Source organism: Coffea arabica, chromosome 3c, assembly GCF_036785885.1.
Source record: "Coffea arabica cultivar ET-39 chromosome 3c, Coffea Arabica ET-39 HiFi, whole genome shotgun sequence".
Lineage (NCBI taxonomy): Eukaryota > Viridiplantae > Streptophyta > Magnoliopsida > Gentianales > Rubiaceae > Coffea > Coffea arabica.
The window spans coordinates 32112093-32173895 of record NC_092314.1 but is presented as its reverse complement, the minus strand read 5'-3'; the positions used below and the strand labels follow the sequence as shown (position 1 = coordinate 32173895).

The following is a 61803-nucleotide window of genomic DNA, read 5'->3' as shown; positions in this document are numbered from 1 at the left end:
TTTTCCCTCTCCTTCCCTCCCATCCTCTCTCTCTCTCTCTCTCCCCTTAGTCGTAATCACAACTAGAGGGGGAGGAAGGAGAGGGAGTCACCCGGGAAAGGGGAGAGAGAAGAGGGAAACTTGGAGAAAAGAGGGGGAGGAGAGGAAGAGGAAGGAGAAGGAGTGAGAAAGTAAAAAGGGTGGGTAGCCAGAGAGAGGAAAGAAGAGGAAGGAAAGGGTGGTGGCGGCGGTAGCGGTAGCTATGGAGAAGGGTGGGATGGTGGTAGTGGTGGATAATAGGAGGAAGAAAAAAAAAGGTGGGAGCTTTTTTTTTTTTTGGTGTTATTATTAGGTATATCTAAGATAGCGTGTATTTGAAATTGTTTTTAGGAGTGTTTTTGGAGTTAGTTACTATACTTTTCAAATTCATAAGTAAGTTTTTGAAAACTGTCCAATCCAAGTGAAGCCCCATGATTCGCAGGATAAATCCTAGTAATCTATATAATAAAAGGATACCACATAATTATTTATAACATACTTATAACACCACAAGTCGACAATGACTTGATAACAAATAGCCTAACGGTCGAACCTAGCATTTCTAATAAACAAATTGGATTTTAAAACCTTGCTAGAAATATTTTTTTTATAGAATTTTACAAAATTAGTGCATTTACTAATACCACATAGTTTACATTTATTTAGAGCCAATTTTATTTGTTTATAATGCCCTTCAGTTGAAATGGAACCTCCAAATGCATGCGTCTCTTATTTTAAAGTCATTAATTTCATTAAGGATTTCATCCTTTTTTGACTAATCTTCTACACTTTCTTTCCAAATTCCTAACTAGTTTAAAACACCTTGTAATGTTCCAATCATTTAGTCTAAAATTTTTCTCTAAACTACTATTAGTTAGTAATGATTACGTGTAAATATTGTGTCCAATCATCTACTTACCCTATTATATTCTATAGGGTGAACATTTTTCAAATCCATATAAACTCCATTAATCAGGATATTACACTTATTTAACTCATCCCCATTTTGGGGTCTTGGATTAGATGTAAAGGTAGAGGTTTCCTCTTCTTTTGCTTTAATTTCATATAAAAAAAACATTATCTTTATTTTTAGAGGATTTGAATATGAGTTCACTATACTTGTTGCACAAAATTTTATATTTGAATCAATGTTTTCATCATTTGAGTCTTCAATGTTTACAATATAATTTTACATTTGAAATATGTTTTTCATAAAATATTTGTATCTGATTTAAATACTTATTATGTTCACTTATGTTTATTTTCTTCCTTGTATCTATCTATATGTTCAGGGTTTGATTATTTCTTTATATGCTTGGAAGTCCTTTCAAATTTTATCTTCCTGAAAGTTTATGGTTAACACTTCATCATAACCTCTTTTGACTCCTTTATATAATTTTGAAATTTCTTCCTTTTATTATTCCCTTCAGTTATAATGATTCACTGTAGTCTTCATTAGCTATAATCTTTAAGAGCTTCTTAGTCTACTGTACTAAATCTACTACATATTGTTTTTCAACATTAGTTTTTATATCAACACAGAAATTTATTATATCTCATATACTACCTACCAAGAAATTAATTATTCCTACTAGAATTTTTTCATTAACTTCATAGACATGTTTTATGTGAGAGTATTCTCTTTCTTCTTTTTCAGTACAATTAATTTTCCTTCCTTATGATATTTTTAATTGTTTTATCCCCACGAGATCTCACCCAACATCTCATATCTAACTTAATAATATCCACAATGTGACGTGATTAATCTCACTTAGAAGGACTCTAACGGTTAGCTTGGTCTCTTGGCTTAGATATGGAGTATAGATGTTTCTTAAGTGTATTTTGGATTAGACAAAGAATAATCCCATCCATATAAAGTTCAAACAATAATACAAGTAGGGGTGGCAATTTTCGACACGACCTGAAAACACGACACGAACCTAACACGAAATTAATGGGTTTGGGTTGAGGTTTTGGGAATTCGGGTCAGAATCGGGTTGGACCCGATGAACCCGAAAAGAAAACAGGTCGATTTCGGGTCAACCCGTGGTGACCTGATATGACCCGATATGACCCGTTTACGAATTAAAAATAATTTAATAAATATAAAAATAATTTTATCTAACTAACCTAAGTTATTCTTTTTTTTCAAAGGCATTAATTACTTAATCATAAATGAATTTATTTAATTTGTGTGAAGTTGAAATTATTATATTTGGACAAATAATATATTATATTATTTTTTACTTTTATACTGTTTTAATTTATTTTATATTTTGTTTGGGATAAAACACTTTTACGGTGTTTAATTTATTTTAGATTTGGTTTAGAATTACTTATTTAAATTTTTATTACTTGATTATGTAATTAGTTTTGTGAGAAATTGATTTTATTAGAAATTACAGTGATAAATTAATAAATTAAAATTAAGTTTCGGGTCATTTCGGGTCGACCCGCCAACCCGAAATTTTCGGGTTCGGGTCAGCATACCTGACCCCGTCACGGGTTGGCGGGTCGGGTTCGGATCAACAGATTTTCTGGCGGGTTGATCCGAACCCGACCCGCCAACCTGATTTGGACCCGAATTGCCACCCCTAAATACAAGGACAAAGTTGCAAACGTAAAATCTTATAGAACCCCAAATGCGGAAAGACACATTAGACTAGCACTAAAAGTATAAAACTTTTAAGAAAACATATTAAAAAGATTAACCGCCGGGTATGAATGCATATCACCCAATTTCAATTTGAATTTGAATTTTAGTTCTTACATATTTGGCATGCATTTAAATACCATAAGTCCTCCTTTGCCAATATTATATTAAGCTACCCTCACAATTATAACAATTAATTGGACAAAAAATTTTGGAAGAAAAAACCAAAATTCATACAAAATGGGTGTTCTAAAAACTCCTTTTTTTGCGATGAAAAAGAGATTTTTTTTTTCAATTAAACAACTCTTCCGCGAATTCACCCTTACTTTCTAACAACCTTTTAGACTTTTATATTTAAAAAACAAATTTAGAGTAAAAAATTCTCAATACCCATAAAATACCCACTATTCTGAAATGTTCACACTTGGGTAGATCTGATGTGAAAAATTATCTCTCACTTAAACAGCCCACTATTCTGAAAAATTACCTGCTTAAACAGCCATAAAATACGCACTATTCTGAAATTAATCTGTCATTTAAACAGCCCACCCGCCCTTGGGAAATTATCCATTTCCTTCTAGTCACTATTTTCCGATCACCAAACAGGGCCCAACACTACAAACACGCGCCAACTTAACTGAGAATTTCATCCTTTTTCTCTCTCATTTCAGTGTTCATATGTTGTCCGTCCGTCATCTACCTTGCCACCTTGCTTACAAATGGCAACCGTTTGCGGAAAAACCCCAACCCATAAGAAAGAAGAAAAAAAAGGAAAAATGCAAAACAACCGACTGAGCTTTTACTTCAGGAGCCATAAACCCTAGTCTCTGCTCTCACTGACTTCGAAGGTACCCCTTTCATATATATTTACATATAATTTTTTTTTTCATTTGATAATGGTTTGTTACTTTTTTAGCATAATTTGATTCATAATTCTTATGTAATGTAGCTTCGTCATACTTGAATAGCGGTACAATTATTGAGACCCGAGGGCATGTGTGTTTATGCGTGTCTTGTGTGTGTGCGCTTTTTTTTTTAGTTAGTTTTTTGGGGGTACTGAAATTGTTTAGATGTTTGATTTACCAGGTTAGCAAGCTGCTGATTGCCGTCTGAGGAAGCCATGGAACATTTGGTACGTTGGATATAGAGTTTGTAATCCTAGGGTGGAGAGTTAGACAGATTATGTGTTGATTATATATGTATCAATTCATGTGAAATTTTCATAATTTATTGGCAGTTTCTTTTGGTGTTCAAGCAATTGACTTCCTTTTTATTTGTTGTTTAAATTAAATTTTGATGGAATTTCAGACATTGGATAGTTTATATGGAGATATAACTTCTATTTGCACAATGGGCCAGATAGAACGCGTTGTTGAACTTGATTACTGGTTACATTTTCCCCTTCTCGTTGGGACAAATACATGCACGACAAGGAATGGGTGATTGGGTTCGTGGTTTGCAAAGATGTGAAGTACATACCTAAGTTGTTCTTTTATTATTTCCCTTGGTGCTTATTTGTTGGTAAAATGTGGTTGGTTAAAGTTAGAAGTTCGTTAATTCAATGGCTAGACTATCCTTGACATGGAAACATAGTGTGGGACCTACTTCAATATTTGGTCTAGATCGTTCCCTGCATGCATTGTCACTATGTATATTGGAATTTATGGTGCATTTTGCCTTTGCTGCTGTGGATTATCATGGGCTTAATTTACTGTTTTATTGATTTTGTGGAAAGGAGCTCGATGTGGTGTCTTGTTAACCATGATTTTATCTTCTTCGTCCAAACTCAGAGAAAAAATTTGATTGTATGCAAACTTAGAACCCAAAAAGTTTATGCTTTGTCAGATGTGCAATGGCTTTTCTGAATAGCAAGAATTTCTTGTCTACTAAAGATGATACATATTTACGATGGCTATCTCCTTGACGAAGTTTCATATTCCTCAAAAAACGCTGGTTCCCTGTTGTGTCTTTAAGCTATCGAATCTACTGCTTCAAAATTGGATTAGTAATCCATTTATTTCTTTAAAAGTGATATTTGGATAACTATAAAAAGAATTTCCATAACTGTCAGCAGAAATAGGAATGCAAATATTATAACTAAATTAAATCTTCTTGTACATTAATCTCGAAATTAGCTGTAGTATAGAGTGGATGGATGTTTTAGCTAAGTGTCCAATTGTTATGAGTTAGTTGAAATTCTTCTTATATATATTCATATCTTAAATTCCTGACAAGTTCACAAATTTTCAAGTTAGAAATCAAATTAGTCAGCTAATCATAACATTTTTTTGGGTGTGTAAATGTCAATTGTAACATTTATATCGGTTTAACAAGGAGAATGAACAGAAACTTACATGAGACAAGATGAACAGTGGCATGAAGCCCAATTGTTTGGAAACAAGATAAATTGTGATTGGTAATCAGATTGCAAATTTTAGGCTTGTTAGTTTTGGTTTTGAAATTTTGGGTATCATGGTTACTTTTACAACTTGAGCTTGTTTCCCTCTTACATGTCCATACCAAAGTAAATAAAGTTTTGCATTTTCTGGTGGACAACTCATTCTAATTTCATGTTTAAATGAAGGTAAACACGGTTAGTCTAGATCATCCTTTTGGAGCCTTGCTTCCATGCTAATTACTTTTAGCTATTCCAGTTTTAGATGATTGATAACATTTTCTTGTGAATTAAAAATCATCTTATAATGGGAATGGAATTTAATTTTGGGTTGTATTTTGAGGAAACTGACTAATTGATCAGCATGAAAGTTTTAGAAGATGAGCTGCCCACTTCCACAAGTATGATGAAGATAAAGAAGAGTATTCATGTTTGGAGAATCCTGTTGTTCCTAAACTTGCTTTTAACTTCTTTGACACCTATTTTTTAGTAACTGCAAACGGAAAGCATGGAATTAGGTTGTTTTGGATATTCTTTCATAGAATATCTAATGTGAATCCTAATTATGATATTTGCTTTGGGTTTCCTGGTACCTATCAATGATGCCATGCCAGTTGGATGTTTCTTGTGCTTGCTGCTGCTATTAATGCAGTGGAATTGAAAACTAAACTTTTTTCCTCCTAGAGAAGAAAACGTTTATTCACATGTCTTCATCTGTTTCTTTTGATTTCCCTTCTCAGAGAAAAAATTGTAGTCAAGTTTAGACAGCGCCTGTTGGAAATGAAGTTAGTGAATTAATTGTGTTCTCAAGAAAAGTTTCCCAGATAAAAAGCAGATGTGATCAAGGTGTAGTGAATCAAATGCCATGTGGGGTATTTTGAATAAGAAGCGGATGATCTAATATGAATAATGAACTGCCATCAGATAGGTAGCTGGTTTGAGGTTGAGTGTTGGTTTCTTTTTTTTTTTTTTTTAATATAAAAATCTGGGATAAGATTTTTGATATGTGTTTTAGTTGTCAAATTTTGTGAAATTTGACATCCATTAACATTTACAGGTTTGAAATCATTTTAGATTCTTTTCCAATCGTGAAATTAGTTACTTAAGATGCCCAAGATTTATGAACAGGGCAAGAAGGAAAGAATTCAATGGGGTTGCTGAATATCACCAATCTTTTATTTCTTCATGAGATGATGTCAACCATAGAAAGTAAATAGTCTACATAACTTTTTCAATTTTTCTTTAGGGCCTTTTAGAAAGCACAATCATTAACAGCTTTTAAACTTTTTTTCTTTTCGTCGGTCATTTTTTTCACTCAATGGTGCAAATGTTGACTGAATTGGATATTGTGTTTTCCTTGTTTTCCACATGTAGCCAAACAAACTGAATGTCATTTTAATGCCTTTTTTTTCTTTCTGAGAATCTAGACACTGCTGGGGACCTTGTCTTGGCCCTGGCTGGTCCCGATTTTAATACCTGTTGCTTTTGAGACAAATTAGACTAGTTCCTTAACTACAGGCCTTTAAACAGTAACATTTTTGCCTGTCATGCACATTATGTTTCTTCAAACTACTATAAGAGTAATTCTGCATGTCATTACAGTTGGGCTTGTGAATATTCTCTTGGCTAAAGCATTATTTTTTCTGCTTTATTTACTAAAATTGTTTGGTCTCAAGGTTAGCACTTCCGTCCTTGTATGCACTAGTTGTGCCATCTTAAGTCTCTGAAGTGGCTTCTGAATTTAACCTTGACTTATCTACCATAGTTATTAAAGGCGTGTCACAGAGGCACAGTAAGGGGCAAAATTTATGCACATGCTTCTGATATAGGAAATTGTAGGAAAGCTCGCATCCTTTGGGCTTGGGAGAAGGGGCGCAAGGCTCTTAGCCACACTCTTTTTGATTTTTCCTTTTTTTTGGTTGACTCTTTAATTTTAGAGTTGACTCATTGAGATGATTATTCGAAATCTTTAGAAGTTTCTTAATATTGTCCACTTTGATCATGTTGTTTTGGGTTGATGGTTCATTCTTTGTTGTGAGTATGATGGTGTGTTAAATATGTTTATGACTCTTACATGAACGTGCTTAGCGTTTTGGGGTTGGTTATTGATGCTTTATTTTCTGTGTTCTTATTGGTAATGATTGAATATTGCATATGATGTTGTGTTGTTTTTTTATTTGTTCATTTATTAGTTTTGGACACTGAATGTGAAAAAGCAAGTGCCGCGACTTAAGCCTAAGGTGCCGGGACCTTGGTCCTCAGATGCGCCTTGTGGTTCAAATAATTAATATCTCTAGAATTACATCAAAGAGGGGGGTGCCAGTGTCATTGATTTGATAGCGTCCATGTAGTCCATTTACGTTGCATTCTAGATATTAATTCAATATGTAAGGAAGCACTTATATGACCGCAAGTATTCGCATAGTGTATGATATAAAAATATAGGTGCAAGCATACATAGGTGTGTGATATAAAAATGTGTAGAAATATGTGTATGTATGTTATGTATGTATTGTTACTTGGGGGTAGATTTGTATTGTACAAATATGTGTATTGGTACTTGGGAGTAGATTTGTATTGGAAAGATAGGTAGTAAATGCCAAACCAAGTGGGTCAAGAAGCAATACTTGAAACGTATTTGTTTTCCAGTTATGTAATAGAAATGTTTCGATAGAATCTTTGGCAAAAACGCATATTCTCCTTATCCAGGACAAACTACTTGCCATATTGGACTTCACTCACTCTAATGCATTGGTATGTTTGCCCTCTTATTCCTCGTAGTGTGATTCAGCCACCTGCCCTGTCTTTTTCTTGGTTATTTGTGAAATTGATTCAGTCAAATAGTTTCTCTTTCACAGTGCCTGGGGGAAATTTTGCTACTCTTTCTCTGCTTTACCCGCAAAATTCATATTTTTCCTGCCTTTCCTAAGCAATGCTTCTTAATTTATGAGAGATTAGTGTACTTTTAGCTTTCTTAATGGAGAAACAAAATCTCAAGGAAATCTTTAGGGAAATTTACAGATCTCCTCCTTCAACTAGATCTAGGAAGCGTCGTAAGAAGGTCTCTTCTATTCTGAATTCTAGCATCTGCCTTTCTGCACATTTCATTTTAGAATAGTTTTTTTTTTCTTGATTTATGAGGATATGGCGCGTGATATACTTTAGTTCATTTATCATTTATTAGATTCATTAGGAATTGAACATTTTTTCTCAATTAACCATGCCCTCCTCTGACCCTTGGACTCAAGTGGATCTGCCGATGTGATGCAGAAGGAACGGCTTTAATTTTTGTATCTTCTCTTCTTTGTAAAACTCTGAGGGCACCTAATTTTGATGGTTACAAAAATTGAATTCTTAGAAATAGTTAATCTTGGAATTGGGAGTTGGAATTCATTCAAGATTTTAGGATGCTAGTGAACCTTGTCAAAGATAATCATGATTCTGCAATTTTGCTGACTAATTGCCAGATAGCCTTTTAGTTTTGGCTTAGAAAGAAATAGTTGGTGAATGTATGGGCCATTTAGAATAAAAATATTTCTTTCTTGGAAAAGGTAGGGCTAGTAAATTTGTTTCTTGACTTTTCTTCCTATGTAATAATACGGTTTATTTAGTATTTGTTTCCATAGTTCTGATGGGTATGTAAGGTTTTCTTTTCTAACAAATTAAGAACAAATTAAGAAATTCTCTTATTTTTTGTATATGTAAGAAAACAGTAACTAAAAGTATATGTAAGAAAACAGTACCTTTTTAGTTGATATACTGGCTCTTGTTTGGTGGATATTTTGTATGTCAAATTGAGTTTAAATTTTGCTCTTAAATTCCACAGTGCTGTTAGACGTTTTATTTCAAACCTTGTTGTGGTGTTATGTAATTTCCAGTTCGACTACTATGAGGTGTGAAGGTTACTGATAGAGAACAACATAAGGTCATTAAAGATATATTAAAGTTTAAGTAGTTTTCTAGCTTCAATTAGGTTTTGAGCCTTTATTGCTTATGTTAAAGATGTCGTAGATTTGCAGCATATATGACAGTTGGAATTACTGCACCGAAGGTGAACACAAAATTCTGCTCTTTTTTTCTTTTCTTTTTTTTTTTTAATTTCTAAAATTCTGCTGCTGTGTGAAAGTTTTGTCACACACAGATTGGTTGGTCGAAGCCATGTTTTGACTCTTGCTTGGTTGCTGCACTGTATCTTTTTGGAACCTCATCTACACCTTTTAAGCAAATTACTAGAAAAGTGCATCTATTACTTTTGTCTCATTAAATCTTTTTAGACTTCAAATAATTGTTTTCAATTGCATTTAAGGTCTTTTTGTTGTATAGCTCATGCCTTGAAGAAAAAGTTATGTCATGAGTAAGCCACTGATTAATGTCCTCCAATTTTGTGGTGATTGTTTATGATTTATAAAATCTAAATTGTCATATTTAAATGTTTAATAAGTGAATGTTGTCTTGTAGGTTAAACTTCCAGAGGGACTACCATCATTCTCCCATATTTACCATAATGATTTTGTTGGCCGAAAGTAAGATTTCATATTGTCTGTGCTCCTTGCTGAGTGATATTTGCTCTGTTGAACTGAGTGGTAAATTTATTGCTTGTCTACTCTTCTCCTTCTTATGGTATGTGATTTCTTGTATGGTTTTTACTTAGACTACAGAGACTTTGCTTCTGGAATTAGTTTTACTTCTGGACTTCTTGAATGGGCAAAATTAGGGATGCAAAGAAAACTCATTAAAGTTTCATTTTACCAATCCTAATTTTCAAACTAATGTAACTTCGCAAGCACGCACTGCTTGTCTTGAAGGATGGATAAATGTAATGATGTTTCTACTGCTTGTAATTAGTTGCCATGCAAATCACATCCTAAAGTACTGTCTTTTGCTCTCAGACCAAAGAAGATGAAGGATGATGATGTGGCCATTTGTTTCTGTAAATATGATCCCAATAACCCTGAAAGTGCTTGTGGAGAGGGGTGCTTGAATGTCATGACCAGCACAGAATGCACACCTGGGCACTGCCCATGTCAGGACCACTGCAAGAATCAGGTGAGTTCTACTGTTTATCTGTTGCGAAAATTTCCACAATGGGGACCGTAACCTTTGTCTCTGTTGTTTAGTGCAAAGAGAGATTTGGCATGAAAGGGAAACAGGACTGAGACTATAAATAATTGTTTAGCCCAAGATGATGATTGCTGCTATAGATATGCTACATGACTGATGATATGGCTTATGTGGGTCCAAACAAATTATTTTGTTGCCGACTCTGATTACATTTTAGTTCTCCAAGTTGACAGATCTCTGATGGGCATATGTCCCATGATTATGTGGAAGAGGACGTTGGATCTGTTGATCACTGAGTCCGAACTCTGATATAGGATGGACCCGTATTTTTGGTTGGTGTTGAACCTTTGCCCTCAAGCAACCATATTAGAAATAGCATTAGTAAACTTGCTTCTTGTACCTGGTAGGAAGCCATTTACTTGCATGGTAAATTTCTGAATAGCCCTTACCGTTTCTAAAGATCTCAAATTGACTCCCATGTAGTCACAATGAAGTCAGATGTATATGAATCCTACCACAATTCAGTCCCCCATTTATTTGGGTCATTTTTTCAGCATCTGTGGAGAAAGTATTTAGTACTCACAGTGGGGCAAAAAGTTATTTTGGTACCATGGAAATTACTGACTGATTACTGTGGAACTTCTATAGTTTACCTGAGTTGTAAACTTTGCAAATGAGGTTTAACTTGCAGAGTTTGGTATCGAGGATAATGGTTGCTGAAGAGTATGGGTCTGAATTTTGAGGATTGAGGATAAAGCTGTTACACTCGTGCGACATTATTTCCCTATATTAATCCTACCACAATTCAGTCTCCCATTTGTTTGGGTTATCTTTTCAGCATCTGTGGAGAAAGGATTTAGTACTCACAGTGGGGAAAAAAGTTGCTTTGGTACCATGGAAATGACTTGACTGATGACTGTGGAACTTCTACAGTTTACCTGATTTGTAAACTTTGCAAATGAGGTATAACATGCAGAGTTTGGTGTCGAGGATAATGGTTGTTGAAGAGTATGGGTCTGAATCTTGAGGATTGAGGATAAAGGTGTTATACTCATGTGACATTATTTCACTATATTATTCTGTTAATTGTGTAAGGGAGAGAGGAAGAGATCTCAGTGGGAAGTCTCTTAGGTGTATTGGAGTAGTGAGCTTGTTGTTTTGTGGTTTAAATTGCCAGTTCAGATTCCATTTGTTTGCTGATAAACATGAGAAAATGGCATCCAAATGCAATGAATTTCTAATTACCTGAGTTAAGGCCAAAATTTTCAAGGCTATTGGGTTCATCACATTTTGAGGTTGGAGTGAATGGCAAAAGTAGAAATTTTCTGCTGAGTTAAACCTTTATTGTGTATAAAAAAAAAAATAAATGCATCCGATTTTCTTGATTCCTACTTAAGAGAGCATAGACCTGATGAAATACCGAATGTATTTTTATAACCTTTGATATGCTCATTTGGCCTTTTTAGAGTTGCTCGTGGATACAATCGGCATTCTTTACTTGTAACAAATGCAGTGTTAGATGCTGCATTGTACACATCCAGTAACAGGTATCTTTTGGATTTATTAAAGAGGTAGAAAAAGGCAGCAGCCGCCTACAGATAATCTAATGTGCTTTTGATTTCCAGTGGGTTAGGTCAGTTTAAGTTGCTCACTTTGTTTGGTCAAATGAAGTTCTTTATAATTTCGCGAAGGAGAAGAAAATAACTGCTGATGTGAGTTGTAACTCTTGGTTATTTGGTTTTTTATCAGATAGAATACATGATACATGTATAGAACATAGAGACATGGGATCTTAACCAGAAGTTTGTGATGTATTAAGAACTTTTAGAATGTCATGCGATTTAGAATTTTATCCTGTATAGTTTTGTGGAGGATACATTAAGATTTGTTCTTTCAACTCTTGCCAGAGATTTCAAAATTGTGAATATGCCAAAACCAAGTTGTTCCAAACTGAAGGCCGTGGATGGGGTCTTTTAGCTGATGAAGATATCAAGGTAATCTGCTACACCTTTTTGCCTAATTCAATTGTTCAAATTTTCTTGTTTAAAAATAATCACATCAGTAAGAGACTAACATTGACATTGAGGAAAAGTTATACATTTATGTGCAACACGTAACAGTGTTGTATAGCAGTTTTATCCTCTTAGCACATATATGCTCTGGTAAAACTATATCAGCAATATTACAATTTAATGATGTTCTAGTTTAATGGAGATTAATTGCTACTTTTATTAACCTTTTGATTTCACCTTCAAGCATGCTATTTCTGTTGTTACTTGATACCACTTACACTCATGACATACTTTTATTGACCATTTTTCCTTGAAATTGTATGTTTAGGCTGGACAATTCATTATTGAATATTGTGGAGAGGTTATCTCATTGGAAGAAGCCAAGCATAGATCACAAAGTTATGAAGCACAAGGTGAATTAAAACTTTCTTCATACATGCTGTTATCTGCTCTGACTAACTGTACATTTTTGATGATTTGATGTAGGCCTTAAGGATGCATATATAATTTCTCTAAATTCTAATTATTTCATTGATGCTACAAAGAAGGGGAGCCTTGCCAGGTTTATAAATCATTCATGGTGAGTCTTTTAGATGTATTTGTGGATATAACCTGTCCATGTTAAATGTTTTTTTAGTTTCAAGTAACAATGTGGTTGAGATCTTGTGTCTTAACTCATCTGTGCATCTAGAAATGCAATTTATCCTTTTTACGCTGGAATTTGTAGCCTACCTAATTGTGAGACAAGGAAATGGACAGTGTTAGGGGAAACACGAGTGGGGATATTTGCAAAGGTAGATATATCATCTGGAACGGAGCTATCATACAATTACAACTTTGAGTGGTATGGTGGTGCCACTGTTCGCTGTCTGTGTGGGGCTGCTAACTGTTGTCTATTTCTGGGTGCAAAATCTCCGGGTTTCCAGGTGATACATTTTATGCAATTGCTTTATATGTTTGGAAAATTTACGGTTTTAATTTTGATTAGTGTTATTTTAGTTTATTAAAGTGTTATTTGCACTTTGTCGTACACAGTTGCACATGCTGATGTGCTAAACACTTAAATGGTTTTTTAAATCCCTTGAGAAGTAAATTCACAAAAACCCTGCTAGGTTCAGGGATCGATCCCTGGGCCTAGCATTTGGGGAATAGGAAGGGGTAGGGGAGGGGTGGGAGGGTAAAAAAAATATAATAATTAAAAAATTAAATTAAAAATATTCACGAAAACCTTCTCTTTTTGAGGGAGTAAGATGTTTTTGTGTTTGGCTATAAACTAAGGTCAACTCTGTAGAGGGAGGAGCTGAATTTAATCAAAATCAGTTATTTCCTGTGGAGTTTTTCTCATACTGTCAAGCAATACATGGATCAACTTTCCTGAATGAAGTAAGGCCGATGTCTATGATCTATATAATTTAGTTAATCAAAGATTCAAATGGTATTACAGTACTGCTATGAGTCATCATTGTTATCAACGTTGATGGCCTTGCATGGTTACCTAAGCAGCAAATTTCTTCTTGCACTTGGTTCTAGAAATTTGTGGCACTTCAGGTTTATTTACATATCTGTCATTGTTAGCCCCTTGTGAGTATTTCATATTGATCATCCATTAGCCATGCCTTGCTTATCAGTTTATGACTTTATGTTGAAAACTGAATTGTTCTGTTATCAATTTTGTTCTAGGCTCTGTACAACATTTATACAAATGGAATTTGACTTTTGTCAATTCCATGAAATCTGTAATCTCCTAAAAATTAGGAGCTAATTTATTCTATTCTAAAATATATTAGGAGTAAATTATTCTATCCTAAAATAGAGCAGAAATCATGGGATATACATAGAATTTATAGCTGTACAGAAGATATTCTAGATTTTCAACATTCCCCCTCAAGATGGCGAATAGATATTTTCCATTCCCATCTTGCATGTAATGTCTTCAAAGTTGGAAGTTGGCATTCCTTTAGTTAAGACATCTGCCAATTGATTATTTGATGCTACATATGGAGTGCAAATCATGTCACTGGCCAGCTTTTCTTTAATAAAATGTCTATCTACTTCAATGTGCTTTGTACGATCATGTTGCACTGGATTGTGTGCAATGTTGATGGCAGACTTGTTGTCGCAATAGAGTTTCATAGGTCCTTCCCACTTGATTTTAAGGTCATTAAGTATTATTTTGAGCCATAGCAATTCACAAACTCCATGAGCCATAGCTCCAAACTCTGCTTCAGCACTTGATCTTGCAACAATCGATTGCTTCTTACTCCTCCATGTCACTAGGTTCCCACCAAGAAATGTACAATATCCTGAAGTTGATCTACGATCTACAACAAAGCCTGCATAATCAGCATCAATATATGCCTCTATGAGCAATAAGTATATCAGTTTCCCAACCAACCGCTGATATCTTCCCTTATCTACTGTGCTATCATGCTTCTCTTCATTCAATCTCAAGTTAGGCTCAATGGGTGTGCTTGCTGCCTTGCATGCAAGATTGCCTGTTTCTTTAAGCAAGTCTAAGATATACTTTTGTTGGGAAACAAAGATGCCTTTACTTGAGTATGCCACCTCAATGCCTAAAAAATACTTCAGCCTCCCTAGTTCTTTAATTTCAAACTCCTTTGCTAAGCACTTTTTGAGTGTTTCTCTTTCAATTGGATCATTTCCGATGATGATGATATCATCTACATATACAAGTAGAGCTGTAACACCTTCTTTTGAATGTTTTATGAACGAGGTATGATCTCCTTGACTTTGTCTGTATTGCATTGCTAGCATCACTTTAGTAAATCTTCCGAACCAAGCCCTTGGCGATTGTTTTAATCCATATAAAGCTTTCCTTAACCTGCACACTCTCTTTTCAAAAAACATTTCATTGAAACCCGGTGGAGGTTCCATGTACACCTCTTCTAAATCCCCATGTAAGAATGCATTCTTAACATCAAATTGCTATAAACACCAACCAAAGTTAGCTGCTAAAGACAAAAGAACACGCACAGTATTCAATTTTGCAACGGGTGCAAAGGTCTCTTGGTAATCTATCCCATATGTCTGTGTATATCCTTTTGCGACCAACCGAGCTTTATGCCTTTCTAATGGACCAACCGAGCTTTATGCCTTTCTAATGAACCATCAGCTCTATATTTCAAAGTAAACAGCCATTTACACCCCACTGTTTTCTTTTTTTTAGGCAGGTTTACAATTTTCCAAGTCTTATTTCTCTCTAGGGCATTCATCTCCTCTTTCATAGCTTGTAACCAGTTCTTATTTCTAAGTGCCTCTTGTAGTGTTTGTGAGATTGAAATGGAGTTGATGGTGGTAAGAAAAGTTTTATGTTGTGGAGAGAGTCTATGCAAAGACACAAAATTTGAGATTGGATGCTTAGTGCATTCTCATGTTCCTTTTCGAATAGCAATAGGCAGGTCTAAATCATTAAATTCACAAGGAGCAGAGTCAGATTGAACACACAAAGGAACAGAATTTTTAGTACCTGATTGTGGTTCAGATTCTTGGATTTGCACAGGTTCAGAAATGAAAGAGAAGAAGCAAGAGAGGAAGATATTTTGGGATAACATTTCTTCACCCCTCTTGTGAGTAGTACAACTGACATATATATACAAGATTGAAATAATCTAGATCCTAAAATCAAGCTATCAAGATCCTAAAATTAAGCTAGAATAATTAGCTATCTACTTCCTATAATTAAACTAGGATAATCAGGCTAATAATCAGGCTATCTAATCCCTATAATTGATGTATAATATATCACACATATCTAGATATATTCAACACTCCCCCTCAAGCTGGAGCAAACAAATCATATGCACCAAGCTTGCCACATATATATTCTATACGAGGACCTCTTAGGGACTTGGTAAGAAAATCTGCAAGTTGATCACTTGAATTAACGAAACCCGTCTCAATAACTTTGGAGATCAATTTTTCTCTAACAAAATGGCAATCAACTTCAATGTGCTTAGTCCTCTCATGAAAGACTGGATTGGAGGCAATGTGGAGTGCAGCTTGATTATCACAAATCAACTTCATTGGGTCACTTGTCCTCAAATTCAACTCATTGAGCAATTGTTTAAGCCATATTAGCTCACATGTAGCCATAGCCATGGCTCGATACTCAGCCTCAGCACTGGATCTAGCAACCACATCTTGTTTTTTACTTTTCCAAGATATTAAGTTGCCACCAACCAGAATACAATAGCCTGTGGTAGAACGACGATCAATAGGTGATCCTGCCCAATCTGCATCAGTGTAACCAATTACTTGCATGTTTCCTTTATCAGTATACAACAATCCTTGGCCAGGTGCTCCTTTTATATATTTGAGAATGCGGAGAGCTGCATTCCAATGAGTATCACACGGGGAATCTAAAAACTGCCTGATCACTGAGACAGAAAAAGATATGTCAGGACGTGTTACTGTAAGATAGTTCAACCGTCCCACAAGCCTACGATACTTTCCAGGATCCTTAAGTGGCTCCCCCTGTCCTGGAAATAATTTAATATTGGGATCCATTGGAGTTTCGACAGGCTTAGCATTTGACATGCCTGCTTCCTCCAAAATGTCCAATGCATATTTTCGTTGGCAAATAACAACACCTTCTTTGGATTGGGCAACTTCGATACCCAAGAAATAACGAAGCTTGCCCAAATCTTTCGTCTGGAAATGGCCAAAAAGGTGGTTCTTTAACTGAGCAATTCCCTCATGATCCTGTCCAGTGATAATAATATCATCGACATAAACGACAAGATAAATGCTACCTTTTGATGGAGAATGACGATAAAACACTGAATGATCAGCCTCACTACGGATCATGCCATATTTTTGGACAACATCACGAAAGCGTCCAAATCAGGCCCGAGGAGATTGTTTGAGACCATAGAGTGCATGTTTTAGTCGACAAACCATTCCACTAGACTTCTCCTGAATAACAAAACCAGGTGGTTGATCCATATAAACTTCCTCCTGCAATGCACCATGAAGGAATGCATTCTTGATGTCTAACTGGTGCAAAGGCCAATGATGAACAGCAGAAAGAGATAAGATGAGACGAACAGAAGACATCTTGGCTACTGGAGAAAAGGTATCAGTATAATCCAGACCAAAAATTTGAGTATAACCCTTAGCTACTAGACGAGCTTTAAGACGATCAATTTGACCATCCGGACCAACTTTAACAGTATAAATCCAACGACAACCAACAGTTGATTTACCAGGTGGGAGTGGGACCAGCTCCCAAGTGGAATTGGAGTGAAGAGCAGCCATTTCATCTATCATTGCCTGACGCCACCCAGAGTGGGACATAGCCTCACCTATAGTTTTAGGAACAGACATGGACGACAAAGAGGACAAAAAGGCATAATAGGATGAAGACGCGCTGATAATTGAGACAAGTATAGCTGGGACATTGATTGCGAGTAGAACGAATACCTTTGCGGACAGCAATGGGTGGGCTGGCTGGAGAGGAGATCGTGGTAGGTGACGAACTTGGAATAGTTCGTGAGGCATCAGGGACATCAGCAGATTCTCCAACACCATTATCTGGAACTGTAGTAGGATAATTCCTTACATTGCGTCTCTGGTAAGTGAGCAATGGTGGTGATGCGAGTGAAGGTAAGGACTCTTTAGGAGGCTGACTAATGTCAGTGTCATGAGTAAGAGGAACAAAATGAGTAGAAACAGGAATATCCTCCGTGATTGTAGAATGCTCAGATTTGTTAAGCTGAAAGAAAGGAGTAGACTCAAAGAACGTAACATCTGCAGAGATGATGTATCGTCTAAGATCAGGAGAAAAACATTTGTATCCTTTTTGTGTTCGAGAGTACCCCAAAAATACACATTTGACAGCACGTGAAGACAGCTTATCTTTTCCAGGAGTGAAATCATGTACAAAACATGTACAGCCAAATGTACAAGGGGAAATAGAAAATAGTGGAGCATTAGGATATACAAAAGAGCAAGGAACTTGATCCTTAAGGACAGATGATGGCATGCGATTAATCAAATAACATGCAGTGAGAATGGCATCCCCCCAAAAGCGTAACGGAACATTTGCATGAAGAAGTAAAGTACGTGCCGTTTCAACCAAATGTCTATTTTTCCTTTCAGCAATCCCGTTTTGTTGTGAGGTGTGAGAACATGATGATTGATGAATGATCCCTTTAGACTCCATAAAGGACTTGAAAGAGGTAGAGAAATACTCATGTGCATTATCACTACGTAAGATTTTTATGGAAACACCAAATTGTGTTTGAATTTCAGAGACAAAACTTTGAAAAATAGAAAACACTTCAGATCTATTCTTCATAAGAAACACCCAAGTACAACGAGAATAATTATCAATGAAAGTGACAAAATACTGAAAACCTAAAGTAGAAATAACACGACTCGGTCCCCAAATATCAGTATGGACCAAAGAAAATAGAGATTCAGCTCTACTATTAGCCCTTTTCGGAAAATGACTACGAGTGTGTTTTCCAAGCTGACATGATGCACACTCTAAGGAAGACATAGTAATAGATGGCACCATCTTTCGAAACTTATTTAAACTTGGATGACCCAAACGACTATGGATTAGCAGAGGATCATCTACGGCAGAACAAGATACTGGTGTTGGTAAAGACAGATAGTAAAGTCCCTGAGACTCACGCCCTGTGCCAATCGTCCGCCCCGTACCTCGATCCTGTAAAATTACAGATTCCTCATCAAATGTAACTAAGCAGTTAAGAGAACAACACAAACGACAAACAGATACTAAACTAAAAGGACAATTGGGTATAAAAAGAACAGAATCGAGAGGCACAGAAGGTAGAGGGTTAGCCTTGCCAATCCCTTTAGCTTGGGTTTGTGAGCCATCAGCAAGAGTAATATTGGGTAGAGAAGTAGAACTATAGAGTGAAGAGAAAAGTTGTGGATTACCAGAAATATGATCTGTGGCAGCAGAATCTAAAACCCATGGGCCAAGAGATGGAGATTGAGAGACACATGCGCTAACATTACTAGTGTGTACAACTGAGGCAGTAGGTGTGGAAGACTGTTTGGCTGTAAACCATTTCACAAAATCTTCATACTCGGGCTTGAAAGTTGGTTCTGAACTTGCGCAAGGTTCGGATTGAACAATATTCGCCACTTGTTGGGGAGGACGTCCATGCAAGAGCCAACACCGATCTTCTGTGTGGCCAACCTTTTTACAATAGTCACAGTAGGGTCGATTTTTGTTACCATTATAACCACCTCGACCACGGCCACGTCCACGACCTCCTCTTTGGTTGGATTGAGATGCCAAAGCTGATGAATCAACAACGATAGTCTCCGAAGATGATTTTGATTCATCCGGGAGCCGTAACAGCCATGAAAAAGCTTGAGACAAAGTAGGAATTGTGGGGCTAGCAAGAATCTGATCACGAATGGTGGAATATTTTGCAGGTAATCCAAAGAGAGCCAAAAGCATAAAAAATGTACCTTGCTGAGAGAGTTGTTCCTGCTGAGTTGCAGCAGGGGGTAGCAACTCATTGAAATCGGAAAGGACCCCTTGAATTCTGCCTAAGTAAGAACTCATAGGCATATCAAGTTTTCGAGGTGCAATGAGACTCATCAAATCAGAACAAACGGCATAAACATGAGATATATCATTAGTGTATAATGCTTTGGCCTGCTCCCAAACACTAAAGCAAGTCTTATGTGGACGAAAAAATTTGCTTTAGTGAAGAATCAATGGTCTGCCAAAGCATGCTACACAATTGAGCATCGATTCGCTCCCACTTGGATGGATCAGTCATAGTATCATCAGGTTTAGTAGCAAGATGATCTCTATATCCTTGTCCCATAAACCATAGCTCAACGTCAGCAGCCCAAGTAGAGTAGTTACTGCCTTTTAGTTTTTCGGTAGTAATAATAGTAGAACCAGTAATAGATGGATTGGCCATGAGAGGAGTTGTGGATTTAGATGTAGATGTTATAGATGTATCGGATGTAGACATAATGATATTGGGTTAAAGAAAATCACCTGGTAAAATCACCGGGTGGGATGATTAGAAAACGAATTTCTTTTTCTCACTTGCTCTGATACCATGAAAGAGAAGAAGCAAGAGAGGAAGATATTTTGGGATAACATTTCTTCACCCCTCTTGTGAGTAGTACAACTGACATATATATACAAGATTGAAATAATCTAGATCCTAAAATCAAGCTATCAAGATCCTAAAATTAAGCTAGAATAATTAGCTATCTACTTCCTATAATTAAACTAGGATAATCAGGCTAATAATCAGGCTATCTAATCCCTATAATTGATGTATAATATATCACACATATCTAGATATATTCAACAAGAAATATGAACTTTCTTCCTTGAGTAGACCTTGAGTGGTGTAGTTGGATTTAAACCAGTTTTTCTCTCAGCTCCAAGATCAGGTTCAATTTCTTTATTGGCATGTTCAACTTCAAATTCAGGTTTAGGTTCACTGCTAGCATGTTCTCCTTTGGAATTTGGTGTATGGTCAGGTTTGAAAGACTTCAAGTTTAGTGTAGGACTTTGAAAATCAAGGAGAAATTCCTTTTCTTCCCAAGAACTCCCCCCCTGGAGATGAGGATTGTTACTTTGAGAGTAAGGTTCATTTTCAACAAATGTGACATCTATGGAGGTAAAAAAATTTTTTGAAGGTAGATGATAACACTTGTATCCTTTCTTTGTATTTGAGTATCCCACAAAAATACATTTTAAAGCTCTTGGATCAAGTTTTCCTCTTTGGTGTGCATGAATATGTACAAAAGCAACACAACCAAACACTTTTGGTGACAATGTGCAAGAGACATTAAAATCAGGGTAAAAAACAGAAAGAGCAGCAATGGGACTCTGATTATTTAGCACTTTGAAAGGTACTCTATTCATCAAATGTGCAGCCGTTAAAACAGCCTCCCCCCAAAAGGTTTTTGGAACTTTATGTTGAAACAAAACTGCTCGAGTCACATTGAGTAAATATCTATTTTTCTGTTCAGCAATCCCATTTTGTTGGGTTGTGTCTACACAAGATGACTCATGTATTATACCCTCTTTTTGGAAAAAAGATGAGAGAATTTGATTAAAATAGTCTCTTGCATTGTCAGATCTTACTTTTTTAATCAAACTTCCGAATTGTGTACAAATCATTTTATGAAACATTGGAAAAATACTGCTTACTTCTGATTTTTCTTTCATAAGAAATAACCACGTAGTTCTAGTACAATCATCAATGAATGTGACAAACCATTTTGCTCCAGAAATACTAGAAACTCTACAAGGCCCCCAAATATCAGTATGTATCAAAGAGAAAGGTCTAGTAGATCTTGTATTACTCAATGGAAATGATAGTCTATGATGTTTAGCAATTTCACACGTATCACAATGAAAACTACTAACATCTTCATTCTTAAAAAATGAAGGAAACATGCTTTTAAGTAAAATAAAAGATGGATGACCAAGACGGAAATGATGATGCCAAATTTCAGATTTATTATTTGAGGAGCAGGTGAGGGATAACTGATTATTGTTCTTCTTGTTGCCACTCATTTCCTCAAGGTAATAAAGCCCGTCATTCACCTTAGCAAGTCTAATCGTCCTCCCTGTAACCAAATCCTGAAAAATACAATGAGTTGAATAGAAAGTTACTTTACAGTTGAGATCTTTGGTAATTTGATGGATGGATATGAGATTAGAGGACAATTTTGGGACATGCAACACATTATTTAGGGACAAAGAATTTGATAGATTTACTGTCCCTTGGCCTACAACAGATATAGGAGATCCATCTGCAACAGTAATTTTTTTATTTTCAGGACATGGGTTGTATGTTCTAAATATGATTGGGCTGTGAGTCATATGGTCAGTAGCTCCTGAGTCGATAACCCAAGAGCCTAAAGAAGACATGCTTGAGGTACTTAAAGCATAAAAGTTAAGGTACTTACCTGATTGAGCCAATGAACACATACTGGAGGACTTTTCAAGGGAATTTAGGAGGTTTCTTAGCTTTTCGATTTCTTCTTTCTTGAATTCTCCCATACCAGCCTGGTTGGATATTTCTTGGGTTTGGTCTTCTCCATCAATTAAGTGGGCTTTTCCTCCTTTGAATCCTCCTTTACGACTAAGGACTTGTTCCTTCCCATGGCGTTTGAAGCAATCATCTCGCGCATGGCGTGGTTTTTTGCAGTATGTGCACCAAATTATGTCTGTATTTGACTCTGTACGGCCATTACCTATCTTTGCTTCCTGATTTTTTGACTTTGTAGAAATCATTGCCGAGCCTTCTAATGTTTTAGACTCCAACATGACTTCTCGCCTATTCTCTTCAGCTCGGATCACTGATAGTGTCTCATTCAGAGATGATAATCTTTCCTTCTCCAATATCTAGACTCTGACCTGATCAAATTCCACATTCAGACCTGCAAAGAAGTCATAAACTCTATCCTTTTCGATAAAGTTTTTCAAGGTGGCTGCATCTTCACTACACAACATCTGAACACACCGATATTGGACCAGTTCCTGCCATAGATTTTGCAGAAGATTGGCATATTGAGTAACAGAAAGGTTGCCTTGTTTAGTGGCTGAGATCTTTGTTTTGATCTCATAGATTAGGGCAGCATCTCCTGCCTTTGAATAGGTCTGTCGAATAGTAGTCCATATATCTTTAGCTGTTGGTAGGAACATGCAAGTATCGCTTATTTCAGGTAACATGGAGTTCCACAGCCATGACATGACCATAGAATCCTCTTCGTCCCAAGCAACGAATTTAGGATCTCCCTTTTTCGGTCTAGTTCCAAGCAAGTGGCTGATTTTGCCCTTTCCTTTGAGAAATGTTTGAACAAATTGTGACCACTTCAAATAGTTTTTTCCGTTGAGCCTGTAGGCTGTCGGGATACTCTGCAAATCCCCTGTTTGTGGAATATTTGAGGTCTCTTCTAATTTGGTATTGGAGTTGATTTTTGATGTTTCAGTTTCAGACATGTTGGAGGTTTCAAAGAAAATTTGGCAATGAAGGCCTAATGAAAAAATCAGCAATGAAGGCTTGAAATTGCACTTGGCAATAAAGACTTGAAAAGAAGAAAGCACTCAGCAATGAAGGCTGACAAGAAGAGATCCCAAGAGCAAAAGCTCTAACACCATGAATAAAAAGAAAACTGAATTGTTCTGTTATCAATTTTTGTTCTAGGCTTTGTACAACATTTATACGAATGGAATTTGACTTTTGTCAATTCCATGAAATCTGTAATCTCCTAAAAATTAGGAGCTAATTTATTCGATTCTAAAATATATTAGGAGTAAATTATTCTATCCTAAAATAGAGCAGAAATCATGGGATATACATAGAATTTATAACTGTACAGAAAAGATATTCTAGATTTTCAACATATGTTCTTTGAGAAAAAAATTTTACTCGAAACGAAAACATGGAGGGGAAGTTTTTAATTATTAAACAGTACAATGTTCCACTGATTTCCTGATTAGGCTGGCTGTGCTGAAATTGAGGGATTATAATACAGGACTATTGAGGAAGCAAACATGTCGAGACTGGAGTAGTTGAAACCATCTAAATAAAATCTAAAAGAAACTGTAAACATGTTACTAGAATTCTGACTGCTTTGGCTTTTATGAAGTAATAACGTCACATGTATTGAAAAAGAAAAAGATCCTAACTCAGTTGCGCTTCCATTTTTAATATGAAGACCATATTCCATCCTTGTCTATTTCCTTCTGAGAAATGCTTACAAAGTTCTTAGTCTCTGCAGGCTTTCCTTTTAGCTAGTCAATCTCGAGATGCTTCAAATTATAGATTAACTTGATTCAACATTAATTGGATTGGTTGTTTTTTATCTGAAACCTGGTTGCTTTTTGAAATTCATTACTTTCATCCTCTATTTCCTTTTGACGTGTTATCTACTTATCAGACCAAAGTTTTAGTCATATCAAACCTTTCGTGTTTTGCTCATTTGCTGTTGTCTCATCATGTTGCAGGCATATAACCATGTGTGGGAAGAGGGAGATGACAGGTAATTGTTTTCTCTGCATGCTGTAGATTTGCTCTTCAACATGGGAAATTACCTTTGCCTTCTCAGTCATTGGATTTGTTGTATGATGAGAACATTTGGTGATTGTTAATTAGCTGATGTCCACTTACTCAGGGAGATTTGAATGGTTAGTAACAGAACTTTTGTACCTCAGGGCAACTACAAAGTGTCTGTGCCCTTTAGAAATTCTACTGTTTGAGATTTTTTGGGAATTAGTTCCCAGACAAATTGAATTTTTATATATAGCGTAAGGACGAATTACTTAAGCCATCAGACCTCACATCAAAGCATTTTAAGTGACTAAAAATAAGAAATCCTCCCAACAGCAACAGATTCTAAGTACATCTTACAGCCTCACTGCTGCTGGGCCGGCCTTGTCTTCCAGATCCACACCCCAAAATTTGGACAATGGGCTATGACTTAGTCAAATGCTTTACCAAGTTGCTGCTGTGCAAATCTGTGCTTTGCAATCTCTCTCTCTCTCTCTCTCTCTTTCATCCGCTTATTTTTTCAGTGGCAAGTAGAATCCAATGCTTCACCAGAATTCTTACTTCTTGTTCTCTTATACACGTCTTATGAAGTTACAAGCTTTTGTTCTTAGATTCGATGCTTTTGCATTTGCCTGTTCTCAGGAATAGGATGGTGATTATGATTATTGCAGTGGTAATTGTCTTCAAGTATCTTTTCTTCAATTAATTGCTAAGAAAAGGGTTGAACTGTGTAAATACTCACTCAGATAGAAGCTACCTGTAGTTGTTCAGATACATACAGTCCAAATACAAATCATTTGGATATGGAGATGGGTCTTCTTATTTCAGATTTGTCAGATAATATGACTCTGTTTGATTGTTATTGAATATGGATCTGGATCTGCCTCTCTATCTGATATTTATCCGATTGTTTGGAGCCTTATATTATTCAATGATTAGCTTTGATATAGTTCAAAACTCTTGGAAGTATGTTTGGCAACAGTGCATGCCTGTGCCTTTTATCATTTGGGTTATCTTAGCATCTTGATTTGCAGGTAGTTGCTCTTTTCCCTCTGGCAATCAAAATGCTAGTTTAATATCACCTAATAGGGGTTGATTGACCTCAATATATGGGTTTTCAATCAAATTTGAACAATTTGAAATGTTTTAATTTGACTTATGGTAAAATGGAGGTCTATATTAGTATTGTTGATTTCAAAGTTGATACCAACACTACCAACATTGCAATCTACTTCTCCATGTGCTGGCCAACTGAGGTCGAGCTGGATAGGAGGGAGAATTATTTGACAGATGTCGAGAAGAGGAGTAACAAGTGGTGGCGAAAGTAGAAGAAAAGAAGATGGAGCCAAGGTGAAGAAAAGAAGAAGAAAGGGAGAGGTAGATGCAACCGTCTGGTGAAGAAGCTGTGGGGTGTTGTCTGTTTTAGTCTTACAGTTGAGGTTACTGACCTTGACCATGAAGTCCAGATCTCTGATCCTGACTTTAAAAATTGAGAGCACTAGCCTTCAGTTTCAATTGATCTATTCCTGCTGCATGAATCACAGACCAGCTTGTGGACATCAGTGTCACTTCCAATTGGTGTCTGTTTTAGTCTTACAGTTGAGGTTACTGACCTTGACCATGAAGTCCAGATCTCTGATCCTGACTTTAAAAATTGAGAGCACTAACCTTCACTTTCACAGACCAAGATCGTGGACATCAATGTCGACTTTGAAGTTGAGATTACTAATACCAAATTACCATATTTCAGGGATTTATTTTAGTGCATTGATATCTGTTTAACGTTGGTATTCAGGTCAATCACTAGTCTTCTACTGGAGTTATTCTGCTAATATAAAAGAGAGCCACATATCAAAAAAGCTTAGTCCGATGATGGCCTCTAGTGTTGCTCTATTCACTTAGTAGTTGTGACAATCTTGATTAACAATTGTTATTAGCAGTTGACCATCATTAGGTGCTCTAGTCTGGTTGAATGAATAGTTGACACATGGGACTATTTATTATTGTTATTTGAGAAAGATGGATCTGCGGCAGTAATTGATGAATTGATTTCGGCTTATTAGTTAGAATTTTTAAGCATAAAATCTGAAAGATATGTGAATATAAATCTTGGAACCTGTTATTTTTCCTGTATTCATTTGTAACTTTGATTTAGTTACTTTGGGTGTCAATCATTCGTTAAGGGCAGTAACTTTTCTTTCATACTGCAGTTTTCACCAGTTTTTCCAGCCCTACTTTAAAAAAGCTTCCTTGTGTTACTCTGCATGGATTGCAATCACTTTTTGAAGTTAATTAGCATGGTGGAGGGATATGCTTTTACTTGGACTGTGGCGTTAAATTTTTTTTCTGCAATGTCAAAGAATATAAGAATATGAAACATTTTCATGCGGTGGTTTTTTATTCTAAGAGCAGAACTGATTAAAAAATTTCAGGAGCAGAGATTGATTTTGAAGGATAAATGAAGTTATATTCAGAAAATTGGGTAAAGGGAAACCTAGAAATCATTCCTAGGGTTACTGGGAATCTGGCCTGCTAAAGTAAAGAATCACTTCTTACTTTGGCATCACATCGAGTCTGGAATTGAATGTTATTCTGCCAAAAGTCCTGAAATGAACTGCATCTTCTTGTCTAGAAGATTAAATTGTATTTGACCACCTGCAGTAATTTTAGCTTGGCCACGCAATTCAAAGAGCTTTCCAACTGAGTATTTGACTAGAAGAGTCCTTATCGTGCAGATGAACTTCAAACAAGATGAACCAAATCCTTCTAGTCATATACTTCCAAATCAAATCTGTATGTTTACTCAGATGTCTAGAAGTTTAGTTGAGAGAACAGTTTGGCTGGCTGATGTACAGCTTTTGGTTTTGGCTGATTTAGTCAATGAAATTTCACTCTAGTAATTAAAAAAAAAAAAAAGAAGAATTCCAACAGGTACTTTTGCCTTTCTGAAGAGCCGATATTTCGCCAGGTCTCAAAATGAGTGATTGTTTGGAGGTCGAGTATGGTTTTGCCATTGTTTGCCAGTTGCTTTTGCTTTCTTGTTCACAGTCACTATTTAATTTTGTCTTTTACCAGCAGAATCTCATAAACAGCATGATTATACTGTTTGTTGCGGATGCCTCATAATCCATCTTTTTCTTTTTTGTCAATCTATCAGTACACTTGGTGCCGAAATGTTTGCAGAGAGTTAATCTGCACAAAAAATGCCAGCTAATTGAAATTGTTTTGTCCACAATGATCATCTCTGATTGTTGTATGCTTTTGTATCTTGTTAAGCAGTTGTAAAAGGTTCTAAAATTAGTAGGTTAGATGGTGCCATTCAAGGCTTCTTACTTCAGAACTGAAGTGCTTGTTTTTTTCTCAATTCTGTGTGCCGGTTTGAGTTGCATAATTGGATATTTTGCTCTGGTCTTGAAACTACTACTGGCACTGTACAATGTACTTTATGCTTTACAATTGCCTTTCTGTGACAACTGAAGTCAGGAATTTTTCCTCTGTAACAGTCATTTTGGTTTTTGGATATGATATATAATGTTGCTGTTTCTATGCAGGTACAGAGTTGAGGAGGTTCCCCTTTATGACTCTGCTGAAGATGAGCCCTTTCCACGCATCCCTGAAACCATTAGCCCTTTCAAATTTGAATCTTTAGATGGTCTGGAAGCTGATTACTCTCAGAAATTGGAAGTTGGTGATGTGTTTGGACAAGAGTTGGATTCTTCTAATACTGTCAAGCTGCACAATTCAGTTCAAGTTGGCGGCACGACAACGAATACCGAGAAAGCGGAAGTCTTGGAGAGCGGAAAATCGAAGGAAGAAGACATGCAACAGGCCTTTTATCAGACAAGTGCAGTCTTATCTGGACTTCGAAGTAATACTGCTTCTCAGAATTTCAATGTCGGATCAGGTTCGTCTCCAAAAAAGAGATCACAGCGTTTACCCAAGCAAAAGAAAAGATCTACTGGGGGAAAGCAATCCAATACAAAAAATATTGCTGTTCTGTTTCCATCAAAGGAAGCACAGGAAGAAGTGCGCAAATATGAGGTACAAATATTCTTTCTCAGAGCTTCTGCGAGCCTTGCAATATTCCCCGTATCTGTACCTGTTGCTAGCTTATCTCTCCCTCTCTCTCTGTGCACACATTGGCGTCCTATGCGTATGTCATATAATTGAACCTTGTCTTGTTTTAGTCCGAGATAATCATGTGAATTGTGTGGCGCATGGTGGTGTTCCAGCATTTTGTTCTCACACACACACACACACTCTCTCTCTCCCTCTCTCAAACAGAATGACAGGCACTTGGGCATCCTGTCAGTTTGTAAGCTTGTCTTGTTTTACTACAGGACAATCATGTAAATTGTATGGCACATGGTGGTATTTCAGTATCTTGTATTGTAGCTGATGCTGCATTTAATGTTGATCTTTTTAGTGCAGTAAACATGCTTGCTGTTGAGTGAAACGTTTTGTAAGTAGTGTGGAAGTTTATTACTATAACAAGGAATGAAAATAATGCTTATTTAGAATGTTTTGGACTATTCCATCTGATTGATTCTTTGTTGTGTTTTGAAGGTACTGTCAAGCATATGAGTTAGTCTTTTACCATCACTAAAGAAGGGGAGATATTTGTAGTTTTTTGTGTTTAAGCTTAATTCTGGTATTGCTTTTTGAGGATTCTCTCTGGTTCATATATTTGTGTGAATTCTTGAAGCAACTGCACTCTTCTTCTTGTTCGTTTTGTTTCTTTTCTTTTTGGGATTAGCCCACTTTCTTTTCTCAATTTGTTTGGTTGATGCTTCCTTGAAATGTGACTCTTATCGTCTAGACATATAAGTAATTTGTCTTTATCATCACAGCAACTGATTAAACTTTTATTATGTTTGCTAAAACCTATTTTCTGAATCTTCCACCAATTATCCTTTCTAGTGCTCATGCTTGTCTAAATTGTAGAATCATTTGCATTGATATTCTTTTTCCTTTTGGTTTCTGTTCTAATGCTTTATCCTGATTCTCAAATAATCCCTTGTCACAGCTACCATATTTTTATGATTTTCAGGAAATGAAGAACCAAGCTGCTGCCAATCTCAAATCCGTATATGATGAAATACGTCCTGCCATCGAAAAGCATGAGAGGGACGGCCAGGACAATGTTCCTCCTAGTGTAGGAACGAAGTGGGTTGGTGCACACTGCGCAAAATATAAAGCTGATCTTAACTTTAGTGCTTCTGTTATAAAGAACTTTCTGGATATTGCTCAAAAGGGTGGTAGCGGATCAAAGGCTGGTACCGGACCCAAGGCTTCGGGAAGTGGAGACCCTCCGAAAGAATGAAGCATTATTGTGCAGGTGTTAAAGAATGTATTGGAAACAAATATAAATTTATGAAAAGAAAAGGTCCATTAGGGATTTGAATTCTGTAATATTTTTAAGTATTTTGAAGTTTGAGTTGAGAACTTGGTTATTTAACTTGAAATAATGTTGCTATAGATTTTCCAAGTTTAGTTTGCTTAGCATTCCTTCTGTTGGCTTGGAGTCATTTTGTTGGTACTTTCTTATGTTATCTACTCTCTGGTCAATGCGATAAGTAACTGGGCATAATTGGCACCCAATGTCAAATATTCGACTCACAGTTCCAGCCATTGAAAAAATTTGATCTGTCATTGGTTTTTGATAGCAACTCGGCCTAAGGTGACTTAGTCGTGGTTAAGACTCATGGAATTTCACTGGTTGGGCCGGTCACAAAGAAAATTGAAAATCTAATTGACATCGTTTATGGTGTCACATTTATATAATTATTTTGAATAATGAAAATATCTTACAAAATACCTATAGTCTATAGATATATCATGATCGGTTTCATTTCTCCAAAATTAATTTTATAAATTATAATCAATTTACAAATACAATAAATGGTAAATCAACACCAAGTGATTAATAAGAACTTTTATTACCATAACCACAAAGCTTTATGTCAGCTTTATGATTGTAAAGGTTAACGCATGAATTTAAAGCGAAATCGAAATTCATTTGTAAAAATACAAAAACTAAAACTACAAATAAAGATAAGGAAGAAACTTATGTGTGCATTTACTATTTTCCAGAACAAAAATAGGATATTTACTTTTTATATTTCAATTTTTTTAACTAGACATTCTTTCTTTTCTTCTTTTCTTTATCTTCTTTTCTATCGTAGCATTTTCCATTTTTCCCTTTTCATTTTTTTAATCTTCTCACTCTTTCTCCTCCTCTTCGATGATAGATTTTTTTTCATCTATTTCTAGTCTTCTCAGCATTTCTTGCTATTTTTCTTATTACTTTTTGTGAAGATTTCATGAAAAGTCTTGAGAATTAGGACTGATTAGTCTTTAGTGGTTTAGCAAAGTATAAAATGTCCAAAAACAAAAAGAAAAAAATCAACAAAAGAAAAAAAGAAGTCAAAATCAAGTTTCACAATCCAACCGAGTTTTCAAACGGGTTATGTTAAGAAATCTTTACAACTGAAGAGGACTAAATTTCACAATAGATTCTCCTCAATCATTAGTCTCTACTGATCACAGACCTTCTACATAATGAATCTCCTAACTAGCTCTAAGAACAAGACCTATCTACTCATAATGGTAAAAATGACAAAAAAAAAAAAGTAACAAGCTTAAATTGAAACTAAACATTGAACTATGATTACAAGAAAAAAGAGTTAAGGGTTAAGAAAATCTTAGCCAAAAGTGGAAGAAAAACTATCCTCCTCTCTTCAGCTTTCCAATCTTCCTTCAATGTTGAATTACAAATAAGAACCCTAATTAGAAGAAAAATAAAAGAAACTACTCTAACTTATACTACCATTAAAAAAAATACTTTAAGGTGAAAATTGAAATTGTCTTTAGCTTCCACCGAGCCTCTTCTCATGGCCCAAGTCGTTTCCCTTGGTCTATTTATAGAGCCTTGCAAAATCCATTTCAAGATGGGAATAGGATGGTTTTCTCACAGAGTTGAAGAAAAAATATTTTATGAAGAATGATGAACCAACTAGGATAAAAAATAGGAAATTGTTGCCAATTGAGTTACATTTCTATTAGATCAAAAATCAGGTCATTTGGATAGTTAAATACGGAATTATATCCAAAATATCACTAACTAGTCAGAAGATAACTTTAGAAATTTCCAAAAACATAGCACTAGGAAACTACTACTCTAATTCATACATTTGTTTAGAAAAACATGAAGAATGGACCCAATATCTCATAAAAGTTGTATTACAGGATCTTGACTTTAAAACACATTAAGAATCATCTCAATCGATGTTCATATCTCAAATTATATTTGAAATACAGAGAGATGTCATTATGGAATTCAAGTCATATTTGGAAATTATCTCCCTTAACTTTTTGAAGGCCAATTTGATTTTTTTCTTTCTCCAAACTTCCTAAATATGTATTGGTATGCAAAATACTCCCTTTAATGCTCTTTAAGCTCTTTTAATCATGAATTAGCTCCTTGCTCCAAAACCTATCAAAACACAAGTATTAAACACCACGTTAATTAATTAAACCATTAGTTTTGAATTTTAACTTTAAACCATACTTAAAACACAACAATCCTAAGAAAAACCCTAAAGTGAACAACTTTTACTCATAAATATTCAACAAATAGCCCAAATACACATACAAATCATTCAAAATATGACACTTAATTCAAAAAAAAAAAAAGAGAGAAAATGGCTCTATTTGAAAACATCGGCTTATAAGTAGAATTGTATGATCTTGCTTACAAAGCCCATGTGGATTAATTGCATGGTCTTGCTTGTGAAGCATGCAAGTGCATTTGCAAAGTTTTTTGTGTTGAATTAGTTGCATACTTTGTCAAACCTGGATGAAGTTGTTTCTAGGCGATTAGTCACACATTCCACATTCTTAACATTTTTGCAAATGAAAATGGAAAAAATTTCAAATGAAATGAAATTGATCAATCGGAATAAGATTGATTTACTACATGTAATTGGCCCGATTCACCATACACCCACAAGGGGTTAGTGATAATGGAAGACTGCCATTGATTTTTTTCAATATCTTGTTTTCTTAATTTTCATGAGCTAACCATTTTTGTATAGGCAGTATATCCTCAAAAACATTTTCTATTAAATAACAAAAAATTCTCTAGCAACTTTTTCAAGAAGCTAATTTTTTTTATTAGTTATCTCAATATTGTCATAATTTGGAGGCTTGTGATGTAAAATTATAAGGTGTATGGCCTTGTCAAATTTTTCGTTGTACAGTGGGATGTATGTTTGGCAGTAGCACTTAACATGGTGTTGGTTTAGCCTATAAAAGAAAGGGTCCTTTATGAATTTGAACAGGAGGTTGGCTTTGGGAAGAAAGAATCACGAGTTTCTTACAACCTCAAAATTCACCTGCTTATTTGGTGATCCAACAAATTGTAAATGAACTAAAAAGATGGGAAGTAAAATCTACATGTAGTTTGGGATTTGGAGTTCTAAATTTGAAACTTAAAAGACCCTGTAGTTACAAAAATATTTTGTCACTGCTTTAACAAATTTTACTTCTCACTTTGATTTATTGGTTCTTAGGTTTTAACATTTCCAACCAAAAACATGGAAATATGCAAAACAAGCATATTGTGAGATGTACTATTTCAAACCTTGGCAAGGATAAAGCCAGTTTATGTTGTTTTGTTTGTAATTCTTTTGTGTATTTTGTCCCTTCTAGATGGAGTATATTTTTAGAATAAAAAGACAATCTACTCATGGAAACCTTTGCAAGATCATGACCTCATGGATTGATTGTCGTTTTCCATTTTTTTCCCTTTCATTTTCTCCCTGAGGTACCAATGCTATTTGAATGTGACCTGTTGAATTGGTTACTATCACTATTGGATTTAGCACTTGTAATACTTTGGTGTAGGTTGGTTATAAATTAGACTGATGAAAGAAAGTGGTTGACGTCAAATTGATGAAAGAAAGGGTTTAAGATCATGATCTTTATGGAAATGAGAAACTATATTGTAATTATTATCTTTGATAGGCATTTGTTCGGATAAAATGTATCATTGATTCAAAATAACAGAAAAATTCTCTATATTTTCTTGTGCTCTCTAATTCATCTCAGCTTTCATGTGCATTCATATGATTCAAACATTATGGCTTCAATCAAATGTACATGCTTTGGATAATTTGGTCCATTTAACTGCATTGTAAATGTTATGATAGAAAATTTCTTGTTCAAAATGTATCATTGATCCAAAACAAAAAGAAAAATTCTTCTATAATTTCTTGTGCTCTCTAATTCTTCTCAGCTTTTGTGTGCATTCATACGATTCAAATGCTATGCCTTCAATTCTAAAATTATGAATGTACATAATTTGAATGATTTCATCCTTGCAACTGCCAATTTGTTATATTACTAAGCAGCGGTAAAACCGTGCTATACATGGTTTTGCATATATTATAGTGCCCAAGATTAGGTGTAATTATGTTAAGAATGGGTTTGGATGTATAAGTGTGTTTTTGTTTTTCCGGATTAAGTAGTAGGAGAATATTTTGGAAGTTTAAACAAGGATTGTTTATTGGGGAAATAATTTCGATTTATATTGAATATATATAGCAGATATGGTGTGTTCAAATTAACAAGTATTTAAATTACATAAGAATAGATTTCTAATAGAGTATTTGGTAAAGAATGATCAAAATATTGAAATCATACAATAGAGAATGGATGGATGGAAACATTTTGACTGAAAAAAGGTGAAGGAAGAAGAATTGTGGAAAAATGCAGTGATATTTAAAAAGAATTGTGTTTAATTAATGTGAAAAATTATAGTATATTAAGAATGTGCGTGATCATTGAATGTTGTAATTAAAGGTTTGAATGAGTGAATGAATGCTGTGTTTTCTCAAAAAAAAAGTGCATGATCATGATGACCATTATTCTTAGGAAGTAGTTAGTATGAAATGGCAGCTTCTAAAAGAAAAGTGGGTCCAAGAAGATACAATTTTTTGCTGAAGAATGACTTACTCCAAAAGAAAATGACATTAGCACTCTTCTTGATACGAACCAAGGGACACCATTGCGAACTATTTGAGTTCCCCTTGGACCCGTGACTCGATCACGAGCTAAGAAGATGAGGGAGGAACTCCAAGGGCTTGTTCGTGAAATACAAGGCCAAGAAATTGTCCCCAAGGTCATTGAGGGACTTGAGCATGAAGGAATGAAGGTCATCCATGTAGTGCACGTCAAAGAGAACCATGCGTAACCCTTCTCTAGTCACATTTGCTGTTTTAATTAAGTCATTGTAATAAGAGTTTAATGGTCCATAGCCTTGCTTTATTTATCTAAGGGATGACCTCATAAGGTTATTTACCTAAAGGATGACCTCATAAAATTCAGTCAAACCCACAATTCTTAGTCTTATGGAAATAGTCAAGTTTACAATTCTTAGTCTTAGTCAAACCCACAATTCTAGACTAGTTCCATATTATTTAGTTGTTCATCTCTATGTAAGGCTATAAATAGCCCACACTTCCAATGGTTTTAGGCATTCGATCAATAAATCAAAATTTGAGAGTTTTTTTGGTTTCTCCAAGGTTTCTTGAATACCTTAGAATTTCTCTAGGTGTTCGTGACTTATCAATCTAGAATCGCACTAGGTTGTAACGTCTTCTACCATTATACTAAGGTTCGTTAACCACGTGATTAACGGGTTGAGGTCATCCACTCCAAACTTGGTGTTCTCTTATCGATCATGAAGCTAATCTTTTACGGGTTTCGTCACAAGGTTGGCGACGTTCGTATCAGTTGGTATCAGAGCTAGTTAAGAGGTATCATGTTATATCCCTTTATTTATTTCCCTTTCAAGTCAAGTTGTCCAAAATTCTATTTTCGTGTTCGAAGTTTACTATTCGCAATTTCCAGATTTCTTACATCATGTTCTTGCATTATTTTTCCAGATTTGTCGCATCATAAACTTGCGTCTAGTTGTTGTTAATTGCTGTGGTTAACCTTGTTTGGTCCAGCCTTTTTTTCGTGTCTTATTCTTGATTTTTTGTTTGTGTTTGTGTCTTGTTTCTATCCTGTTATATCCATTCAATTCCAGTCTTTTGTTCTATTTGATCATTCGAGGTTATTGTTCATCCGAAAAAATCAATTTGTAGCAAGGGTTTTAGAGTCCTATCTAGTTATTACCTTGTGTTCTTGTTGTTTACATACAGAAAAAAAAAAAAAAAAAAAAAGCTGGCTAACCTTACAAAAATTCCTGGAAATCTGTCTTGATCAAAACTTGAGTTTCTTGAAGTTCCTGATTGTTTAAAACCACAATCTTGAAGTTCTTGGAACTTTAGTTGGGATTCTTGAAGCCAACCAAAATCTGTTTTGATCAAATCGTGAAATCTTGGATTGTTTGGGGAGGAAATCATCTTCAATTTCGTGTTTCTTGAATTCTAGAAATTAACATCTTGAATTCTTGAAAGAATCTTGAAGTTTCTGGGTCTTGGGAACCAAATCTTGGTAAACAACAAGGCTGCAAAATTCTAGCTGCCAAAATCCTTGTCTTCACCACAACAATCTTCTTTCTTGACTAAGAACATTTTAGCCACGAAATTTGACTCTTCTTGGCTGATTAGAAAACAAAAACAAAGGAAGAAGAAGAACATTCAGCCTAGTCAAGTCAAATTTCCCAACCTATTCAAGTTAAATTTTCCAACCTGTTCAAGTCACATTTTCCACCATTGTTCCCAAAAACAACCAAATCAGTTCCAATCTTGAACTTGACCTTAGAATTCGTGGGAACCAGCAAATAGGAAGACTAATCCTTGTTTCCAAAGGATTGAGGAAGAATAGTCAGCCTTGGATTTCTAAAACAGTCCTACCACAACACAAATTCATCTTCCTTTCAGATTCCATCTTTTGGGGATTTCTGTCCAATTATTAATTTTGGAAATTTTCGTGCATCATTAGGTCAGTTTTAAGTGTCATTCTGAATCCTCTAAATGTCCATTTACCTACCAAAACACTGACCAGAAATGCAGCAACCAGCAACTCAAAATTCCAGTTTTGGGTAGAGTTTTGTCTAGGATTCTTAAAATTCAACTTTGAGTCATTCATTGAGTCGTGGTCAGTCCCTTCATCTTTTGTTTTTTTTTTCGTTCAAAGTGCTATAATCTTGTGACCCTGGTTGGTAAGTCGATCCACACTAGAAGGAGTTCTAACTTCTTCGAGGAGTTGACCGAGGAGCCTTGAAAACACCTTGGTGAGTTCATTAGAGTGTTCAAACACGAGAGCGAGAGTAAACACGTGAGGAAGTGTGCGAGATAAACTTTGTTTCTTTCCATTATTATTTTTTTTACCCTATACTTCACCATAGCTAACGAGGGGGAAGCAAGCTCCCAAGCTTTTGATCTTAAACTTTTCACAGAAGCAATCAAACGCGATTTGGGATGCATGATGGACCAAAAACTTGAATTGATGCACCAACGCATTGACAACTTAGAGTTGTCTCATGGAAGCTCCAAAGACAACCGTGGAAAGGCTTATGCACATGAGTCTAGCGACTCCAACTCAGACAACAACTATGAGCATAAGCAAAATAGATCCAAGCGTGATGCTAGGCCTTCAAATGACCACATTTCAGGCATAAAGATGAAAATTCCGCCTTTCCAACGACGATCAGACCCTGATGCCTACTTAGAGTGGGAGAAGCGGATTGAGCTTGTCTTCGACTGCAATACTTACTCGGAGGAGCAAAAGGTCAAGTTGGTTGTAGTCGAATTCACCGACTACGCCGTTGTGTGGTGGGATCAACTCTCCACTAGTCGAAGGAGGAGTCGTGAACCTACCATACAAACTTGGACTGAGCTAAGATGACTAATGAGGAAGCATTTCGTACCATGTCACTACTACCGTGACTTGTACCAAAAGCTTCAAACCCTCAACCTAGGAGCACGAAGTGTCGAGGACTATCACAAGGAAATGGAAATACTCATGCTACGGGCAGACATTATGGAGGATCGAGAAGTAACAATGGCACGATTCTTGAACGGACTAAGGCCCGAAATCGCTGACCAAGTGGAGTTACACCACTATGTGGAACTTGGGGTCTTGGTGGAAAAGGCCATCAAGATCGAAAGGAGGATTAAGAGGAGGGGTTCGACTCGGAGTTACTCCAACTTTTCACCCTCTTATCCCTGAACTACACCACCAAAGAAAGAGGATAAAGGGCCGAGTAATTCCACCTCTTCAAGATCAAGGCCAAATATGTGACGCCCCCACTTCTCCCTAAGGCGAACCAAAGGGTATCCGCGGGACGCCTGCCCAACTCTCGCCAGGACTCACTACAATCCATCATTCAAAAGCTCGAGATACTTTAAGTCACTTCAATACATAATTAAAGTATTTCAAATATCTCACACTTACAATTATGTAACTTTCAAACTTAAATACAACCCAACGAAAAATGGTACAATAGCCATCCGTTATAATATCACTTAAAGTCTTCAAAAGAAAATATTCTAGTACTACTCACGAGCACCCTTGGTCTCGAACCCTGTAAAAGAAAACCACAACGTGGGATGAGCTACACAGCCCAGTGAGGTTCCAATACACTCTAACAGTTCAAATAAATCAAGTAAGTTGGGCATATCATATGCATGGTTCAATGTTACACAATGGCGTGTTATCATGAGGTGATAATCATTGTACGGGTAATTTGAGACATGTATCATGGTATGAGACATTTATCATGAGACAGTTATCATGGTTCAAGACATTGGCATGTATAGTTCACGAGTGATCGGAGCTTATTACAGGTGCGAGTAATTAAGCATGTTACAGGTATGGAGCATAACACAGGCATGACTCAGGATTTCATGTTGGCATGTTAGCATGAAACAATTATCATGACACAAGGTAAATATATACTGTAGGATACGGTGTTCCAGTGGAACTCTGTCGGTCATCTGCACCTTATGACTTCCGGATCCCCTCGGTTTGACTGGCCATCACCTTATCCCTCCAGTGGTAATACTCGAGTATACCGAAACGGTGGCCCAGGGTTCCAACCTACCCGACCGAGCCCAGTCCTGGCTCGAGTAGGTCAGTAACCAAGGGCAGGGCCCAAGTTCAGCTTAGAGCTTACAACATGCACAGGTAACCAAGTAATTCGACAAAAGGTAAAATTCATCATTTGAGTAGGTCGAGTGAGGTAAAGTACACACTCGCCTAATAATGATGGACAACTTCATATAACATGTGATTCATGATAATCAAGTAATCAAGTAGATACTTAGCACGTAAGCACGTAAGCAATACAAGTTGATTTCATGGGAGCATGTAATTCACGGATATCGAATAGTCATGTGGATTGGAAATCATGTGAGCAAATAGTCAAGTAATCAGGTAGTCATGTGGTTGGTAAACGGTTCACGGTTAACGGTTGACGGTTAATGGTTAACGGTTAAGTAGTGACGGTTAATTGACAGGCATTTGTCATATGAATAGGCCATCATTGGCCGTTATCCCATTTTTACCATGTGAGAGTCGAGGAGATTCACTCCAACGACGTATGCAACCATAGCATACCAAATCATGTTATTCGAGCATTTCCAAACAATGAGTTATTCATCTCAAAAGAGAACAAGTGCGATAAAGTACGCACTCGACTCCATTTTTCAAAATCGAGTTGGCTAAGTAAACAATCTAGCAAGTTAAGCATGTATCGAGTTCATATGGTCATTTGATATGGTTAGTCATTTAACCAATTCATGTAGATATACAATGCAAGTATACATTCCTTAAATAGGCATGAGTATGGTAAATACTTAACACATAGCACTTAACACTTAATAATCATGAAATAAGCGTGTCCTAGACTTATTCAATTACGTATTCCTATATGGAACACTCACTTAGTCAAAACAAGCGAGTAGTTTTCAAACAAACGTTTAGGTGTCCGCTCCGAGTTCCTCTTGGAGATTCTCTCGAGTGCCTGAGTAAACAATAATCAAGTACCACTCAATATCACTACGAATCTCTAATTATCGAGGAAGATTGTACGCTACTGCAATCTAAGGAAATCTTATGAAAATGAACCTCAATTACTCGTAAATCGAGGTTCAAGTGGAGTTTCTTAAAGTACATGAGCAATCGAGATTTCATTTTAGAAATCAGGTATAAAATGTTCGAGTAATATCGAAGGAATAAGGAGTATTTGAAAACTCCCTTCCCTTGGAAATTCGGAAAATTTTCAGGTTTGATACGATACTTTGAAAAATCGTATCTCACATTCTACATGTCAAAAATAGGAAAACTTGGTACCATTGGAAATCTCTTTGAAAGTACTAAAAGTTCTTAGAAGGTACTTTTACATGAATGTAAGTGAAAGACACTCAAATTTTGGCTCAAAGTTGGTAACTTGAATTACCAAGACAGATTTAAGTTGGTTTTTGGCCAACTTTGGAAATTCGGCAAAATTCACTTGTTTTGAACTAACCTTTGAAATTTGGAAATCAATTAGTGTTGCAATCCAAGAGTATAACAAAACAAGCGGAACGAGAAACGGAGTTTCGAGCACCAAGATATAGTAGCTCCAAGTTGCTGAAAAAGTTAAGACTGTTGGGCTATTTTCCAGGTTTGAAGACTAGATTCGAAGTATCATTTGGTCATCGAGTTGGTATTGGAAATACATAAAACTTGGTACACAAAATCTTCCATGTGTGAACAACATTTTACCAAGTTTCATACAAAAACTTTCATGGTAAGGCAGTCATTAAAACAACCAAAGTTTATGAAGAGTTTCAAGGCTAAACTACCTTCTCACTTTTCTTTTGTTTACAAACTTTTTGTACCATGAAATCAGTTCCAAATCTCTCCATTATTGCAATCAAGAGTTCATAAACATCCACTGAGCAATTTAAAGACCATTGACATCCAAATTTTCGAAATAAAACTCTCCAAATCAGATTTGACCATTTGGCTAAGAGAAAACGAAAAGTTTTCCAGATTCGATGAGCGAATTTTGTGACATCATTTGCATATCAAAATGGCCTTAAAACATTACCAAATTTTGCACAATTAAACCTTCATATGAGGATTACTCTTCTATCAAAATTTTATTTGAAAATTCACACGGGAGGGTAGTCAACTAAACCATCAAAGTTCAAGAAATTTTTCAAGGTAAAACTGTCTTCTAGCTTTTCTTTCCTTTTTAAATATTTTGTCCAAAGCAACCAACCCAAATCTGGTTTATTTGTGAAACAAAGCCTAAGGAACATCTAATATAAAGTTTGGTAGATGCTGGACATCAAAATTTCCAAAACAACAAGTCCCGAATCAAGCTAGGCTATTTAACTAGTCAAAAGAGGATTTTTAGTCTCTGCATCAGTTTCGAAATATGGCCACAACTCATTCAATTCAACTTGGAATTGAGCATGGTTGATGGCGTTGGAAAGCTCTCTCATAAAGCTGAAATTTATCAGAAGAAATCATTTTCCAATTCTATCCACAAACAGCTCGTTTTTGAGCATCAAGATACAAGTCCTGTCCTGTCTCCTGGAGAGAAACGAAACAGGACAGTGATTTTCAATCGAATGGTGTGACTCACTCAAGTGGAACCAGAATGTGAAATTGGTACCAATGGAAAGCTGGGAATGTCTAGTTTCCAATGCCACAAACGGTACTTGATTTCGACATCGGAGTAAAGAGTTATGGCCGATACAAAATGACTGCCTGGGCAATACGGGATTCATTTTCCAGTTTTGCTAACTTTGGAAATCAACTCATTTGACCAACCAAATCATGTTATTTTTCAATGAAATTTTGTACACACTCACAATAACATGTAAACAACATAATCAAGTCATTAGAACCTCAAAATTTTACACAAAAATGGTCGGACAAGGCAGGGGTAAAACGGTCACTTTTGCTCCAAGCACTTCCTTTGATTTTCTACCAACAATACAACATTAATCTACTAATATAAGCACTAAACCACCATTAATTTCATCATCCAACATCAAATCAGTCCTTCCATCAAAAGTGAGAGTTCATAGAGCCCACACAACACAAATCCACCATAAACAAGACCACCCACATGCATGCAAGAGTTTATACGTGTAATAGAGCTTCCGTAAACTAAGATTCAAGGAGTTGATCGTCCATTACCTCCCTTGATGAATAGACAGAAATTTCGGCCCCTTAGATGCTCAAGAAAACCGTGGATAGCAGCCCTCTTTCTTAGCTTGATGTAATATCCAAGTAATTAGCTAAGAGTGGTTGAAATTTGAAGTGAAATGGAGAAGATTTGGTGAAGAAATTAGGATGGAATTGGAGTTGTTTTTCTCCTTTGTTAGCCGGCCAGATGAGGGAGCAAGAGAGAGAGTGTGATCAGATTTCTAAGCTTCCAAGAGAAGACATTAACTTGTGACCTCAAATCACCCATTAGTCAACTCACATTAGGGTGCGTTTGGCGCGATTAGGGCTCGATTTTCTCGCGTGTTTGTTTCACTAGTGCGCTAAACCTCTAATGCACTTATATTCATATAACTATTATTCACTCTTAAATTGTCCCAAAATAAGGGTCTAAAGTTCATAAATTAAATCGCGCGCGTAAAAAAGCGTACTTCCAATTTATGCGCGATAAGACGAAATTTCTGAAAAATTCTTATAATGATAGTACTAATAACTATCACTTGAGTATTTAAACATTAAAATGCCTAATTTAGGTCCATTGTACATGTCTCCAATATTTCAAACCTATTGTACTCTCAATCGATCAAGATTTCCAAAGACGTGTTCACTATTTTCACTAAACGAGCTTCCGAAAATTAATTTTTTTGAAACAAGTCATTTTAAAAATATAATGAAACTATATTTCCATGTAATTAGGTCTCAATAGCTTAGAAAATAATATTCGGAGTAAAAGACCAAATAAATAATTAAATAAGTTAGAAATAGGAGATTAAATAAGTAAATTTTGCGAGTCCTCACAAGATATGACTAAGTGGGAGTCTAAGGCAACATCAAAGACTGCCATTGAGTCGAGCATGGGGCGAAATCGAGATACTAGATGCTTCAAATGCCAAGGCCGATGGCATATTGCTAGCCAATGCCCGAACCAATGCACTATGATCATCTTACCCAATGGTGAGTTTTTCACCGATGATGAAGATGAGAAGGAGGAGTTGCCATCCCTTGAGGAAGAAGAGGAAGCATTGCCCGTCGATGAATGAGTTGGACTCATTGTCAGACGAACCTTAGCAACCCAACTGAAAGCCGCCAACCATGCACAAAGGGAGAACATTTTCTACACCCGTTGCTATATCAAAGGCAAGGTATGTAGTTTGATCATAGATGGAGGTAGTTGTGCTAACGTCGCTAGTGCCTTGATGGTGGAGAAACTAGCACTACCCACTCTACGACATCCAACACCTTATCATTTGCAATGGTTGAACGATAGTGGGGATGTTCATGTGACCAAGCAAGTCCAAGTACCTTTTCGAATTGGAAAGTATGAGAACGTGGTGTTATGTGACGTGGTCCCTATGCATGCATGTCACATACTATTGGGGAGACCATGGCAATTCGACAAGGGAGTTACATTCGATGGCATTACCAATAAATACTCCTTCAAGCAAGGCGAGAAGAGGATTGTGCTTGTGCTACTCACTCCTATCCAAGTTCGTGAAGATCAAGAAAGACTGATCAATGAGAGTGAGCTTGAGAATGAGAAGAAAAAAATAGAAAAAGTCGAGAACTCAATAGAAAATGATAAGGCCGAGAAAATTGAAAGGAAAAAGACATATGGTGAGCTGGCCAAAATTGAAAAGAAAGAGAAAAGGCAAAATCTATTGATAAAAGCCAATGTAGTAAGAAAAGTTTTGAGTGTTAATACACTTATCTTTGTACTTTTGTGCAAAGAGGTATTGGTTGTTACAAGTGATCTTACTAACACTCTACCATCTAGTATTGTCTCTCTTTTGCAGGATTATGAGGATGTCTTCCCCGATGAGATTCCAAATGGACTACCACCAATAAGGGGAATTGAGCATCAAATTGACTTGGTTTGGTTCCAGGTGCCCCACTTCCTAACAGATCAGCCTACAAAATGGGTCCAGATGAGACAAAGGAGCTCCAACGCCAAATCGAAGAGCTTCTAACAAAGGGATGGACACCAGAAAGCTTGAGCCCATGTACGGCTCCCGTCATCTTGGTGCCTAAAAAGAATGGAAGTTGGCGAATGTGCACTGACTGTAGGGCCGTTAATGCAATAACGGTAAGATATCGTCACCCTATTCCTAGACTTGATGATATGTTAGATGAGCTATATGGTGCTGTGATTTTCATTAAAATTGATCTAAAAAGTGGTTATTATCAAATTAGGATGAAAGAGGGGGATGAATGGAAAACGACCTTTAAAACCAAACATGGCTTGTACGAGTGGTTAGTTATGTCATTTGGACTAACTAATGCGCCTAGTACGTTCATGAGGTTGATGAACCATGTACTTCATCCATTCCTTGGAAAATTTGTAGTTGTGTATTTTGACGACATCCTGATTTATAGTAGGAGCTTAGATGAGCATGTTGAACATGTGAAGCTTGTTCTTGATGTACTTCGAAGGGAAAAGCTCTATGCTAACCTTAAAAAGTGCTCCTTTTGTACTGATCAACTTGTCTTCCTAGGCTTTGTTGTGAGTAAACAGGGAATCAAAGTGGATGAGGAGAAGGTTAAAGCAATTCGAGAATGGCCTACTCCAAGCACGGTGGGTGAGGTACGCAGCTTCCATGGTCTTGCTAGTTTTTATAGACAATTTGTTAAAGATTTTAGTACCATTGCTGCACCTGTAACTGCTGTAATTAAGAAAAATGAGCCATTTGTGTGGGGTGATGCTCAAGAACGTGCTTTCCAAATACTTAAACATCAACTCACACACGCACCACTACTTGCATTGCCATGCTTTGACAAGATGTTTGAAATAGAGTGTGATGCATCTGGGGTGGGTATTGAAGCTGTGATACGAAATATGGGCCGCTTATGGGCCATGTTTTGGGCTGCAAGAGATTGAATCTTTTAGTAATAGTTAGTAGTTTATTTTCTAGATTTCTATTTTATTTGCTAGGACTAAATTCGGTCCAAGACCTCATGTTGAGTTGGATCCGATTTATAGAGTCTAGGCTCACTATAACTTAAGTTGGTTAATTAGCTTTTATTGGGTTATGTTGGGCCAGCTTAAAGCCTTCATTGGATCAATTATAAGCTGACCATTAGATAGTGGATTTGAGTAGTGGAATCGGGCCAAAGGCCTAGCCTAGCCGAGTTAGGGTTTTGTCTTGTAAGGCTATATATAGCCTAGGTTTTCATTCATTAGGGGAGAATTCAGATTTTATAACATATTCGTGAGTTTATTCACTCTCTCTTGCTTCAAGAGAATTTCCTTTGAATACTTGACAATCAATCTCATGTTGTTCAACGAACTTATCAATCAAGTAGTCTCCTTGATTGTGGCGTTCTTCTATCTATACTTTTGGTTCACTAAAGTGGCTAGTCGTGGGTTAAGGAATCTCCTTAGTTCGTGGCTCGTGATTCTAGAAGGGTCAAAGTTCCGCAAATCATCCCAACTTGGTGTTCGTCTAGATCCGTCTCACATCAGTTGGTATCCAGAGCTAGTCGACGACATCAAGTATATCCCGTTGAGTTTGTTCGTAAGCTTTCTAGTCAATTTTATTTTGCAATTCTGGTCGTGTCTTCCTTTGTGTCAAGTCCGATTGTTATTACAAAAAAAAAAAAAAAAAAAAGTACTGTAGCATCGTACTGTTCATCGCTACTGTAGCGATACTGTTCACCGTGCCGCACTGTAGCGATACTGTTCACCGATACTGTAGCGACACTGTTCATCCCGAAAAAAAAAAACTTTTGTTCATAACTTGTGTTTCTTTTCTTATTTTGGTGTCTTGTTATATTGTTCTTGAAGTTTTGTGTTGGTTTAGAGTAAAAAAAAAAAAAAAAAAAAATCCAACCACTAGGGTTTCCTTGGGCGCAAGTTTCTTGCCAAATCTGTCCAAACTTTAGTTTATTCCACCAAGTTGTTTTAATTAATTTCCTAAACTGATTTTGTGGTTGAACTTGTTTGGGGTTGGAATCTTGGAGAGGGACTACCATAATCTAGGGTTTCTTGAGTTTCTTGAAACTAATCTTGAAGTCTTGAAACTTTGATACATGTCTTGATAATTATTGGAGGACTGAAGGAGAACATTGGATTGACATTAAATTCTGGAATTCTACCCAAAAAAAAAACAGCCGAGTAATTGTGTGTTCTTAGAGTCAAAAAAAAAAAAAAAACAAACAGAAAAAGGAAAAGAGAAAACGCATTCGGGTAGCAAACAACAAAGAAGGAAGCCGCACTTTTATTTGCCAAATTCTGTCTTGTTGCACTTGTTCCAACAAACCAGAAAATTACATCAAGAAAAGACTACTCAAAAGTTTTGACCAACCTCCTCTTGAAAATCTTGCACACCTTGAGCCTTGATCACTTGTATCACCCGTTGAGTTTTTTGAAGATCTTGACCATCTTGATTCGTGAAGACCTGTACCTCTCTTCGCACAAAAAGCTTTTTGTACGCTCTTGCATCCATACAGGGCTTCCTTGGTTTAGGAGTAAATCTCTTGGGAATTTCTTGAGCAAGCCGCTTGGGGGACTCTTGAGTGACAATACTCTCGTTGTCTTGAGAAGCCATTTCCTTGAAACAAGAAACAAAACTGCCGTGGCCTTGTCTAAGGAAGAGAGAACAGAATTGTGCGTTACGTCTTGAAGGAGAAAGGCCGAATTGTTGGCAAGCTAAGGGCGGCTGGAGAGAGGAAATTTTAGTGAGGGATAGTCGACTTTTTTTTTTGAAGGCTTAAAGAAGACAAGAAATCTGGAATTTTTTTCGTGGAAGCAATTCTGATTTGATAAGGTAACAAATCTGAAAATTTTCAGCGGTTAGGAAGTTCTAGCCGACTTTGAAGGGAATTTAAGAAGAGGGAATTCTGGGAAATTTTTGGGGTTAGGAAGCTACCAAATCTGGAAAATTTTTTTAGGAAGTTCTAGCCGACTTTGAGAGGGATTTAAGAAAAGGGAATTCTGGAAAATTTTTGGGGTTAGGAAGCTGCCAAATCTGGAAAATTTTAAGGAAGTCCTAGCCGACTTTAGGGAGATTTCCAAAGAGGTTCTACACCTAACTTGATTCCTAAAATCAATTAGGAAATTAAGTAAACACTTGGGAAACTCCATCATTGTACTTGGACATTTTTTACATCAATTCTTCCTCGTTCCATTACTTGTCGAATTCATTACTTGAGCTTTCCGTTTCTACTTTTGTTCCTTGTTCCTTTGCTACAATTGGGAGCTACTTGATTAAAGTTTGATTGAATTTCCTTGAGAAATTTCTGATTTCTTCAAAGGAAACAATCAATTGGCTTGAGGAGTGAATTGGTAAGAGCATTAGAGTGACATAGGCATTTGAGTGAAAACACGAGAGGAGTGAAACACTTAAGGGAGCGAGTGAGGACTGTTCTACTAATTTTTGTTGAGTTTTGCAGGTAATAAAAGTATGAGACAAACGAATGCTCAACTGGAGCTTCACCATCTTGTGCCTAAAGGAGTAAATACTGTGGCATTGCGTGAGATAACTGAGCAATTGGAAATCATAAAAAAAAATGATTGGTTTTATACACGTTGCCATATCAAGGATAAAGTTTGCAGCTTAGCCATTGATAAGGGTTGTGAAGTTAATCTCGCAAGTACTGTCTTGGTTGAGAAATTGAATCTTCCAACCATTGATCATCTTCGACCTTACAAGTTGCAAAGTGATAGTGGTGATATTTGGATTACTAAGCACACACTTGTTCCTTTTCGTATTGGTCAATACGTGGATGAGGTGTTGTGTGATGTGGTTCCCATTCAAGTGACGCATGTGCTGTTGGGCCAATGGTGGATGTTTAATCGAGAAGTCAAATATGATGGATATACTAATAAGTATTCCTTCACATTTAATGGTCGTCGTACCAGGCTTGTGTCGCTTAACTCTAAGCAACTTTGTATTGATCTAGCATACATGAAGAGTGAGCATGAGCGTTATAGTATGAAGAAAGAGCTGGAGGAGAGAATTGTGACTGAAAAGGTAAAATTCGAGGGAGTTGAAAAGGAGAAAGAGGTTGAGAATAATGAGGGGAAAAAGTCAGCTACTGAGCATGAGAAAGAGATAAAAAATTCTAAGAGTAAGCTGATTGCGAGAAAGGATGTGAGATCATATGTTTTTCCTAACGATCTTAACTCTACTTTGTTTAGTGTTTCTACTTTTATGCAGGTTAAGCAAGGAAAAATTGAATTGATCTTGGCATGTTCTATGCCTAAATCCATTGGTGAATATCAAACTTTTCATGGATTTTGCATCTTAGGTGTTGTATCCCTTTGTCATCCATTGATGTTCAACTTCAACCATGAGCCTGACTTGCTTGTTGGGAGGAATAATGAAGTTTCAAAGGGAGTTTCTACACTTGAAACTTGTTATAAATTTCCTTCTTATTTTGTTGGTGACAATCCTTTCCTCATTGGTCCAAAGTCTGATTCCTTACAACCTGATTTTATTCTTCAATTTGAAGGTTCAGAAGCTGCCTATCTCGATCTTACTCCATTTGTGCAAGATAGGCCATACCAACAACAACTTGCAATGAATTTTGTAACTTTGCAAAATCATGTCCGGGACTTTTCTAACCTGATTGAGCATCACTATGAAGATCCTTATCTTGTGAATGTGAATGGTAAGCTATCAAGTGATTTTATACCTACAAATGCTAATCGTGTGATTTATTGTGTAGGTCCAAATTCGACCATTCCTGACACAGGACTGATTAGAGAGCTTTGGAGTGGTTGGAGTCAAGCCTTGAGTTTTCCATGGCAGATTGTGAGCATTTTCAAGCTGACCAAGAGACATGTGCACCGAATTACAATAATCATGACGTATGCAAGTATCATTCATTCTAAGAGAGCCAATATGTGGAGATTTGAAGTTTCATACTGCCAATTCTTGTAGTACTATTCATTTCCAAACACGATTTGAGGACAAATCTTTTTCAAGAGGAGGGGAATGATACGAAATATGGGCCGCTTATGGGCCATGTTTTGGGCTGCAAGAGATTGAATCTTTTAGTAATAGTTAGTAGTTTATTTTCTAGATTTCTATTTTATTTGCTAGGACTAAATTCGGTCCAAGACCTCATGTTGAGTTGGATCCGATTTATAGAGTCTAGGCTCACTATAACTTAAGTTGGTTAATTAGCTTTTATTGGGTTATGTTGGGCCAGCTTAAAGCCTTCATTGGATCAATTATAAGCTGACCATTAGATAGTGGATTTGAGTAGTGGAATCGGGCCAAAGGCCTAGCCTAGCCGAGTTAGGGTTTTGTCTTGTAAGGCTATATATAGCCTAGGTTTTCATTCATTAGGGGAGAATTCAGATTTTATAACATATTCGTGAGTTTATTCACTCTCTCTTGCTTCAAGAGAATTTCCTTTGAATACTTGACAATCAATCTCATGTTGTTCAACGAACTTATCAATCAAGTAGTCTCCTTGATTGTGGCGTTCTTCTATCTATACTTTTGGTTCACTAAAGTGGCTAGTCGTGGGTTAAGGAATCTCCTTAGTTCGTGGCTCGTGATTCTAGAAGGGTCAAAGTTCCGCAAATCATCCCAACTTGGTGTTCGTCTAGATCCGTCTCACATCAAGCTGTCCTAATGCAAGAGGGCAAACCAATTGCATACTTTAGTGAAAAACTCAATGGGGCAGTTTTGAACTATTCCACTTATGATAAGGAGTTGTACTCCTTAATCCGTGCTTTAGAAACTTGGCAACATTACTTGAGACCAAGGGAATTTGTCATACACACTGACCATGAGTTGCTTAAGCACATTAAGTCACAACACAAGTTGAATAAGCGTCATGTTAGGTGGATTGCATTTATTGAAACCTTCCTTTATGTGATTAAGTAAAAAGTGGGGAAAACTAATGTTGTCGCTGATGCATTATCACGCCGGTACTCTTTGCTCACTCAACTTGATGCAAGGTTGTTAGGATTTGAATTAGTTATAGAGTTATACACCAATAACCCAGATTTCTCAGGTATTTATGACTCATGTGGTTCAGCAATTCAAGGTAAATTCTACATCCTTGATGGATTTCTTTTCTACCTCAATCGACTATGTATACCTAACTGCTCTATTCGCTCTTTACTTGTTAGGGAAGCACACGGAGGTGGTTTGATGGGACACTTTGGCGTGGCTAAAACCTTAACTATCCTTCAAGAGCACTTCCATTGGCCAAGGATGAAGCGAGATGTGGAGCGAATGGTGGCTAAATGCATCACTTGCCACAAATCTAAGTCTAAACTTCAACCCTATGGCCTTTATAGTCCTTTACCTGTACCTAAGGAACTTTGGACCGATATTTCCACGGATTTTGTTTTAGGATTGCCTAGGTCAAAGAGGAAAAATGATAGCTTCTTTGTTGTTGTTGACATATTTTAAAAAATGGCATATTTTATACCATGTCACAAAACAGATGATGCATCGCATATTGCTGATTTGTTTTTCAAAGAAATCATTAGATTGCATGGCATGCCTAAGACAATTGTCTTTGATAGGGATGCCAAATTTTTGAGTTACTTTTGGAAAACTTTGTGGGGAAAATTGGGTACCAAATTGCTATTTTCTACTACTGATGGCCAAACTGAGGTTGTCAATCGTACACTATCTACACTCTTGCGTGCCATCATTAGAAAAAATATTAGAACCTGGGAAGAGTGTTTACCCCACGTTGAGTTTGCATACAATCGCATGGTGCATAGTTCTACTCATTTTTCACCATTTGAAATAGTCTATGGTTTAATCCTTTAACACCACTAGACTTATCACCTTTACCTTCTTCTGATCACATTAACATGGATGGTGCTAAACGAGCAGATTTTGTCAAGAAATTACACGAGCAGGTACGCCTAAACATTGAGCGAAGAATGGACCAAGTTGCTCAACGGGTTAACAAGGGACGCCAACGCGTCGTGTTTGAACCCGGTGACTGGGTGTTGTTACATCTACGCAAGGAAAGGTTCCCAGTCCAAAGGTGCAATAAATTATTTCTCCGAGGAGATGAGCCATTTTAAATCATCAAGCGCATCAATGACAATGCTTACAAACTGGACCTACTCGGTGAGTACAATGTGAGCGCTACATTCAATGTCTCTGATCTATCTCCTTTTCTTGTAGACGATGAAGCTGATTTGAGAACAAATCCTTTTGAAGAGGAAAGGGATGATACGAACCAAGGGACACCATTGCGAACTATTCGAGTTCCCTAGGACCCGTGACTCAAGCACGAGCTAAGAAAATGAGGGAGGAACTCCAAGGGCTTGTTCGTGAGATACAAGGCCAAGAAATTGTTCCCAAGGTCATTGAGGGACTTGAGCATGAAGGAATGAAGGTCATTCATGTAGTGCACGTCAAAGAGAACAATGTGTGACCCTTCTCTAGTCACATTTGCTGTTTTAATTAAGTTATTATAATAAGGGTTTAATAGTCCATAGCCTTGCTTTATTTACCTAAGGGATGACCTCATAAGATTATTTAGCTAAGGGATGACCTCATAAGGTTATTTAACTAAGGGATGACCTCATAAAGTTCGGTCAAGCTCACAATTCTTAGTCTTATGGAAATAGTCAAGTCTACAATTCTTAGTTTTAGTCAAACCCACAATTCTAAATTAGTTCCACATTATTTAGTTATTCATCTCTATGTAAGGCTATAAATAGCCCACACTTCCAATGGTTTTAGGCATTCAATCAATAAATCAAATTTTGAGAGTTTTCTTGGTTTCTCCAAGACTTCTTGAATACCTTAGAATTTCTCTGGGTGTTCGTGACTTATCAATTTAGAATCACACTAGGTTGTGGCGTCTTTTACAATTATACTAAGGTTCGTTAACCACGTGATTAACGGGTTGAGGTCATCCACTCCAAACTTAGTGTCCTCTTGTCGATCCTGAACCTAATCTTTTACGGGTTTCATCACAAGGTTGGCGACGTTCGTATCACTTCTTTAATATTTTCTCCATTTAAAAAAATCAAAAGATAATTCAAAGTTAGTAATAATTTGTTTAGACCAAATAATTTAATAGGGAAAGAATTATTATTTAAAAATTATAATGATAACCATCATGCTATTTTTTAATGAAAAGTAAAGAAAAATAATTTACTAAATTAATAATGAAAATGACGTTACATTCAATGAAAATGATATAAAACCTAAATTATTTAATTTTGAAAGGAAAATATTAATTATTTACAACCAAAACAAACTAATTATTTATATGAAGTAATTTAATCAGAAGGATAAACATTTTATGGAAACAATAATGCCTCATTTAACAATAAGAATAATATAAACTACACCAAAAACAAACTAATTGTCTAAATATATTAATCACAACAATAAACTTTTTATCCAAATAATTATAGGACATTTAATAATTAATAAGAATAATATAAACGATAATTTTTTTAACGTACACATTAATTCCTTCTATAATATTGTAATTTAATGACGGGCACAAATATTTATTCAAAACTTTACGAATCAAAAGATAAATTAATTACATATCCCACATAGGGATTAATTCCTTACAATAGGTAATTTAATCAAAGGATAAAGATTTATTAATAGCTTTTAATAATAACAAAAAACACAAATACAAGATAATTTAGTGAGAAGCATAATATTAATTCAAAGGCCTTTATGAATGAAATAAGAAATATATCCAGACAGAAATCAATTATGTTGGGACATAAAAAATGGATAAATAAAATATTTTCGGCAGGGCAAGACATTTCATTCTCCTTACTAGCTACTTTTATTGATCGCACAACTCCTCCTTGCTTTCTCTTTCTCCGCCACTCCTCTGCCCACAAATCCTCTTTTGCTCCACCAATTCTCCTCCTCTCCCTATCTCCATCCGTATATTTGGCCCCCTTAGTTTGAATCGACTCTTCCTTTCTCTCATCTGTAGACAGGAAATGCCTCTGGCAAAGCTCAACGGGGTCTTCGTTCATTATCTTGTAACTTGGTTAGTGTCCTGATTCTTTATGTTTTCACTTTAAATATTTGGTTTCATGTTTATTGAAGTTGACATTGTTTAAATCGAAAATCAAGTTAAAAAATGGTATTAAAACCAATGTTACGAGGACAAGGAGATACAGACCATGCTCTATTCGTTTTTGTGCTTTTTTTGCCCCCTAAAGTGTCATTGCTCCAAATTTTTTGTTAGTGTATTCCTTTTTTTTTTTTAACCCTTGGAAGAATTTTTGGTGATTGAATTGGGCCCACATTGCCTATGCCAACCGGTCTTTCGTCAGTAGAACCAATGTTTTTAAACTCGGACCGGCCAGTGAACCGGAGAGGGGGGCGGTTCACGGTCCGATCGATCAGACCGGCCGATCGGTCGGACTGGCCGGTTCAACGATACTATCAAAGTTCTTGTGTTTGTTAAACCCAGAGGTCCTACAGACAAAAGAAATCCCTGCGCTCCTTTAATTAGACAAACTTCAAGTTGAAATAATATTGATTAAATAAAAAAAGCCGTATGAACTTTGAACATTTGAGCAGAAATTAGTTTTTGGTCACAGAAATTAGTTGAATAAAAAAAGGGCATACGGTTGCATACTATAATCATAAATCATAAATTAGTTGCATACGGTTACTGTCACAAACAATATCAATGGAACAAAAAAAGGGCATTCCAAATATTAATTCCAGAAAAATACAAAATTAAAAAACCAAACATGACTAATTTTATTAATTTGATACTTCATCCAAAAAATAACTTCTCCAAACATGACTGCCAAATAATTTATGATTCATAAACGGATGAAAATTTGGGGGAAAAAAGAAGAAAATACAAAAAAATCCACTAAAGATAATATAGAAAACAAAAATCAAGAAAAGGCAAAAATTAAACTTACCAAGATGCAAAGCTTTGGAGTCCCGTCTAAAAATAATAGTGTGCTGATCTTGTCGTGGATATTTGGATGTGGAAGGATGATGAAGAAAAAAAAATAGATTAACTGGAGATTGAAGGAATGGAGGAACTGAGAAAGTGAAGTGAAGTCAAGGACAAAATGAGAAATGGTGCCGTCTGTGCGTCTGTGCGGCTGAGAAAGAAAGTGAATTGAAGGAATGGTGCCGTCTGAAGCCAATGCTAGGGTTTTTTTTTTTATTTAATCTAATTTTATATTTTGATTAGATTAAGTAAAATTCTACACAAAAAAAAGCTTGTCCCTTGGTTGTAGATTGGTGATAAGCATACCTATTGTGATCATGAAGGCCCGAGTTCGAATCTTAGCTGCCTCTATTCTTGTTATTGTTTTCAATTTCAGGTCTATTGTTTGAAAATTTATGAACTGCCAGTTTACGGTTTAAACGGTTCGTCCGGTTCCTAGCGGTTTTCTATTAGTTTCCAGGTGTGATGCTGGACCGGATCGTTGATGCTACCGGTTTGCGGTCGGACCGGTCGAACCGGCTGGTCCGGTTCGGTTCTGAAAACATTGAGTAGAACAAGAAAAGGCGTTTGTTTGAACGGGAAAGTGGAAGAAATTCTGCCTAAACCAATTGAGACTTGAGAGTAGGAAAAGATGGCTGCGACGCCGAGTGCACCAGCGGGGAGCGCGAACATTGACGGAGTAGCACCCCCAGCTCCACCACTTCCGGGGACGGACATGACCGGAATATGCTTCAGGGACCAGCTATGGCTGAACACCTACCCTCTTGACCGAAACTTAGTCTTCGATTACTTTGCTCTCTCGCCATTCTATGAGTGGACTTGCAACAATGAACAGCTCCGTCTACGCTCCATTCACCCCCTTGATGCCTCCCATCTCTCGTAAGCTTCTTCCTCTCTCTCCGTCTCTGTCTCTGTCTCTCAATCCCGCACTCCCTAACCCATGTCTAGAATAGTTGTTGATGTTGATTGGCTCTTTAATTGGTTTTGGATGTCATGTTTGGTTGATACGCGGCTTGGTTATTTTAGAATGTACAGATTTTAGTGTGTGGATTCCCTATTTGTTAGTCTTAATATTTGATGGGGAGCTGGGGAATAATTGATGTTAATTATGTTTAAATTGTTGGAGAGAGAAAAGTTGTTTATAAATTGGTTGGTGATTTGAATGAGCGTTGAGGTTTTGTTGGTTAGCTTCGTTTTCTTTCGTTCCTTCAAATTATTCTTTTTCCCTGAGTATCTTTTCCTTTTTTGAATTTGGATGTGAAATTTAAACATGGTCAGCAATGAGTGCCCGGTTGAAGAAGCTAAGTGCATGAGATGTAGATGACCTAGTTAAAAATGATGCTTTTGGCAACTGTATGTTGATTGGTAATTTTATTCCTTATATCTCATTTTAGTCTAGGAAAGCTTGCAGGTATGAAGCACTATTGATATTTTGAGGAAAAGCAGGGCAATATTTTTAAGTTTAAGCATAACCAGAAGCGGTGAGGAACATGACAAATCCCTTGTATGACTATGTAGTGTGCTTGTCGCTATGCAGGAAAATGACGGGTACAGAGTACACCTTAAGTGAAGCTATGGAGCCCCATCTTTTTGTCATCCGTAAACAAAAGAGGGATGGCCCTGAGAAAGTAATCCCGATGCTCACTTATTATGTCCTGGATGGGTCAATATACCAAGCTCCTCAGCTTTGCAATGTGTTTGCATCTCGACTTGTTAGTATCTTTTAGCTATTATCTTGTTTTTTTGTTGGTAAATGTATGAAGCAATGATCTTGCAATTGTGGCAACTTATGCAAATTCATTCATTTGGAAAACTGTTCTTGAGTTTCTGTTATCCAGTTGGATGAGATTTTTGATTGGTTTGGACGTGTATTCTTCTTTTAACATTTTGTCCTGAGGCTGTGCTTGATAGCGGAGAGTGAAGTGAGGGGGGTAGTGTTCCTTTCCTTTTTCTGAATTATGCAAAAACTGGAAAAAACAAAATCTTTTAGTCACATTTGGTTTGGAGAGCTTGCAAAGATTGGAGCACATAAACTTTCAAGTATCTGCTTTATAAATGGCTATACCTGTATTTCACTTAAATATTTTGTAGTTTGCTGGCTACCGTGGTGTAATTCTTGATATTACTTGTTCCCAAGTTGATGTTGCAGTTGGACACATTCAGGAACACCTCTGTCATGTTACTCTGGGTTACATATGTTGAGGTTGAGCCCATGCCAGACTTGCCTCTCATGCATTCAGAGTAACTCGCAATTAATTGAAATATAACATTATTTTGTTAATTTGGGCTGTGATTTTTTCCACTGAGAATCTTGCTTCCTATTTTTGGATTTAGTATAGGTTTAAACCACCTGCATGGCGGGATTGGTAGTTCTTGGATAAATTTTTTTCATGTTTTCAGTTGTAATGAATTATGTCTGTTTGTTCTTTCTTTTTGTTAGTTATGCAGATTTAGGAATTGTCCTATCCACCTCCCACTATGGAGGTCTCATTCTAGTGTTATGTGTATAGTATATGCCATCTCCATTTGATTCTCTTACGATATAATTTACCATAGCCATTGCACACTATGTAAGCGAGTCATAGCATCCGCCCTTTATTCTTTGAGTGAGGAGAAGCTACAAGTTATTACTAGTTGCATGTTTTTTCCATTGACTGAGGAAAAGCTACAAGTTTTCAATGTGTCAGTCTGAAATTGTCATAGCATATTATTGTGGATTTTGATTGATGATTTTTAAGTTTGTACTGTATATTGTAACCTTATGAATATATTTATTCTTCCTCCTTTTTCAATACCATCTTAAATCCAGTTGTTTACTCATGTGGCAGGGACGGGCACTGTATCATATATCAAAAGCCTTCAATACTGTAGCCTCAAAATTGGAAAAGATTGGATATGGTATCTTGGCATTTATATTTCTACATTTGATGGTATAAGATGCTTGTTGTGTTAATCATTTGGAATCTGGAAACTCAGATGGAATAATCAGTATATAATTCTTCTAGGAATCTTTTAGCAATTTACTCCTCTTCTGAGGTCTGAACTATGTCAGCACTGTGGTCTTGCGACACTACAAAATCCTGTGATTAAGTGGCAGTAGTGGCTAGATTTATGCTTAGCTAGAAATGGTTCTGTATAATTTTGGCACATATTTTTTAGAATTTAGTAGTAAGTTACCATTTCATCTATTATCTTCACTTTTTCAGTTATAATGGACCTGCTTGGTAGTTTATGGGGATTGCCATTTCCGTTGAATTCTTGTAATGTGTTGATGCAGTTGATGCTGAAAATGAGACAACTGCATCTGAATCAAAGGCTTCTAAAGAGACTATTGACTTCAAAGAAATTAAGCGGGTAGATCACATTCTTGCATCACTACAACGCAAGGTAATCTATACGTGTTTGAACACAGATTATACATGCCTCATTGTTCATGATAATCACTCGTGTCTAGCTTGAAAGGGATCAGTATGTTAATGGGAATTACAGTTATCTGTAGTGCCTGAACATTTACTTTTATGGCTCTGCTGATGGGGAATGCTAAATGGGCACGAAACATTTGCTTCCATGAAAAGCATCTAATGCATAAAATGTGTTGGGCAAATATATTAAATCGGAAAAGTCATTTTTTTAAAAAATTTTGTGTGTTTTGGCAAGATTTGAATATTTCTTCTCTTTTGCAACTGTACTGGTGACTCATGTTGTTATAGTACTAAAGGAGCACAATGAGTGAGTGAGATGTTAAAAAGTATGAAAACTTAGTTTGACAAACATGGGACTTATGAGGAAAGGATAGAGGAGAGTTGAATGAAAAGAGTGAATATCTATTGTAACAAAAGTTACGGTAACAAGTTTCAGTTGCTTGAATTCAGACTCTTGGCAAGTATCTTGCACCTTAGAAACATATTTTTAGATTTATGAAAAAGTATTGCAGGTAAATCTCATGACAAACCCTATTTTAAGTTGTAAATGAATAATGCAGCAGACAGATTCTTGTCAGCTTGGTGAAGTTTAGTGTTATAAAAATTTATAACCATGCTTGTATATGCAATACATCATAAGGCGTTGATACGTTTTTGCTACCATTTAGATTTAAATATGTACAGCAATCTTCTTTGACACACATATTCAACAACATGACTAAACATTATTCAAGAGTTTTCTTTAGGTTTAAAGCATTTCTAGTACTAAAATGTTGTTTATTCCAATTTTGCAGCTACCAGCAGCCCCTCCAGCACCTGCTTTTCCAGAGGGTTATACTCCCCCAACAACTGCAGAAGGAGAGAAAGGTTCCGAAGACCAACAAGCAGAACTTCAAACAGCTACCTTAGATCCCATTATAGACCAAGGCCCATCTAAAAGGGTGAAATTGTAGAGAGGACACAGACGCATATACCAAAAGCAATCCTAAATTAGTTGTTAGTTTAATCTAGTAAACTATCCTTAACCCTTCGTATCAACTGTAGTTTTGCTCCTCACGCATTCACACGCGCATGCAGGCACACACTTCTTCCTCTTCACGTGTGATATTTGGTACAAGAGTACCAGAGATTGGTGCCACCAAGAAGAGTACTTCTGTAAGATAATATTAGATGATATGTTATTATTTATCAATTTATTTGACTATGTTTTTGAAATGCACCTTCAGACCATGGTGGATTATTTGAATTTTCTTTGCTGAAATATGTTGAAGTATCACTTTCCGGGGATGCTGGGCTGGTGCAACTGTGCAAGGTATTAGGGTTACATTTGTTCCCATGCAACTATAAAACGTGGTAACTGTCTTTTTTTTTTTTTTTTTTTCTTTAATAAAACTAGGAGGTGAAAACCATGCTGCGCATAGTTTGAGGATTATAAAGTGTCCACCAAAGAGAGATTATGTGCTGTTGAATTAAAAAGGGTGGAAAAAAATCGAAGAATAATGATTGGAGTGATAATGCATTTAGACAAACAGGAAATGAAGAGGAAAAATCAGATGCTTGCCTCCAAAATCCTGGCAGAGTGCTCTATTTCAGCAAAGAATTACTTTTACCATGAAGCAATGGTGCAGAAAACAGCTACTTCAACAGAAAAATTTATTTTGTCGATGATATTATTACAAAAGAAATTATTCATTGCATTCTATATATCAGTTGAAGAACCAAATAAGCCAAGTCCTGTTTTTCAAACATTCAGAGGTTGATTGTGATGCCAGTCAGAGAATGTCTATTATTTGTTTGTGAAGAGGCTATCTGCCTCCTATCCAAAAAAAAAAAAGAGGCTTTGCAAGTAAAAGACTCAATACTTCTATTTATGCAAAAAATTAGCTATCCACAAACTTAGAGTGATAATGCATTTAGTTTTACATAAAGAACACCAAGTATTCATCATGTTTACTTCAAATTAAACAAAGCGAGACCTGCTACTTGTACATCATTAGCTTTCGATACTTGTAAACTCTTTCTGTTGGGCGGTAAAGGATGGCTCGTAGAAGAAAACTCGCATGGCAGACGATGTTCCAACGTAGTATAAATGCACATCCTCATCGAACGGCATCATGGATATCACATAAGCACCAACTTTAGGGTGTTCAAACATCATGAATATCCAACAAGCTCAATGCACAGCGATCGCACGAGGACTTCCAATAGGTAGTAGCTAGTTGGCGAAAAAGGAGACACACTTCTGCACTACCAACTTGAGAATAAGGACTTTCAAGCACTGTTTTCTCAATGAACTAATGAGCAAAACTTACATTACCAAACATTATGATGAAATAGTTTTATGGTGAATTCAAGAATAATTTTCATAAGCTGAGCCAATCCAGAGAAGCACAAATACAAGTGTAAGTGTGAGTGTGTGCGTGCATGCGTGTGTATCAATACACCTAACGTCAACTGCATTGATAAATATTGCAACAAATTCACCCCCAAACTTAAAATATGAACCAAGACCAAGCAATAATGTCTATTTTCTCAAATTCACAGTAATATCCAAAGCCACATAGTTTGACAAAAATAATACAGCTGCAGATTAAAAAGCAAACTGTGAATAGCACATAATTCCCAGACTATTCCCCCTCACTCAAATGATTAATCATCACTTCCTCTATGCAGCAAACGTACATACATTTTAGTTCAAACTGCAAACATTTTAGTCCAAGATTAGAACACACACACACACATCTTTCCCTAAGCAAAGATTATTACACAACGTAAGAAATGTCAACTTGCTATACCTCAATCAATCCTTCAATAGCAATCAAATTTTAACTTTGAGCAAAATTTGTAAAACGGGAAAAAAAGGAAAAAATACAAAATGAAAAACCAGAACTTTATTGACTCACCTGATAATCAGAATTCTAGAACACAAAATTCCTAGGCTTTTGCACATGCAAGAACCCCTCACTCGGAGTCAAGAAACCAGCCAAAATCCTCAACTTTAACAACTGAAAATACAAATAACAAAAACAAAAGACCACAATTTTTTGTACACATTCTTGGCCTCAGATGCATGTGGAGCAGTGCTTATGACAGTTTAAAGTAAGGCTTATGTCTGTTATCAAAAGTCAGGCAGAGATGAGGGTATCGCCATGGCTGCAGATCCAGTTGCATTTGAAGGGGAAAAATGAACCTTAAATGTCATCAGGGTTGCCTTGCCAAGATACGGCAATCAACTTAAAGCCTAAGATGCATCTAAAAAAACTAAAATTGTATCGTCATATTGCAAAAAACCTATGATGTTCCTTATTTCTCCCTGTTTTGATTCTAAAATCTTCTAACTAATGTCTTGAATTTTCGTGGCACTATACTTTTATTATTATCTAAAACTATTTTTTTTTTAGTGGTCTTAAATTGTCCAATAGATCTGAAAGTTGTCATTAAAATCAATCAGTAGCTAAAAGACAACAAAATGAACTCCATTTAGGATATGATTCCTTTTCTAAAAAGAACAATTTTTGTTTTTTGTTTCCAACAAATTTCAGAAGTGAAAAAGAATGTGAGAAATAGTCCACTATTGAATGCACATAGATAAAACTAAGACGTTAAAAAATGGAGCAGCACAGCAGTCATTTTGCAATATTAAGCAGGCCAACTAACTCAAGTAGAGTTTATTAAAACCTGAACATAAGAAGTACAAAAGATGGAGAATCAAGACCAATGAAGACATAAATGATGGAAAAGGAGACTGAAAATATGCTTTCTCATTATCCCTGAAGCATGTTTTGATCAATTTCAAGTGGATTCAGAGCTTTTGACATCACACCTAATTCCTCCTGCAGAAAACTTGCATACATACACACTCATCATCTCCTTTTGATAGTAGATTGTCAGAAGATGGAGGAAAAGTACAGCAATAGAGAACATTTTCTTACAGGCCAAACATTTTCAACTGCCCAGATACCAATGGAACAGATTAATTCTTCAATGCAGCCTAACTACAACTTACATAACAAAAGCTCCACCAATACCTATAGTGGAAGCGTACTCCGCATCCATCTGCAGTGAATTGTTCTGATAGCAGCAAAGGCTTAACTTTACTCTTCATCTTCGATATTTTTTTGTTCTAACTGGAGTCCCCCACGTCCCTGATATTGGTTTAGAATGAAGCGAGGAAGTCTTTCACACCAGCCTTTGATGTAGCGTAGCAAGGATAACGTGGGTGGCTTCATTTTATAAGCTAGTGGCAGAGGGAATTCATTGGCTCGACCAAAGCAAAGTCTTAGGCTTAGGAGGAGAATCCGTCATAAAGTGAAAGATCAGACCACGAGAATATAACTATAAATGGAGAAAGAAACAGAAATAGAAAAAATACTCACCCATGGCACAATTTTCTGGTCTCTTCAAATGTTCAGATTTATAGCAATTTGCAGTTGACAAGCTGGCAATAAGTGACCTGCATAGGTTTTCGTTTGTATTCTTATCAATCCAGTCTGATAATTATAGTCTAAACTTCAAGAAAGAAATGAATAGGACATCTGCTAACTATCAAATCAGGCACAAGCATGACAGCTATGAAGAGATAATCTAAAGATGGGGAAGAAGATTCTTTAGTTTTTCTTTTTGTTGAGTACGGGAGCAGATATGTCAAGAAGAAAAAGAAGAAGAAAAGAGAATCTATTACCTCTGCAAAAACTTGTAACAATCCAAATAAAACATTACCTATGCTAAAAAAAGGACATAACTGCAGGGAAAAAAAATCTGAGTCAGGCAAACTGTCCTTAAGCAAATTAAAGAGCCCAAGACTTGAAATTCATCTGATATTGCAGAAGATTACCAACTATATAAAATTAAAACGAACTAATTGAACATTTGCCTAAATGATTGAACAAAATGCCAAAAAACTGATGAAAAAATATGTTGGGATATGCAACTTTTCCTACATATTTTGCTAGATTATGTTTAATATCAAAATAATTTAGTTATTAGAAAAATAAGGATATTTGTTAACCAAAGATCATGTTGGTTTGTTAACAGATATTTTAGATAAGATTTGCTAGTAGAAAGAGATTATATTTTGTTGAGATTTTTAGGATAATTGTTAATGGGATAGTTTGCTAGTTTGTTTCAT

The 61803-nt window shown here is 36.2% G+C and overlaps 2 protein-coding genes and 2 long non-coding RNA genes across 11 annotated transcripts in view; 2 read left to right on the top strand and 2 right to left on the bottom strand.

Annotated features, from left to right (window-relative positions):
- Positions 1-3207: 3207 nt before the first annotated feature.
- LOC113734939 (histone-lysine N-methyltransferase ASHH1) lies at positions 3208-29685 on the top strand. 6 transcript variants are annotated; one of them, XM_072082546.1, is made up of 12 exons: positions 3208-3519; positions 3758-3803; positions 4031-4142; positions 9525-9589; positions 9956-10112; positions 12035-12121; positions 12468-12552; positions 12626-12719; positions 12867-13065; positions 24138-24172; positions 27732-28221; positions 29231-29685. In XM_072082546.1, the coding sequence occupies exons 3-12, from the start codon at positions 4107-4109 to the stop codon at positions 29501-29503; spliced, it is 1521 nt and encodes a 506-aa protein (XP_071938647.1). In that variant the 5' UTR covers positions 3208-3519; positions 3758-3803; positions 4031-4106; the 3' UTR covers positions 29504-29685. The 6 variants fall into 6 exon arrangements, with proteins under 6 accessions (XP_071938647.1, XP_071938646.1, XP_027117521.1 ...); XM_072082545.1 differs by having other exon boundaries at positions 3980-4142; XM_027261720.2 differs by lacking the exon at positions 4031-4142 and having other exon boundaries at positions 3209-3519.
- LOC140037685 (uncharacterized) lies at positions 16727-16958 on the bottom strand. The gene is made up of 2 exons (XR_011841667.1): positions 16912-16958; positions 16727-16810 (listed from the first exon to the last, which is right to left on the bottom strand). It is a non-coding gene; the product is annotated as an uncharacterized lncRNA (long non-coding RNA).
- A 24140-nt stretch (positions 29686-53825) lies between the features above and the next one.
- On the top strand, positions 53826-57890 carry LOC113734942 (mediator of RNA polymerase II transcription subunit 6-like). Its single transcript, XM_027261723.2, has 5 exons — positions 53826-54132; positions 54791-54965; positions 56082-56151; positions 56531-56640; positions 57470-57890. Exons 1-5 carry the CDS (start codon positions 53885-53887, stop codon positions 57626-57628), a joined length of 762 nt encoding a protein of 253 aa, XP_027117524.1. The 5' UTR covers positions 53826-53884; the 3' UTR covers positions 57629-57890.
- A 624-nt stretch (positions 57891-58514) lies between these two features.
- The window catches only part of LOC113733731 (uncharacterized), a 4964-nt gene continuing 1675 nt past the window's right edge, over positions 58515-61803 (bottom strand). Inside the window, exons 1-3 of one of the 3 annotated variants that reach the window (XR_011841666.1) lie at positions 61052-61507; positions 60704-60959; positions 58515-58917 (exon numbers count right to left, since the gene is read on the bottom strand). This is a non-coding gene — a long non-coding RNA (uncharacterized lncRNA). Of the gene's footprint in view, positions 58918-59202; positions 60960-61051; positions 61528-61803 lie in introns of those variants that run through there. The other 2 variants (XR_011841665.1, XR_011841664.1) reach the window with 2 other exon arrangements.

Coding starts and splice junctions, on each gene's coding strand:
- LOC113734942 (XM_027261723.2), top strand. CDS start 53,885: ATGGCTGCGACGCCGAGTGCACCAGCGGGGAGCGCGAACATTGACGGA. Junction 54,966..56,081: donor ATGTGTTTGCATCTCGACTT/GTTAGTATCTTT, acceptor CTCATGTGGCAG/GGACGGGCACTGTATCATAT. Junction 56,152..56,530: donor ATTGGAAAAGATTGGATATG/GTATCTTGGCAT, acceptor GTGTTGATGCAG/TTGATGCTGAAAATGAGACA.
- LOC113734939 (XM_072082544.1), top strand. CDS start 8,044: ATGGAGAAACAAAATCTCAAGGAAATCTTTAGGGAAATTTACAGATCT. Junction 12,122..12,467: donor TAGCTGATGAAGATATCAAG/GTAATCTGCTAC, acceptor TTGTATGTTTAG/GCTGGACAATTCATTATTGA. Junction 28,222..29,230: donor AAGAAGTGCGCAAATATGAG/GTACAAATATTC, acceptor TATGATTTTCAG/GAAATGAAGAACCAAGCTGC.